The 72,089-nt window shown below is 45.5% G+C and overlaps 1 protein-coding gene across 1 annotated transcript; it reads left to right on the plus strand.

Annotated features, from left to right (window-relative positions):
* The first annotated feature begins 15,652 nt into the window (after positions 1-15,652).
* Positions 15,653-17,233, plus strand: LOC122624060. The gene has a single exon (XM_043803493.1). It carries the CDS (start codon positions 15,653-15,655, stop codon positions 17,231-17,233), a length of 1,581 nt encoding a protein of 526 aa, XP_043659428.1.
* The last annotated feature ends 54,856 nt before the right edge of the window (positions 17,234-72,089 follow it).

Consider the following 72,089-nt stretch of genomic DNA (forward strand, 5'->3'; position numbering starts at 1 on the left):
TTAACAACTGAAAAGACATCTGACTTGTAGGATACTAATTACACAGTAATGTGTAAATTATAATTAGGGTTGGCCGGCGGTTAACGCGCGCGACCTATACTAATCAGATGTCAGGCGGAGCCGTGACAATGAAAGATTAGGAGTTACTTTTTTATGTTTTATTAACCGAGCCAAGCGGAGCTGTAGCGTCGGAGACAAAATCAGAACTGAATATAAAAAAAATACAAGAATTCAAACTTAGGAGCTAGCATGAAAACGAAACACATTGTTGCGATCTCATATTCGTAGCGGCCACGCAAATCTGCAGTGTCTGCCGGCTACGTATCGACATCCGGCATAATGCTTACGTTGCAGTATGCCGATGTTGTCGTATTTCATGCGCCCGTGGGAGCGACGTTTGCTTTAGTTAACTACCCCCCCCTCAAGACGGAGGCCGCCCTCGGCCGACCTTAACTCAGCAATCGCCACGTTCAGTTGTCTTGCGGACCTCTTGGCCTTCCAGGCGCGCCAGCCCACAATGGCAACACATAACAGGAGGAAACATGATGCTGCTACGGTCAGTGCCACTCGCTGGGGTCGTTCGGCGTTGAATTCTTCTCTGAACCTCCGGATTGTCTCTAAGTTACCTTCATTTAGGCGATGAAGGTACGGGAGACTGAGCACGCTTTGGTGAGAGGTGATGTTCAGCAGAGGGAATTTCGCTCCCCCGGTACTCTGTTCTGGATCCCGTTCTGGTTGACGTACAGGGTTCCGTTAATGACGGCACGTCGGGCGAAGGTAATAAGATGCGTACCATGCACCCAGATTTCAGAGCCGTTGTCCACTTGTACCTTGGCGGCCCTGTTGTTGATGATGACGATCCCCTCATCTACATAGGTGATGGGGTCCAGGCTGCTGGGTTGTATTTCGCAGTGCGCCTCGCCGCCTGCATGGAGTTCTTTCGCACAAGAGCTGCCTGATGATAGCTGGCAGAAGGTGGCGCTGGTTGATGCGGTGCAAGCTTTGACGGTGTGGATCTCGTTGCCGCATTCTGCGATAACGCCATCATCTAAACGTAGCATGGCTCCTTCGTGACTGACGGGGAAAATAGTAATTTTCTTACAGGCGAACTTAATTACCGGAAATTTGATGATAAAGTGTAATGCGTTATTGGACTGCAGAACCTTTACGGACGATACGGACATGAGGTCCCCTATGGGGGTGTTGGTGGGCTCCTCTAGCCAAACTGAACTCAAATCTGCGTGATCAAGAATATTTGGGCTAACAATGTTCATTTTTGCAAGTGTCACGGCCAACATTAAATTTTGAAGCTCCATCATGAGCATTATATTTCTCGCGAGCAACGTTTCATACAAATGACCGGTGTCGATTTGCGACGCTTTTGCTGCTTTGAGGATTAAGTTGACGGTGGCAGTTAATTTATTAATTTGACTCTGGATTTTTGTATTGATTTCTATCTGCCTATTGTTCGCGTCTATCAATCGCGCCTCTACGACCCTACTGTTTTGCAAATCGCTGGCATCAGGTGTACCGGCTACAACCTTTAGTATGGAGCCCAGGAAGTCCAAGCTCCACGTGCGTACTCCGAAAGATTTGCGGAGTGCCTCACGTAGGCGAAATTCTCCCACACCAAGATCTGGCCATCGATTATGGGAATGTATTTGGCGCGCGAATAATCGGTGATGTGCGCCGATGCCAATGATAGAGACACGAGAAGGATAAGATTGGTCCTGTGGGTGAAAGTTTAAATGGTTGATTTTTTTATTTTGTAGACAAGGGGAACCCAACACTAATAATAATAAAAATGCTTAAGAATATAATGTGCGCGGATGGCGCTACGCTTAGATCTATTAAAAATTACGCCAAGTGGCTAGAAAAAATTTAAAATTTAGCGAAACACTGACCTCGCTGCTGAGCGCGTCATTTTAAATTGTCCTTGTGGACCACCCTCCCCTCAATAAGGACCGTGGTCCCCATGTCTGCTTCTACAGCTCTTTCTTCGCACAACGGCGTGAGCTTGTTGCCGAGTCTTCGGTTGGATTTTACCAACACTTTCTCGCCAACATCGAATGTCCTATTCTGCCGCGAGGCGTTTTCTCTGGCCCTCAGCGCGGTCTGAGCCTTCTGGATCCTATTGCGGATCTCTAGCTGCGGCTCATCGGGGTGTGTTAGGACGATGTCAGCCGGTCTCCTGTCGATGACCGAATGAATCGACTTATTGTACTGGGTAGTGGCCAACATTATTATTTCGACCGTATCACTCAAGCCCTTGTCTATCTTTATGCATCTGGCTTGCTCCAGCAACGTGCTATGGAAACGCTCCACCTGCCCGTTGGAGGTGCTGTGCAGTGGTGGTGCGTTTGTAACGCTTACCCCAAAGTTGTTACACAGCATGGACACGATCGTGTGTGACTTCAGCGACGGTTCGTTGTCGCAATAAATGGTCTTTGCCCTTGGGAAAAAGGTCTTCAATAGTTCTCGAGGCGATTGGTTGTACGACGGCAAATTTAGAAAACTTGTCGACGCAAGTGAGGAAAAACTTTTTGTCGGTAGAGAAAATGTCGATGTGCAACATTTCCCCTGTGTGTGACGGTATTGGCGTTTCACCGAGTTCTTGTTTTCTCGGGTGCCTGTCATACTTTGCCCTTGCACAAGTCCTGCAATTCTGCACGATCTCGTTGGCCAGCTTGGCCATTTTGGGGAAATAGTATTCCGACAATACCTGCTTTACATTTTCTTGCGCTGCTCTGTGCGCCCTATTATGTTCAGCAGTTAAGATTTCCCTTCTTTCTTCGATTCTGAGTACGTCCACGACACGGTTCCTGCAATGCCAGAACTTTGTGGCTGGGAACCTCCGGACTATCTCATCTTGTATCATTGCGAGCGTGTGCAAATCGCAATGGAAGGCGTTTACGGCCCTTGGGACGATTATGTCTGCCAGTTCGTCTAGTAAAGACCCCCTGCAGACGAAGTTAACCGTGTGGCGCCTTTTATTCCCGAATAAAATAAAGGTATTTTTAGACGGGAAACGTGCTTCTTCCAGTATTATCTGGTTCTGGAAGCAGTTCAATGGCTTGTCTGTTGACTCGATTGTGTGGGTGAGAGACACCTCACTGTGAATCGTTGCTGCGCAAGATTCGGGCTCTTCTTGTTCCAGCACATTAAGCTGTTGTCTGGACAAGGCGTCCGCTACCAGGTTCTCTTTACCGGGCTTGTAAAATAGACGAGCATTGAACTCGTCTATGCGGGCCTTCCACCTCTTAATTTTTGCGTTCGGGTTTGATTCCGACACAGAAAATGTTAACGGCTGATGGTCAGTGAAGATATTTATATCTTTCAATCCATACAAGTAATGCCGCAGTTTAGCCAGGGCCCAAACGATGGCCAATAACTCACGCTCGTTAGTCGCGTAGTTGGCCTCACTGTCTTTAAGAGTTCTTGAAATCATTGTTATAGGGCGGCCCTCTTGAGACAACACCGCACCTATACCATGGGCTGAAGCATCTGTCGTTAGATCAAATGGCTTCTTATAGTCCGGGTAGCTGAGCATGACATCTTCTGATGCCAATATATTGCGCAGCTTTTGGAACGCCTCTCGCTGGGACTCAGAGAAATGCACCTGAATGTTCCTCGATCTATGCCTACTAACTGTTCCATTTTCGCCCTTTAATATGTTTGAAATGGGCCTTGCTATAGCAGCGAAGTCTCTGATGACTATAGTAGCTCGCGAGGCCCAGGAACGATCTGACTTCGAATACCGTCTTAGGCTCTGGAAACTCTTTTATGGCCTTTACCTTTTCTGGGTCCGTTGTTGCACCGTTACTGGTGACAATGAACCCGAGAAAGCTCACGCTTTTCTTAAAAAAACGCGATTTCTCGACCGATACTCTCATGTTAGCTTCTTCTAAGCTCTTTAACACCCACCCTACATGTTTGATGTGAGCCTCCTCGTCTTGCGAGAAGATGATCACATCGTCAACATAAACATAGCAAAATTTGCCTATTTGCTCCCGTAGGATGTCATCGATCGTTCTTTGGAAGATGCCGGCGGCGTTCCTGAGGCCGAATGGCAATCTCTTAAACTCATACTTTCCTCCGTTTACCGAGAAAGAAGTTTTTTCACGATCGCGCTCCGCTAGTACGACTTGATGGTATCCTGATTTAAGATCCAGTGTCGAAAAATAGCGTGCTTTGCCCAAATTGCCTAATATCATTGATATATTTGGCATGGGGTATTTATCGGGAATGGTGTGCTCGTTAAGCTTGCGAAAGTCTATCACCAAGCGCTTCTTGCGGTTTCCCGCATCATCGGTGCCCTTTTTATCAACTACCCATATGGGGTTGTTGTAGGGGGATGCCGATTTCTGAATTATATCGTTCCTTAGAAGATCTTGGATCTCCTTATTAACGAAGTCAGCTACGCCCATGGGATATGGGTACAGCTTGGCATAGATGGGCTCTTCGCTCACCGTTCTGATGGTGGCAACCACCGAAGTATTATATGGCAGAGCCTCGTTTGGGTCTGCAAAGGCCTTTTTTCTGGCCTTTAATAATTTCCGAAAAGTCTCCCGCACTGAAGCGGGTGCATCTGAGCAATCCACATCGGTGAAATTGACATCAGTGCATTTGTGGAAGGAGATTTTCTCAACTTCCGTACCCCATTTGAGCTGACCGGAGGTTACATGATTCACCCTTTGTTGCTTGCCCTTTCCGTTAGAGCGATCGGACATGGCCGACCGCCTGCTGACGCCAGCAAATTTTGACAGCGAAGGGTCTACCTCCATTGGTTCTGGAGCACTGGCGCGAGTTTGCTGCTCGGCATTTCGCTGGCCGTATTGGCCTTGCTGCTTGTTCTGCCTACTAAAATGTGGGTTCTTTGACCCGCTTGCCTGTGTTTCTTGTTGGGGTGGCTTGACCCGCTGTTGGGTACTTGCCTTGTGTTCTTTTTCCTCAATGCTTCTCGCGAAGTTGGCAGCGAACGCATATCTTTCATGGTTCGATTCCACCTCTTGCGCGAGCGCCAGAGCTGACGGCAAGTCCCTTGGCTTTGCTGAGAACAGCACATCTGTGAGACTACGCTTGAGTCCCGAAACAAACACACGTAGTGCATCTTCGCGGAACTTTTCGCAGAGGCCCTTTGCTAGGACCGGCTCGTATGACATGTTGACTTTATTAGTCAACAATGTAAGCTTTTTGCCGACCTCATCATAGTATTGCAGCAGAGACATGTTGCCTTGTCTCAGCGTGGCCAGCTCTTGCTCAATTACGTAAACTGGACGTTTGTCGCTGTACGTGAAGTCGAGGCGACTTATAATCGCTTCGAAGTTAAGAACTGTGCCGAAAGAGGCTAGAACAACGTCCGCGGCCCCCCTGATTTTGTTTCTTATAATTATGACCGCCTGATAATGGCGTGAACTGCCGTCGTACGGCCTAAAAATACAATAGGCTGCGAGAGCCGCCTGTCTCCATGAAACATATGATTCATGTGCGCCTGCAAACTCGGGCAAGCATTTGACGGCATCTAATGGCTCGTCGCAGCGGATATCATTTCTTATCTCTATGGGTGCATAAGCTTGCACCTCTGGTGGCGTAATATGCGCTGCGGCCAGCTGCTGGGCCATTGCGTTGACTTTGTCAATCAAGACCTTATTTGCAGCGGCTTGCTCAGCTAAGGCAGCGGTGACGGCTGCCTGCATTACGAATTTCAACTGGTCTGGGTCCATGACGCTGTCTGTAGGACGAGGTGAGGGTGGGGGTGAGGGTGTGCGTCTTGGCACTGAACAGCGAATGCGATGGTCGTCGCAATCAGAGTCAGAATCACTACACTTTCGGCGAGTGTTTCTATAGAAAAGGAAGGGTGAAGTCATATGCTTCTAATGTAAACAACGAAAACTCGAACACAACGCTTGAGGACGGAGGCAACAAAGTAGCGAAATCCCACGGATCGTATTACGTTGAACGACCAAACAAAACGAACAAGATGAAGGCAGACGGAAAAAGAAATTTGTGCGCGCATGCATTTGATGCGCCGCTTTTAGTAATTATTCAACAAATGTTTATATATTTTTGCTGCCAATAGTTTTCCGTCAACTTAATCCTTTACTAGTTTCACGTATGTTAAAACTATTTATTATTTAATTTCATTTAAGAAAAGACACTTGCAAAAATGTGTTTATATGCTTATTTTTTGTTTCGCAGGTTTAAGTGCAGTTTTAAAAAAAAGGTGCCCACTTACATTTTTTTTGGTGTTGTGTTGTGTTCTAAACTGAAGTTGGTTTCTGTTTTTGTACACTGCTTGTCTCTGCCTCCCGCGCTGCCGTCTCCGCTGTCCAGATAGCTTGCGCGCTAATCTGGCGATAAGTCGCTGCCCGAAGAGCACCTGCGGCTTCGGTGTGACGTGAAATTAAGTTTGCGCTATAGCGCACCTCAGCCAACTGCACTCAAGAGGCGAGGTTAATGGCGTTGTAGCTGTGCTGCCTGTGTTGACGTAGGTCAGCAGCAGCCACTTGTTAAATAGTTCTGTTGTAAACAACAGTGGTCACAAGCACTTGTTTTGTTGCTACAGCCCTGTTAATGTGGCTGAGTCTGATTAACTTGTAGTTAGGTTTTAGATTTTTAGAATTTATTTTAGTTTGTTTTGCACTTTTTTTGTGTTCGTGGGTAATGACTAACGCACTGTCAAATACCACTGGTTGGGCGCCAATTATAATTAGGGTTGGCCGGCGGTTAACGCGCGCGACCTTTACTAATCAGATGTCAGGCGGAGCCGTGACAATGAAAGATTAGGAGTTACTTTTTTATGTTTTATTAACCGAGCCAAGCGGAGCTGTAGCGTCGGAGACAAAATCAGAACTGAATATAAAATACAAGAATTCAAACTTAGGAGCTAGCATGAAAACGAAACACATTGTTGCGATCTCATATTCGTAGCGGCCACGCAAATCTGCAGTGTCTGCCGGCTACGTATCGACATCCGGCATAATGCTTACGTTGCAGTATGCCGATGTTGTCGTATTTCATGCGCCCGTGGGAGCGACGTTTGCTTTAGTTAACTTGTATACTGATCAATGAAAACCACATAGTAGTTTTTATTTTCAATTGTTGATGGTGTAATTGGACCACAGACATTCGAATGTACTACAAATAATGGTCTTTTAATATAGTCTTTAATTTTATATTTTCCAAATTTAAGTTTGGATTGCTTGCCATTTACACAAGCTTCACAAAACATTTGGTTTTGCTTTATTTCTAGAAACTTCCCAATACTTATATGTCCTAATCTTTCATGACACAAACGATAACCAGCATTATTAGATATTTTTGATATATTTTTGATATATAATTGAAATTTAATAATTGGAACATTATACTCACAGTTACCGTCAAATACCAAACAATCATTTTTGGTGACTTTAACACCTCCTGAACTAAATTCAATGATCATTCCTGCATCCTGCATCTTTCGTACAGACAAGAGATTGTGAGGAATATCCTTGCTGAATAACACATCCTTCAGTGTAATTTGATTTCCAGACCTGCTGAATTGTACTACTCCTTTAGCAGTTGCGTAAATGCATTCATTAAGCTTGGCAATTGAAGTCTCCACAGGTGTTTCCAGGTTGGTGTATTCAGCAAATAGTTCGGCATCTTTTACAATATGGTCAGAAGACCCGAGTCTAGGATTTATAAAACATCACTCTCTTGTTTCTTATCAACCAATTGCCTCATCATAAAAGCAAACCCACGATCTGGCTGAGTTGTCGCTAATTGAGCTTGCTTATTTTGGTTTTCCCCGTTTTGGTTTCCCAGACTTCTTTTAAATATATAAAAATATGTGATATCTTGTCCATTTCTTCTATCTTAGCACCCGACGCAATAAGCTCTGCAATCAAGTCATCAGCTCAGACCAAGAATACAACAAAAAAACAACATATATTTATCGAGCCTCAATTAAACAGAGGACTTTTGAAGTTTTAATATTTATTCTTTTCCATGTGCACGCACTCGTCATATAAAATCAACTGAACGACCACAGTGCCGTAAAAGCGAACGAAGACCAAAAAAGACAATTCCCAATTCTGGAATAGTCCCGCTAATCCTTTTGTACACATTAGTCATCTCTTTCTATTATTAGCATATCAAGGAGGCTTTTGCATATGTTCATATATGGTCATGTTAAAACCATTCTCATGTATACAAAAAGAGAGAACGCTATAGTCGAGTTCCCCGACTATCTGATACCCGTTACTCAGCTAGTGAAAGTGCGAAGGAGTAATTTCAACACTGACAGTTGTTGGCGCTTTGTGGGCGTTAGAGTGGGCGTGACAAAAAGTTTTTTGGCTAATCAATATAAATTTTCAAGACTAATTCAAAAATGAAAAAATATCAAAACATTTTTCCAAAGTGTGGGCGTGGCAGCTTTGGGCGGGTTGTGGGCGTTAAAGTGGGTTTTTTGCAAATCGAAAGAAATTTACAAGACTAATACAAAAATGAAAACATATATAAACATTTTTAAAAAATGTGGGCGTGGCAGTTTTGGGCGGTTTGTGAGCGTTACAGTGGGCGTGGCAACATGAATCGACAAACTTGCGCTGCTTCTATGTCTCTGGAGTCTGTATGCTTAATCTGAACTTTCTAGCTTTTGTAGTTCCTGAGATCTCGAGTTCATACGGACGGACAGACAGACGGACATGGGCATATCGTCTCGGCTATTGATCCTGATCAAGAATATATATACTTTACATGGTCGGAAACGCTTCCTTCTGCCTGTTACATACTTTTCAACGAATCTAGTATACCCTTTTACTCTACGAGTAACGGGTATAAATATACACATAGATATATGGACATTTACAACACCTATCGAATAAGCTAGGAGAATAGCTAGATTCTCGCCGAAGTCAGAAAATACTGAAAAACCCAGAAAGTACTAGACGGGGATTTTAAGCAGGAGAACGAACAGACACACTAGTGAGGGTGAATTTAGTTTTGGCGAGGACGCGGCGATCAGAGGTGAACACAGAAAAGGAAGACCTAAAAAGAAGCAACCCAAAGACAACGGCCAGGAACACGAGGCAGCGATCCCGAACCGGATAGGAAGAACAAGATCACTGGCGACGGCAAACAGGGTGAGCATAATGAGTGCGACAGGGAAAATCAGGGCTAGCTAGGGAAGACAAAATCTGAATAAACTACAAGATTGAAAACCCGAACGTGAAATGTAAAAAAAAAACCGTTATTCCTCAATAGTAGTTGTGCACTTTTGCAAAGTTTTCCTCGACAGTGGTAGTTGTGATCGTGCTGCCTGCAAGTATTCCGGGCACTTTCGCAAGGTTTACCTCGACAGTGTTAGTTGTGATCGTGCCGCCTGCGAGTATACCGGGCACTTTCGCAAAGTTTTTCTCGACAGTGTTACCTACGACGGCGCCGCCTGTTTGTAACCGGGACCGTGCGTATTATTTTGGACACTAGTGTTAGTTGCGATCATGCCGCCAGTGCGTAACCGGGCATTTACATAGGGTTTTTCCCAAACGTGGTAGGACGACGGTGCCGCCTGTGTGTAACTGGGCCCGTGCGTATTATTTTGGCCACTAGTGTTAGCTGCGATCATGCCGCCAGTGCGTAACCGGGCATTTACGTAGGGTTTTTCCCAAACGTGGTAGGACGACGGTGCCGCCTGTGTGTAACCGGGCCCGTGCGTATTATATTGTCCACTAGTGTTAGTTGCGATCGTGCTGCCTGCGAGTATTCCGGGCACTTTCGCAAAGTTTTTCTCGACACCGTTAGCTACGACGGCGCCGCCTGTGTGTAGCCGGACCCGTGTTAGCTGCGATCATGCCGCCAGTGTGTAACCGGGCATTTTCGTAGGGTTTTTCTCAAACGTGGTAGGACGTCGGTGCGGCCTGTGTGTAACCGGGCCCGTGCGTATTTTGTAGGCCCTCAGTGTTAGCTGCGATCGTGCTGCCTGCGAGCATTCAAGGCACTTTCGCAAGGTTTTCCCGAGCAATATGTTATCACATATAACATTATGATGCCCCCCTCAACTGTCTCTAAGGTAAGAAATTTATCTGAAGAGGATCCTGGGCGGACTGAGACGCCGATCCCAGCAAGAAGCATCCTTACAAGCTATTGTAATTCTCGTCATTCCTAGATTGTATATCTGGTTACTCACAAGCAAAGTTTTTTGTCCTCCAGAATTAAGTTTGTGGGAGTCGAGCCAAAATGGCAACTTTATATGTGCTATCGCACTCATTTGGTAATGAACCATTATGGCCAAGTTTAAATCCTGGAAAAATGGAATATTGCCCTTTAAAATACCACAAAAACCCGAGTAGGATTGTGGCAAGCTACGGTCACACTCACAAGCTAGTGTCACACACTACGGTTGACACTTCATACTTCCGTTCTCTTTTCTGGAAGGCGTGATCGAGGGCAGTTTAACTTTGTGCAAAGTCCCTGATTATAAATCCACGAGCATCGTGTAGACCGGATAAGAGTTTTTTCAAGGCAAATACTGCCAAGTGATAGTTTAAATCGTGATCTAACTTTAACTGGTAAGATTTCGAGTGCGTTCGATCTCCAGTACCTAAAAATTGATTTCCCGAATAGCGTCTGCTGCCTGTCCCACATTTGGAGGTAGAAGTCTTATTGGCCGCGTCGCCAAAGCGGCTTGCATTGTTTTTCGCCCTCAACTTTTGACCACGTGTGAAATTTACTGTGGCTTCATCGATCGCAGAAAGATTCACAACTGCTTGCATCAGGAGCACCCGCAGCGTGCAGCGGAAAGCTGGGCTTGTCCCTTTCTGCTGCCAACCAAGTGCAGATCGCCGGTCACCCCGAGTTGGCGTTCTTTTTCTACTCTTCATCGCCGCAGGCGAGGAGCAGATCGCCGTGCACCCATTTTATGCACACATCGGCTTGGTGTGCATCTTTTCTTCGTTTTCATCGCACACATACATTTGTGCGCTGCCTCTGTCGCACACATCGGCTTGTTGTGCCGTTTGTTTGCCGGACACATTGAATTGCGGTGCCGTCCTTGTCGCAAACATCGGATCAGCGTCACTTCTTTTTCATCCGTGCGCATTCCGAGAATATTTGTGCACAACACGAGCCCCAGGCTGCTGGTTTTGCCGCTGCGTATGCTGCGAACCTAAAGCAGCCACAACACGATAGATCGTGTCCAGTCCTGAGTATTGTCGCGGATCGAATATTGTTATCGATAGGCTAGTTAGTATTTTTAAGAAGTCCGAATGTGGAAGGATTTGTAAGCCCATATGTGTCTGGGCACATTGTTTTTCGCCATTGTAAATTGCCGCGAAAATTAAGCTTTCATTGTCGTGTAAGAGTTGGAGGACACACTGCGGTGAGCTAATAAGTTAAGTTAGTTGAAATTGTGAAACATTGAAGTCTTCCAGAATAAAACGTGTTCTACTACCACGGATTAGTCTGCCCCTTCTTTCGGGAACCAATGTGTAGAGTAGCCGTTTAAGGCAACTCCAAGTGACGCACGACGACAGCCTTTTATTCGCAGTCCTAGGGCGACTGCAGGGGCAACTTGCGCTGGAAAGACGGTTTAGACGGCCAGCTAGAGAGTTGCCGGAGCTGGAGTGACGGTTTAGACGGCCAGCGAGGAGGATTTGTGTGAGCGCAGCCAGCGCAGCCAACGACATAGAGGGACGCAGCCAGCGTCGAACGCCGATACGAACGGGTCGCAGCCAGCGACAAGGAGACGCAAGAAGCGTCATTTGTGGAGACCGCAGCCAGCGGTCAGAAGGCGCAAAGAGCTCCAAGCATCCGTGGCCGCAGCCAGCGGCACGAGGCGTCAGAGACGCCATTTTGGACGCGTAGAGGCGCCGCCATTTTGGACGCGTAGAGGCGCCGCCATTTTGGACGCGCAGAGGCGGCGCCATATTGGACGCGCAGAGGCGCCGCCATTTTGGAGCTGGGAAAGATGCAGTATTCCCCCAGGAAGAGTGCCCGGCTGAACGGAGGAGAAGCCACCCCTATGAGTCAGCAGCCAGCCAGTAGTGGAGCAGAAACTCGGGCGCGGGTGAACATCACGGCGGCGTCGATTCCTTGCCCGGCCACTACGGTGACTACAGTAGCTTCCCAACCTAGAAGTACTGCTGTCACAGCTGCGAGTTCAGTACTGGAGGTGAACCAGCCCCTCGCGTTGGAACTCATGGAGAGGATCGCAGCGTTGGAGAGGGAGCTGGAGAAGGCTAGATCCCTGGAAAGTGTGAGCACCGCCAATTGCGCGCCAACCGCAGTTGGCGCCAACAGTGGAGCGTCGGGGCGGGCGCCATTTTGGAGCGGCCAGCCAATACCCACATCTAACGGAGAGGCCTTACATAACGGGGTCGGGTCGGTGCCATACAACGGTGACGGTGCGAGCGGTGCGGCCTGCACGCTGCCGCCATCTTCGAGTGGACCGCCATTGCTAGCTACTAGCAACTATTTTGTGGAGCCACTGTGTGCAACAGGCACTGCGCAGCCAGCGCATGGACTCGTGCTACCGGGCGTGAGCATCCACAATGCGGCAACAGCACTTGTCGGATCCTACGCCGCGACGACGCCGAGTGGAATCCAGGGAGCATATGGGCCAAGGAAGCTTCCGGACTTGCCTATATTTGGAGGGCAGCCCGAGGAATGGCCGATCTTCAGCTGTGCGTTCGTGGAGACGACCCGAGCGTACAACTGCACGGACCTGGAGAACAACCAGAGGTTGTTGAAGGCGCTGAAGAATGAAGCGCGCGAGGCAGTGAAGGCGCTATTGATTCATCCAGGAAATGTCAGCGCCGTGATGGAGCAGCTGCGCTTTAGGTTCGGACGACCGGAGCAGCTTATACGCAGCCAGCTCAACAACGTGCGAGAGGTGCAGCCAATTTCGGAGCACAATTTGGCGAAGATCATTCCCTTCGCAACCCAAGTGAGTAGCCTCGCCACAGGAAAGGTGGAGCAATGTGAAGAGGCATCGGCTCTGCTTCAAATGCCTGCGAAGCGGGCACACGGCTAGATCCTGCTATACGCAAGGTGAGTGCCAGATTAATGGATGCCGAAGGGAGCATCACCGTCTGCTACATGGTGCGGACGAGGAGCGAAGGCCGCTGCAGCGAGGTGGCTTCAGACGCCACGAAAGGAACCAGCAGCCAGCAGTTTCCAGACACAGCCCGGCCAGGGACCAGGAGAGGAACCGGCAGCCAGCCGTTCCCACCAACAGCCTGGAGAGAGGAGCTCCGCGTGAAGCGGGAACGCCCATGCAGAGGAATTTGAGCTGCGTTGACGCCGAAGGAGGCCGTCTACTGTTCCGTATACTGCCGGTTACGCTGTACGGAGCGGGGCGAGAGGTGGATACGTATGCGCTCCTAGATGAGGGTTCCTCCGTCACGATGATCGATGACGAGCTACGAAAGGATCTTGGAGTGCAAGGAGAGCGTCGGCAGCTAAATATCCAATGGTTTGGAGGTAAGGCAACCAGAGAGCCTACCAACGTGGTGAGTCTGAAGATAAGTGGAGTTGGAAAGCGCACTCGCCATGTATTGAAAAACGTTTATGTCGTTTCGAATTTGAGTTTGCCGATGCAGACATTGAGCCGACGAGATGTCCAGGGCGTGCACAGGGATGCGCGTCTGCCGATGAAGCCTTACAGCAACGTGGTGCCGAAGCTGCTCATCGGCCTGGATCACGGACATCTGGGGTTGCCATTTAGGACGAGGCGGTTCGCTCGAGAGGGACCGTATGCGGCCGCAACCGAGCTGGGCTGGGTTGTGTTTGGGCCTGTAAGTGGGCAACCGACCACGCCGTCACCGAGGTCCTGCCTACTTGCCGTGTCAGTGGATGACGCGATGGAAAAGATGGTGGAGGACTACTTCGACATGGAGAACTTTGGAGTGAAGCACGCGCCGCCGGTCGCAGCCAGCGACGATGTTCGGGCCCAAAGAATACTCGAAGACACCACGGTGAAAGTGGGGCGTCGCTACCAGACGGGATTACTCTGGAAGGACGACCACGTTGTGCTGCCACCGAGCTATGAGATGGCGTACAGGAGGCTGGTCAACGTCGAGAAGAAGATGAAGCGCAACAAGCCGTTGGCGCAGGAATACGATCGGATTATAAAGGATTACGTGTCTAAAGGAGGAGGCTGCAGCCGGAGGAGGTCGCGGTAAGGAGCGATCGCCTATGGTATTTGCCACATTTTGGTGTCGAAAACCTAAACAAGCCCGGCAAGGTACGGCTCGTGTTTGATGCTGCAGCCAAAGTTGGAGGAACCTCGCTAAATTCGGAGCTGGACAAAGGGCCTCAGCACTATAAGCCTTTGCCGGCTGTGCTCTTTCATTTCAGAGAGGGAGCCGTCGGAGTCTGCGGTGACATCAAGGAGATGTTCCACCAAGTGCTGATCCGACCCGAGGATAGATGTTCCCAACGATTCCTCTGGAGAGATGGCGACGACGAGAGAGATCCGGATGTCTACGAGATGAACGTAATGACGTTTGGAGCAGCCTGCTCGCCGAGCGCTGCGCATTACGTGAAGACTATGAATGCCCTGAAGTATCGGGATTCGGATCCGAGAGCGGTCAAGGCCATCACCGACTACCATTATGTCGATGACTACGTGGACAGTTTCGCTACAGAGAGCGAGGCTATCAGCGTATCTACCCGAGTGAAGGAGATACACAAGGTTGCTGGATTCGAATTATGCAAGTTTTCATCCAGCTCACCCACCGTGGAGACGGCTTTAGGACCTGGTCGAGTCAAGAGCGTCGGATGGGGTGAGGCTGAAGAGAAGATCCTCGGAATGCGTTGGCAAGTAGCAACAGATGACTTTAGATTCAACGTGGAGTATCATCGAGTGCCAAGCAGCGTCCTGAGTGGAGATCGAGTCCCTACGAAGAGGGAATATTTGAGCCTGGTGATGTCAACGTTTGATCCCCTGGGATTCCTGTGCTGCCTCATGGTTACAGCGAAGCTGCTGCTGCGAGAGATTTGGAGGCAGAAGATCCAGTGGGACGAACCACTACCGGAGGAGTTAGGCAAAGCCTTTGCGATTTGGCGCAAAGAGATGGACGCCGTGGGACAGTTCCGATGTCCCCGCCATTATTTTGGGCGTGGAGCGGTCCGGGCCGTAGAGTTGCACGTCTTCGTGGATGCTAGTCAGGCAGCATTCGCGGCGGTGGCCTATTGGAGGGTCACATATGAGGACAACGACGTGCAGGTGAGCTTCGTGAGTGCAAAGACGAAGTGTGCCCCAATGAGAACGATGACGATCCCACGGCTGGAGCTGCAGGCAGCAGTTCTTGGAACCAGGCTGATGAACACTGTCAAGGAGGAGCACAGTGTGGTCATCACGGACCTGGTGTTATGGACGGACTCTTAGACAGTGCTGATATGGATCGGCAGCACCCACCGCCGGTATAAGCAGTTTGTTGGCAACCGAGTGGCGGAGATTTTGGAGTCGTCGAAGGTTTCCCAATGGAGATGGGTGCCTACAGCCGACAATGCGGCTGATGATGCGACGCGGTTGCAGAAAGGAGTCGACCTTAGCCAGGAATCAAGGTGGCTAAGAGGACCTGCATTTTTGAGGCAGCCAGCAGCCAGCTGGCCGGGGCCTGAGAAAGGAACTGAGCGTGTTCCAGATGCCCCTGATGAAGAAGAGATGCCCAGTGAGTTTGCATTAGTTGCGGCAGACGATTTTGTTTTCGTTCAGAGATTCTCGAGCTTCAGTCGCCTGGTGAGGACCACAGCCTGGGTCCTACGGTTTGCGCGCTGGTGCCGCAAACAGCGAAACGAACTCGAGGAATACGGCCTTACTGCAGCAGAATGTAAGGCCGCGGAGAACCTGTTGGTCAGACAGGCACAATTGGAGTCGTTCCCCGACGAGATGAGGTCGGCGGAAACTGGACAGGACGTCGCTAGATCGAGCGACATTCGAGGGTTGGTGCCCTACCTAGACGAGGACGGGATTCTGCGAGCTTACGGCAGAATTGATGCCGCACTGTGCATCCCGTACAGTGCGAGGAGACCCGTATTACTGTCACACAGGCACAGTCTGTCAGAGCTGATTGTGAGAGACTTCCACGCCAGGATGAAGCATCAAAATGTGGATGCTACGATTGCGGAGATCCGGACAAAGTTCTGGGTCACAAAGATGAGGCGTGTGATGCGGGGAGTCATCTCATCGTGCAACGAGTGCAAGTTGCAGCGAGCGCGGCCGATGCCGCCGATAATGGGACCCCATCCGGAAGACAGACTGGATGCGGGTGGATGGCCATTCAAATACACAGGACTGGACTACTTTGGGCCACTGCTGGTGACTGTGTCCCGTCACAAGGAGAAGCGTTGGGTCGCCTTGTTTACGTGTTTGACGACAAGGGCGATTCACCTGGAGCTGGCGCATGACCTGTCGACGGATTCCTGCATAATTGCGATCAGGAACTTCGTCTGCCGTAGAGGGCCAGTATATAGACTGCGCAGCGATAACGGCAAGAACTTCGTGGGAGCTGACAGGGAAGCCAGGCGCTTTGGTGACGTATTCGAGATGGAGAAGCTTCAGAGTGAGTTGTCAAGCAGAAGGATTGAATGGGTTTTTAATTGTCCAGCGAACCCGTCTGAGGGCGGAGTTTGGGAGCGCATGGTGCAGTGCGTCAAGAGAGTACTGCGTCATACCCTGAAGGAAGTTGCGCCGAAGGACCATGTATTGGAGAGTTTCCTGATTGAGGCGGAGAATATTGTAAACTCGCGTCCGCTCACCCACTTGCCTGTGGATGCGGACCAGGAGGCGCCGTTGACGCCAAACGATCTACTCAAGGGAGTAGCCAATCTGCCGGATACGCCTGGATTGGATGCGGAGCTGCCCAAGGAGGGTTCTACGAGGAAGCAGTGGAGGATTGCTCGCCTGCTACGAGACCGTTTCTGGAGGAGGTGGGTCATGGAGTACCTGCCTACGCTTGTGCGCCGCGAGAAGTGGTGCCGCCGAACGGAGCCCATCCACCAGGGTGATATGGTCTTCGTCTGCGATCCTGCCTTGGCCCGACGAGAGTGGCGCAAGGGCATCGTGGAGGAGATCTACAGCGGAGCTGATGGAGTCGTCAGACGCGCTAAGGTGCGCGTGAACGACAACGGCCTATCTAGGACAATGATGCGACCCGTCTCTAAACTTGCAGTTTTGGATTTGAGTGAAGCGGTTCTTCACGGGGTCGGGGATGTCGCGGATCGAATATTGTTATCGATAGGCTAGTTAGTATTTTTAAGAAGTCCGAATGTGGAAGGATTTGTGTCTGGGCACATTGTTTTTCGCCATTGTAAATTGCCGCGAAAATTAAGCTTTCATTGTCGTGTAAGAGTTGGAGGACACACTGCGGTGAGCTAATAAGTTAAGTTAGTTGAAATTGTGAAACATTGAAGTCTTCCAGAATAAAACGTGTTCTACTACCACGGATTAGTCTGCCCCTTCTTTCGGGAACCAATGTGTAGAGTAGCCGTTTAAGGCAACTCCAAGTGACGCACGACGACAAGTATCTTTAGAATAGTTTTTCATATATGTGTTAATTTTTCCTAAAAATATTTACTTATAAACCTCTACGATTCTAATTTAGCTTAACTTGTGGGAGATCTGACAAATATATATGTGATTTTCCCAATTTATATTAATACATATAGCAAATCATCGACAGTCATCAGGCCTGCTGACATCGATGGAAAGTGCGTAAGTACGGCATAGCCGTGAACAAACAGAAATAATAAAAACACAAATGCATATATAATGCCAGATATTCCTAAATAGTGTGCTAAAAATACCTTGCCTTAATTAATCGTATATCTAGATCACTTAATTTAAAGAAGTTTAAAGTTTAAATATCAATTAATCATACATAATTCTAATGTAAAGTAAGCCAAACAAACAAAAGTATTAATGTAAACTTAAATACCAATATTTGCATTCCTATCTTAATTATTTTTCCTTTCTTTTGTCGTATATAAGCAAAATTACTCAATAAGAGATTTCCTTAACGTCAATAGCGTAATTTTTTAGTTTAAGGTTTAGGTTTAGGAAAATGTATCGAAATATTATCTTTATCTTCAATTATAAGGGGTTGAAAATGAACTAATCTGATGTCTTGTTGGGCACCAAAGGGTATGTAAAGCAGCGGTTGTAAAAGGGTGGAGTCCGAATGGATTTCACAGGTAGGGTGGGTATAGAATGAGGCCAATAACATCTGGGCCTCATCTTCAATAGGTACACTTTCTTGTCTGGTTCTTAACCGTTTGGTTATCGTTTTGCATCTATCGTATCTCTGTCTACAGTATTATAGCTGTGACACTTTTGTTCATCTTAACACAAAACCCACGCCCATTTTTCCTGAGCATGCCAGTCAAAATAGTAGACAGAGGTTGACAAACACTACTAGTAGTAGTGTTGAGGAGGACAACGCTCTATGAGTGTGTTCGTTACAAGTTCTTCGGCTTCTGTCTTCTCCGCACTCAATCTGCTGCCCAGTGCGGCTTCTAGGGATCTCCACTCGCTAGCGAATTTTCCGCACGAAAAGAGTGCGTGCTCTGATGTTTTGCACCATGGACATTCCTCCGACTCTTCATGTCCGAAGCGCTTTAGGTAGCTGCGAAAGCAGCCGTGCCCGCTGATCAGCTGCGTTAGATGGAAGCTCAATTCTCCATGCTTGCGATCTATCCACGGCTTGAATGGGAATAATGTGCTGCGTCCAGCGACCCTTAGACCCGTTGACTCCCAGGTACTTGAATGCCCGAGATGAGGCCACCGAGGAACTGCCGATTTCGACTGTGGCTGTCTACACTACCTTCCTGGAGCTTATCAGGACAGCCTCAGTCTTTTCCGGGGCCAGTATTAGTCCCATTGAGCTGAGCCACTGCTCGATAGCCCTAATGTTGCTGTTGCACATTTCCACTGCTTGGTCGAGCAGCTTGGGGACTACCAGCAAAGCCACGTCGTCCGCCAAGCCTACGACCTCTCTCCTACCTACTAGTGGGAGGCGGAGTATTCCGTCTTACATGACGTTCCACAGTAGTGGGCCAAGAACCAATCCTTGCCGGACTCCACCGGTGATTTGATGCCTGAAGAGTCCTTCCGACGACTCGCAGAGTAGTACTCGTTTCGCAAAGTAGCTGCGCACAATTCGGATTAAGTAGGTTTGCACCCCAAAGCCGTTAAGTGCGTCTAGGATCCCATCGCGCTGTGTTGACAGCGTTTCTGATGTTTAGGGTGACCATAAGACAGTACTCTGTTGACGGCGTCCACCGTGGATCTTGCTTTCCTGAACCCGAACTAGAACGGTGAGAGGTCACCCATGTCTGAGATATCCCTCTCCAGCCGAGTGCATACCAGTTTCTTCAAGAGTTTAGCGGCTCCGTCGATGAGGCATATCGGCCGGAACGATGAAGGCTCCTCGGGTGGCTTCCACTGGTTTGGGAAGACGCCTTCGTTTAGAAACTTGGTGAACGAAACTTTTTGCCGAGGTTCACGTGGGCGTAGGGGCCCTCGTATATGCCTTCTTGACCACCACCTTGTAGGCACTTCCCCATGGATCTCTGTCAGCTGCATCGGATTGGTCGAAGAATCATTTCCGCTTGCTCTCCAGTATGGCTATCTTGAGTGCATACTCTGTATTCAGCTTGGCGTTCGCACCTCTGGACTTCGCACCTCTGATAGCGACGTCTGGCTGAGAGACATTCCCGACGAGTCTTCATCTCCTGGTTCCGCCAGTAGACTGGGGCTCTTTTTCGGCTATGGGTCCTGCTTGTTTGCATGCTGGCGTCGCACGCGGCCTTCAGATTACTCATCAGTGCGTCTGCAAACAGTTCAGCGCCTTCTCCCCTCACCGAGGGTAGGAAATGCTCTCGGAATTTTTTCGTGTCCAGGGAGTCCGCTTTGTATCATGGCTTGGACCACTGTTTGGGTTTGGGTCGTGGTAACGAGCCTATTTGGTAGGTCTGCTCGCTATGAAATACATGCGGCTAGCTCAGAAGATATTGTTTGTTTATCCCACCAAATTTATATTAAAACGTGATCACTCGGTTACCCGTAAAAACACTTTACAGTTCTCGGTTCATTGATCTTTATTCTTGCCTAGATTTATACTGTGATTTGATGATCCGTACGTGTCTGCTCTCCCGTCGTGGAACTGGACCCTCGCCTGGTACTGCCGCGGCCACACGTGGCTGGTGGTGGGAAGAAAAGCTGCGGGCTTAGGGAAGTGTCACCGTTCCCAGACTAGGGTGAACAAGTGGTGGGCTCTCAAGGCGTACGCCTTGCTAGCCGCAACCTCCTGTCCCGGCCTGGTTCCGCTGTCTCGCCGCTCTTGTCGTCCTGAGTGGTGCGAAACGTGTCGCTGGGTGCCCGTCACTTGGGCCGAGGATTGTCGTCGTATGCGGACTCACGGCAGCAAACGGCTGCGATCCCCAAGGCAAACGCCTGTTGGAACAGCAACACGCCAACCCCACGTCTGCTCTGCTTAGTGGCGCCGGTACCACGCCTGCTCGGATCGCACGGACACACCAGGCAATCTCCAGGTTTACGTACGTAGTCTCCGACACAGTCGACCGGGTCTTCACCATAATTCCTGCAGCCTCTTCGGGACCCTCTTCGGTTTGGCCCCGTCTGTTGAATGCTTCCGGACGAACCGTGCTTCGTCGTATTGGACCTCAGCTACCTGTGTCACAGTTCGGAGACATGCCTTGTCCCGAACGTCTCTACGTACTGATCTTGTTCCTTGCTGACTATCACGGCTGTTTGTGATACGCAGTATTCCGGTTTGCTCGCGGCATGTCTCCGTTGACTTCGGCTTTGGCCTGACGCTGAAACGGATGAGTGGCCCCGGCCGTTCTCGGGTACGTTTGGGTCTACTGCATGCTTTCCCTGCTTTCTCCCGACGGATCCGCACGGTACGGCCCATCGAATCTGAGAGCCAGTTTAGCCGCAAATCCCACGGCCGCTTTCGACAAAAGGTGTTCTTTCGCCCACACCACTTCACCAATCCTTGGCTTTCATTGCCTTCTTCGCAGGTTGTAATGCCTTGCCTTGTCTTGGGACACTCTCTTCAGGTTTCTCCACACTATCTCGAAGATCTCTTTCATCTTCTCGGCGTTTCCTTCCTGCGACTCTGATTGCCTTCCTGTGCCTAGCGCTTCTCTGTCATACAGTGCGTTTGGTAGCCTTGGCTCGCGGCGCAGTGTCAAAAACGCCGGTGGGTAGCCTGTGGAATCCGAAACACTGGAATTCACCGCCAGCATGATTTCGGGCCATCTTTCATCCCAATTCCTTTGGTTCTGTCCGGCAATCTGTGCTATCATTGTCTTTACAGTGCGGTTCGCTCTCTCCGTGGGATTCTCCTGCGGGGCGTACGGTGCCGTAAACTGCTGCTTTATCCCCATGTCGTTGAGGAACTTCTTGAAAGCCCGGCTCGTAAACTGCACGCCGATGTCTGTAATCACCACTTTCGGGACTCCAAATCGTGCGACTATGCGTTCCCTCAACGCTTTCTGCAACGTTTCTGCCGTGGCTGTTCGCAAGAGCACCAATTCCGTCCATTTCGAAAATCTGTCGATCAGCACCAACAACATATTGTTTCCATGCTTCGACCTTGGCTATGGCCCGACGAAATCGGCACACACTGTCGCCCAGGGCTCTTCCGGGATATGTGTCAACATCTTTCCCGCCGCCTGCCGCTGATTCGGTTTGAACCTTGCGCAGTCCTCGCATTTCGGAACGTACGCCTTTGCGTGTCTCTGCATTCCTGGCCAGTAGTACCGGGCTGCAAGCCGCCCAATTGTCTTACGGCTGCCCACACGGCCGGCTGCTGGGGAGTCGTGGTGTCCCTCAGTTGCCGCGGATCGCATAGCGTCCAGGTCACCACATCTTCGATCCCTGCTCTATTCGGAATCTGCCGGTTTCCTGCAGTTTCCATACGTAGTTTGGGAACTTTTGAGGATACGCCTTCATTTTATCTTGCAATTCCGTGATCCAGCTGCACTCTGCTTTGGCCTCTGTATCCTGCGATATTTGCAGTATCTCTGGTTCTGTTGACAACGATTCTGGAATGGCTGCCTTGATAACGCATCTGCTACTACATTTAATTGGCTTTTCCTGTACGCGACCTCAAAGTCATATTGCTGTAGCTCTAACGCCTATCTGGCAATTCTATGTTGTTCAACCACTTCAGTGCCATATGATCCGTCACTACCTTAAAGTGGTAGCCTTCCAGGTTGGCTTCAGCTTCCGAATTGTCCAGACAATTGCCAAGCACTCCTTCTCTGTTGTTGAGTAGTTCTTCTCGGCTCAGTTTAAGGTCCGGCTGGAGTGTGAAATAACATTTTCGCCATCTTCTGTGTGAGGATCACGGCAATCCCGTAGTCGGCCTGCAGGATGAACATTTTCCCGAAGTCGGGGCACGCCAGGACTGGGTTGGTGACTAATCTGGCTCTCACCTCCTTGAAGGCTTGCTGGTTGTCCTGTGACCATGTCCACTTGGTGCCCTTGCCTTACAATGCGCGTGAAGTCAGGCACGAAGCGTCGGTACTCCCATGATTTGATGATCCGTACGTGTCTGCTCTCCCGTCGTGGAACTGGACCCTCGCCTGGTACTGCCGCGGCCACACGTGGCTGGTGGTGAGAAGAAAAGCTGCGGGCTTAGGGAAGTGTCACCGTTCCCAGACTAGGGTGAACAAGTGGTGGGCTCCTTGCTAGCCGCAACCTCCTGTCCCGGCCTGGTTCCGCTGTCTCGCCGCTCTTGTCGTCCTGAGTGGTGCGAACCGTGACTCCCAGGTATTGTCTTAGCTCGCGGACCAACGATGGTGGTTCTAACTGGGCTATGGCTGCTACCTTCTCTGGGCCGTACCTATCCCTTGGCTTGTGACGCGATGCCCTAGGTACAGTAGTTCTTGCTTGAAGAATTGGCATTTCTCTGGGTTTATTCTTAGGTTCGGTCTATTCACTTGATCCAGTGCCCGATGAAATGTGGCCGACGCGGAGAGTAATCCAAATGGCATCACTCTCTTTATTGGAACAGCCCTTTGCCTAGGGCCGTGAAAGCCGTGAAGACCCGGCTGGATTCTTCCAAAGGTATTTGCCATTACCCACCCTTGAGATCCAAGTTGGTCGAGGATCTAATTTATCCGTGGTATGCATCCTTTATGGATTTCGCGTTTCATGCCTGAAGTCCACGCATAGTCTCCATTTTCCCGTTTTCTTCTTCACCATGACTATGGGCGAGCTGTACGGGCTTCTTGAATGTACTATCAGTCCCATTTCCAGAAGTTCGTCCACATTTGCATTAATTTCCCCTAGAATCTTTGGATTCTTGTGGTAGTATCTCTGCTTAATCGGCTTATTATCCTTCATGGTTATCGTGTGCTCGGTTATACTTGATGTTCTGGTCATAGAGTGAAATTCCGCGAGCTCTGATTCCAGTTATTTATATATGTCATCCTCTTCGCCGTCCTTTTGGACTACTTCGACCGACAACTTCTCCTCGAGCCACCCATTGTGTCTGCCTCTGGCCGGTATCCGGATTTCATGACCGGCGCACTTGATCTCGGCCCCGACTTGCGCGAGGAAATTCCACCCCAGGACCAACGCATCCACTATTCCTGGTAGTATCATGTAGAATCGCCTGTTGCCGAACTCAACTCGTTGAGTTCTTTTCGTTGATTTCGGCGCCCCTTGTCGGCCGGTGTCGATCGTGGCCTTGTATTGTACGTGTTCCCACCGATCGCTACGGATGCGGACAACTGCTGCTCCTTTTCGATTATCTTACCAGTTAGTTTGGAGAGGCGGCACCTTGCGACACCGGCTCGCCTCTCTGCGGCTGGGATCGCTGGCCATTTCCCGTTCTCTGGCAACATTCCGTACTTCGGATTCCTACTCGTCCGCAATTCCAGCAGAACAGCAGCGTCTGGTTTCGGCAGCCTCTTGCACAATGGTCATGTCCACCGCACCTGCGACATGCTTCTTGCGGATTGGCAACATTGGTTGGGTTCTGACCCAAATTGCCCCCAGGTATCGTTCCATTGGATTTGCGGACCACTCCACCTGTTCCAGGAATTCGAGTGGTTTTTCTCCTCCGTCAAAGCGAAAAGACCATTCCCTGACTTGTTTTGCTATTTTGGCAAAATCCGGCTGGCTGGGCCTGGGTCTTTCTGGACTTGGCCTTCTCTCCCTGCTCGTCTCTCTCCGATGACCTTCCTGCTGCATCTCCTCCATGCTCAGACTTGCTATGAGGTCTTCACCCCCGGGGTTCGTCAGCTTTCTGCTTTGACCTGGTCTGTCTGGATATGCTGCCTCCAATTCTGTCCAGTTTGCTGCGAGCTTTGGGTCGTATTCCGTCTCTGCGTAGTACTCAGCGGCGGACTCACGGCAGCTAACGGCTGCGATCCCCAATGCAAACGCCTGCTCGGTTCGCACGGACACACCAGGCAATCTCCAGGCTCACGTACGTAGTCTCCACCACAGTCTACCGGGACTTCACCACAATTCCTGCCGCCCCTTCGGGTCCCCATTCGGTTTGGCCCCGCCTGTTGAATGCTTCCGGACTAACCGTGCTTCGTCGTATTGGATCTCAGCTACCTCGACGTAGCGATCTTGTTCTTTGCTGACTATCACGGCGGTAGCTCCCTTGCTGACTTCGTTTCTTTCCGTTGTTGACTCGTATACTCGTTCTCCTTGACTGAAGTCATTGATGCTGCAGCATCAGTTTGATAAAGCTGCGAGTGTAATGGATTAATTCCTTAAGCTTGGCGTTTGATTCGGCGCAGACATAGTTGGAAAAATTGGATTTTACGGACATCTCAAGTGACTCGAGTTTGAATGTTCCTCAATTTTCATGGATGTGAAAGCGAAACTAATCAGAGGATTAGCAGCTTATCGCAAGTCGCAATTGCTGGCTAGAACCGCTGCCAATGCAACATCTATTGACATTACTAACAATGTGGATTCGAACTAGGAAGCTTCAATGCAACATCTATTGACATTACTAACAATGTGGATTCGAACTAGGAAGCCGCGGTTGCCAAATCTGAAAATTGCTCGTTTTCATGGACGTATTGACTTGGCAACGCGGCACTGAAGACCTCTGAAGCTTATCGCAAGTCGCAATTGCTGGCTAGAACCGCTGCCAATGCAACATCTATTGACATTACTAACAATGTGGATTCGAACTAGGAAGCTTCAATGCAACATCTATTGACATTACTAACAATGTGGATTCGAACTAGAAAGCCGCGGTTGCCGAATCTGAAAACTGCTCGTTTTCATGGACGTATTGACTTGGCAACGCGGCACTGAAGACCATAACCTATAACCCTCAAATGCCAATTATAAAAAACATGAATTTACTGATTAATCGATTTGATAATAAAGCTTTACACAATTTCGAGCGGACGTTTAGGCAATATTTGGTTTAAAAGGTGTCGAGTAGGGATCATCACAGAGTCTTCGGAAGCTCAGTGATTGCATGAATTAGCTTATGCGGGCAATTCGAACCCTGGCCACTATGCAACTGGGTTGGCCGAGCAATTTTAGATGCAGCGTGTCAGTTAAACTTCATAACTTTTCGCTTAGCTAGTCAAATGAATTTTAATCATGGAAGATCGCAGACCTCGATTTCTTGGATCGGAGATTCTTCCACGACTTCTAATGAGGTAGTCGATATTCTCGCGCAATCACTGGATGGAAGCTATCGCAGTTGTTGTGACCCGTATAACGGATTATCAGCCCCATTTTAATAAGTGCAACATCATGAAGGATACCACAAAAAATTTTGCTCGCTGATCCTTATATCAATCAATCACAACTAATTGACCTTTAAATTGGCACTGGTCTGTTTTTCGAAATAATTTCTATGGGGCAAATTCATTTTCACAAGACGTTGCCAACTCTTCGAAACACCAAACTTGGTTGGATCTGGAAGGATGTCGAGTTTGACAAATCATAAATCGGTTTAAGCAGCCATCATAAAGTACTCTGCTGATCATTCTGATGATGACACACTTACCGCAAAAGCAAAGCGATTTTAGGAAATTGAAGACGTAAATTCGTTGAAGTAATTTTTGTTGCCGGAAGAAGTCGCTTGCGAAGCGACCTACTTTTCATTGACAATTGCACTCGATCTGGGAATGATCAATACTTTGTTCCACCCTGTCTACTTCAGGTGATTTCGATTGTCTGGCTCGTCATCGTTTCAGGAGTTTGCAAGCTAATCTGTATAGAAACCCAGCACTGAAAGCTCAGTATTTAGAAATTTTACGGTAGTATATCGATCTAGGCCACATGTTTCTTATTACAAAGTAACGATAGGTACCACAGTTTTTTTGCCCCACCAATGCGTTCATAAGCAGGAGAGAACGAGCACAAAGCGTCGTGTCCTGTTTGATGGATCTACTAAAACGACTTATGGTAGCTGTCTAAACGACTTACTTCTTGCAGGACCAACAATTTAGCAAAAAATCTTTAATATACTGATTCGCTGTCGATTTTTGTGGAGATATCTGTATGATGTACCGTTGCGTGCGTGTTTCGTACCCAGAAGATTTTTTGCAGTGTAACGTTTGGCTAAAGAACTACACGGATGAGTTAAGTTTTTAAATTGTACGCTGTGACATAAGCTGTTTAATGATAAGGAGGAATCATTTCCACTTGAAGGAAAAATAGTCCGTAGAGATTTCTATGTGGTCGTCAGGTGCTACTGTCGAGAGGACACCTTCCGTAAACGGAGTTCAAATAAGTCAGCAGTACTGGAAGAAGAGTCTGACTGCGACAAGGAGCAGGTAATCAAATTTCACGATGGTTCGGATATCGCCAAAGCATTGGGACTAGCCTGGGATCCAGCTTTAGGTTAACTTATATATAATTTTTCCCAAACACCGACCAATCATTGATCCACCAAGTGGATTGCATAGTCAACAATTCTATGATTCACGTAGTCAATTGTCACATAATCTAAGATCTTTCTGCAATCTCTATAGAGTGCTAAGGTGGATTGGGATGACATATTGCCAGAGCCAATTCATTTGTCACAGGGGGAGTTGACCTCACTGTTATTGCTCGTACATAACTTAAAATTTTCACAGCTTAGGGTTTTTTGCTAGGGCTTCCGGTGAGTTGCATGGATGCTGCGATTGTTAGCTATCAGCTTATGGAGCGCGCTTATACGTCGAATACTAATGGAGGTACAAGGTAGATCTACGTACTCGTATCAAACAGAATCGCCAAAATTCAGGAGATGACGAAAGACATGACTTATAACAACGTTCCGACAAACTTAAGCAGGCAGACGTCGTGTCGCGAGGATGTACCCCAAGGGAATTGCTGAGCTACTCCTTTTAGACTGACGGGCTTCCATTCCTTCTGCAAGGGTCGTTGAATCGGCCGTCGTTGTTAGATGCTGTAATGTATCTGCTAGAGCGCCGTTCTGTGACTCGTTTGCATTGAGCTCAAATTGTTCAACTCTCTCTTACTAATACAAGAAATGAAAAAATATCAAAACATTTTTCAAAAATGTGGTCGTGGCAGATTTGGTTGGCTTGTGGGCGTTAGAGTGGGTGTGACAACAAACTTGCGCTGCGGCTGTCTCTGCAGTCTGAATGCTGAATCTCAACTTTCTAGCTTCTATAGTTCCTAAGAACTCGACGTTCCGTCTGTATGAAAGTCGACAGTCAGACAGACGGACGGACGGACGGACGGACGGACGGACAATCGAACATGGACAGATATACTCGGCTATTAATCCTGATCAAGAATATATATATTTTATATGGTCAGAAACGCTTCCATCTGCCTGTTACATACTATTCAACGAATCTAGTATACCCTTTTACTCTAACCACAGCATAAAAGATTTGCGATCACTTATAAGCGTTTTGCAAGAGAAAGGCATGTACTATATGAACAAATAAATCATATAAGTTATGCAACCCATAGTTGCTTGGGGATGTGACGAGCTCTTGTCACAGAATAGCTCACCTAGTTAGTATAATCAACATCCTTGTTATTCTATAAATGGTGAAGGTGGTGGTCCTCAAGAATAGACGAGACGATGGATTTCAACGTTAAAAATTGGATTTATTGTAATATACTTAGAGATAACTTAATTTGATAATTGCTGGGTTGCTGCCGGTTCTGTTCTGGTGTCAGGAAAGACTGAATTCTTCCGCTGGGCCTGGTTCGCACTAGAGCTACGGCTCCAGGGTGTGAGGGGCGACTCCACAAAGCAATTGGGTAAGCGGCCGTAATTTGAGCCATGCCAAGTCGGCGGTCGCTTATCCAACGTCCGGCGGTTCTGCCGCTCCGCAACAACAATTGCAGATGCAGTATTTTTTCGGCAGCGCGATCGCGACCAACAACAAGAAGTGTCGCTGGCTGGCGTAGCAGTCAGCGCGATTGTAGCTATGTGTCGCCTGCCGACGCAGCGCATCGCAGCCGGCGGGCCATTCAATACACTGTTGCGTTGCTGGATGAGGGAGGGGGCGAAGTCAGCGTTTTGAAGTGGGCATAGCGGAGTTGAGTGACCGTCAAGCGACGTAAGAGGAGGAAGCGCGTGTTAGGCAGGCTGGTGGGAGGGGGTAAGACAAAGGGAAAGGGAAGAGGGTTCATAACTCCTCCCCCCTCAAGATCTGCGTCCCGCAGATTATTGGGCCTTGGGTGCCCTGTTAGCTTCTTGTACCTCCAGGTCCAATGTGCCGTCTCTTATGATTGGGATCCCCTTGGTCGATGTTAGCTTCCGCCATACGGTGTATAGGGCCACTCCGACAACCAAGGCGACCAATGCTTCCACCAGGAAGGAGAAAGAGACCTTCTCGGACATACCGCAGAGTCTCTTCAGGTTCTCCATATTAAAGGCGTTGACGTAGTGCAGTGAAGGCGCGTATCCCGTTGCAGTTATTGAAGTGAGTACTGCCGGCATGACTGTAAAGTGCGTCGAGGAGTAGCTCGTGTAAGTTCTTCCGGCCACACTGACCGTCTCACATGCGAACTGGACTATGTAAGTTCCGGCCAAGTGGTGGGTCCTGGATCCGACTTTAATCGTCCCGTTGAAATTAGACAGGAACATTGTCCCATCTTCGACCAGTTCTATGCGCGCCTCGTTGTTCCTGAGAAGTTCGCATTTAGCCTGACCGCCCTTTAACAGCTTGGGGATGCATCCGTTCTCGTCTAGCTTCAGAAGACTCTTCTCCGGGCAAACAGTCGTGTTCCCCATGTAGAGGCAGTCGTCTACTACGGCGTAGGTCTCTTCGGTGGTTACGGCGACTTTGTCCTGTTTGACCATGACTTGTTTCCCTCCATGCGTTGCCGGAAGAAGAAGAAGAAGGCGGTAGTCCATGGGGGCGACCTTGGGCATAGACAAAATGTATAGCAGCGCCGTTCCATTTGTTAGCACAGACGGGCGGGAAAATTCCAGTGCTTCTACTGTATTCTGGTACGGCAAGTTCCTGACCTCGGTCAAAATTGTTTGTACCTCCCCATGGTCAAGTAAGCGGGAGTTTACAATTCCTGTCTTAGCCAATTGGCAAGCTTGGGTCAGCTCGCCGACCTGACTATCGATGATCAGGGCCTTGTGCAGTAGCGTCGTTGCCGTGTGTACATCTCCATTGATGGCATTGACCCTCGCAGCTATTTCGTTCAATTGTCTCAGGGACTCATGTGAGGCTTCGAACAGGCCAGCGTTTATCCTTACTTGCTGGTCGGCCGTTTTGACGACGTTTTCTTGCGCACGAAGTATGGCCTCCCAATCCGATGCGTCCGGAGAACCCGCAATCCACTTCCACGCGGACCCAATCCAGTCCAGTGAACGACGTCCGCGCCGCGTGCCCATCAGTCTTGACAGGCCCTCCCGCGATTCTTCCAGGTAGTGCGTTACCAGCGCTTCAATCCTGGGATCCATTAGTAGCGCAGCCTCGCGTTGAACCTCCTGAACCAGTGCCTCGAGCCTTGCCAAGTCGATTACATGCGCCAGTTTGAATTGACCGTTGACCCGCCAGACTGTGCCCTCCTCCAGCGGCACAACCGGAGCTTCATGCTTGAAAATGTCCGCAGCTCCCACCATTTGGGCCACGATAATGCTTGCAGTTAAAAAATGTAGCTTGCAGTATTAAGTAAAAATTTTTTAGGGGTAGGTGTTTGATTCCTTATTGTGTGTTATGTGCTTAGGGTTATGTGTAGTAAGGGAAGGACAAAGTGTGTGAGTGTAAAGAAAGTTTGTGAAACACACATGTACTGTCCAGCGCTTTTTTATTTTTACCTTTTTTTATATTTTTTTTTTTATTTTTTATTATTATTATTATTTTTTTTTTTTTTGTGTTTTTTTTACTTCCGCAGATCGGACTGTCTTGGCTTTAATCGTCACGTTCCTATCCTCAGCAACCTTTTCGGCCCTGAAGCGCGGCTTTTCTTTGGTCTTAATTTGTTTATTGGCGACAAATACCCTGTCTCCCTGATCGTAAGACACGGGTTCAGAACGGGTCTTATTGTGGGCCGCGTTTGTGAGTTTCTGCCTATACTCTATTAGGCCTCTAACATCCTCTAGACCTTTGTCCTGAAGTTAGTCAGACCCTGATAGTTGATCCTGACCGAGCGGTCGAAGAACAGGTCCGCCGGCTTATTCCCAGTCACCGAGTGAACAGAATTGTTGTATCTGTCCACTGCTATAGCGACCAATTCGTTGAACTTGAAGTCAGGGTGTTCACCTTTCAAACATCGGTAAATCTCAAGGAAGGTGGAGTGAAACCTCTCGATTTGACCATTGACTTCGTTTTTTTGGGTCGGAGTATTGTAGAGCGCAATCCCCAGCGTACGCAAATAGTTCAGTACCGTCGGGCACAGGAGGCCTCTCTCATTGTCTGAGACCAATACCTTCGGGACGGTAAAATAATGAAGCACCTCTACTAGTCTTTCCCATAGATGAATCGAAGATTTTGATTCTAATGGGAAGAGCTTGGCAAATTTGGTGAACTTGTCTATACAGCTCAAGTAGATCTTCTTTTCTAAGGTGAAAATATCGATGTGAAGGATTTCTCACGGATATTTTGGTATAGGTGGCGATTGAAGGAGTGGTTTATTGGGGTGTCTCTCGTACTTGTAGAGTTTGCAACACTCGCACGACGAGAGTTGCTTGCGGATGGTGTTGGCCATCTGAGGGAAATAAAATTTCTCCAAAATTTGCAGGCGCACCTCCTTAGCGCCCCTGTGAGCTCTGCGATGTTCTTTTTCAATAACTTCGCAAACCTCCTCGGGATCCGACAAATCTGTCACCAACCTTTGCGTTATTCGTATTTTGAACGAGGCAAAATTCTCTAAGCATTGATGTTGGAATGATGACAGGTAAATTTCCGGGATCTTAACCCCGTTGATCACCGACGGCTTGAGGTATTTTCCCAGGGTAACGACCAAATCAGATAAAAGACCAACTCCAACCGGAATGAGATGACGCACAAAGCCCCTGTGTGGTTGTTCGCACAAATATTCCGATCGGTCGGGATCGAAAACTAATTGGTTGCGGTATACATTAATGGGAACTTCTACGTGGGGGAGTAGGTGAGACGAGTCTTCGTCCGCGCTATGAATGGTGGAGACCCCTTCAGTAGCCGATGCAGTGTCCGAACGGCACTCATCAAGGTAATGGTTCATCTGAAGTATACGGGACAAGGCGTCGGCAACGACGTTAGATTTACCAGGCTTGTAAATAAGTACGCAGTTGTACTCCTCAATTCTCGCCTTCCAACGTTTCAATTTGGCATTGAAATTTCTAGTCCCTAGCGCAAACGTCAAAGGTTGGTGGTCTGTATAAACCTTAATAGATGCAGCGCCATATAAATAGGACCTGAGGTTGTCCAGTGCCCATACTATAGCAAGCATCTCCTTTTCTATAGTGGCATAGTTTTCTTCAGTTTTGGACAGAGTGCGCGAGATGTAAGCTATGGGGCGGTCTTTTCCCTCAATGTCTTGCGACAATACAGCTCCCAGAGCATAGTTAGACGCATCTGTGGTCATATGGAATGGCTTGCCGAAGTCTGGGATGGCAAGCACTTCTGAAGAGGATAAGGTTGCTTTGAGGTCGTCAAAAGCCTGTAGGGCCGTGTCATCGAGCTCGACCGGGACTCTTTTAGATTGGTTCGCCTTAACGCGAGCGGATTCCCCGCGGGTCAAATAGGTCAGAGGTTTGGCGATTTTTGCATAATCGCGAATAAACTTTCTATAGTAGGATGTCATCCCAAGGAAGCTTTTCAGTTCCTTGATATTGCCAGGGGGTTTCATTTTTAATATGGCTTCGACCTTTTTAATGTCCGCTCTGATACCGTCATGACTGACTCAACCTGGGTAGATAAGAATTGAGTCTTGGACAGATTAACCTGAAGCCGGGCCTTTTTAAGGCATTCAAAGACCAGGCGAAGGTTTTCCCAGTGGCTATCATAGTCGTTACTAAAAACGATGATGTCGTCAATATATACGTAACAATTTTTGGCGATGTGTTCCCGAAGGACATCATCGATCATGCGCTGGAAGATAGCCGAAGCGTTTTTTAAGCCGAAGGGAAGGCGGAGGAACTCATATTTCCCGTTAAGGGTGGAAAATTCCGTTTTCACGGTGTCGGATGGTTTCATGTGTATTTGGTGAAACCCCGAAGTAAGGTCAAGTGCTGTAAAATATTTGGCTCCGCCGAGGCTAGCCAGTGTGGAATTTATGTCCGGAATCGGGTAGTTATCGGAAATTGTGACCGCATTCAACCGTTTGAAGTCGATGACTAACCGCCATTGCTTTTCGCCATCCGGTTTCGGCTTTTTTGGTACTATCCACACCGGAGAGTTATACGGACTTTTAGACGGACGTATGATACCCTCACTCAGGAGTTCTCTGATTTGCCTATCCACTTCAGACCTCAAGTTCGCTGGGTAGGGGTAGCTTTTCGCGTAAATTGGGTCTGAAGTATTTGTGCGGATTTCTGCCTTTACACAAGTATCGACGGCCTCGCCCGGTGACAAGGGGTCGAAGAGCTGCGAATACTCATCAATGGCCTTTAAGGTCTGTTTTACACCATCCGGATGTGTTGGGTCTATTAAAGCATTGACGTTGGGGGACCTTTTAGCAAGAAGGGGGATCTTTATCCCAGGGGATATGACCAAGCAGTTGTTCTTCCTGTCTACTAAGGCCTTTAGATTTTTGAGGGTGTCGTCCCCTATGATAGCATCGAAGGTATTCAGTCCGGGGAGGACAAAGAAGGTAAGGGTCAAGTTGTTTCCTAATTTCCTAAAAAACTTCCCGGCTACGCAGCGCGTTATTGTAACGGGGCTCCGTAGCCGATTGGACGCGGAAGGGGATAGGAAGGACAGTCGACCCGGCGGCGATTCTGGGGCTGATGAAATTTTTGTTTGCGCCGGTATCGATCAGAAATTGTAATTTAGCCCCATCTTTCCCTTCGTATTCTAGGTATGGGACGCTAGAGAGGCCTCGGTCATAAAATTTGGGCCCTCAGTTCCCATCTCAGGGTCGTCCCTCTCTTCCACAGCCTCCTGACGAGGCATCCTAGCGTCCTCAGTACCGAGCTGATCGTAGTAGGGGTCAGTTGGAAGGACCTCGCTATGCTCAACAGGAATTGTAATAGAAGGGTCGGGTATGGGCTCCATGTGGTATAGCTTCGTTGCCCTTCTGGTATTCGTTCGATGTTCGCTTTATTCCAGAACCCTCGTTCTGGGGGGACCTATAATATGAGCGGTGGGATTGGTCCGACCGGTTCGACTCCATTTTAATGGCTGGTCTCGGGCCCTGGAAGCGGTTATTGTTTTGGGGCCCACCATATCCCGAGCCTGATGAAGGTCTACCGTTTCCCTGATATGGGGAAGAAAAGCGAGGAGCGTTTGGCGGCCGGTAGAACCAGGTATTTGGTACGAAACTCGCCGGCGCGGAGGACTGGGTAAAGTGACCCCCTCTTGGGGCAACAGCCTGTAACTCCTTGCAAAAGAAGTATGCTTCTTGTAAATCTTTTGGTCTGCGTATGACCAGTAGCCTAGAGGCATCATTGCCGACTCCCCGGATAAAGACGTCAAGAGCCTTGTCCCTCGAGTGTTCTGAGAGGGCCCTAACTGCCTCCATCCCATAGCCTTCAATCCGTTGAGGATAAGAGAAAGGTGCTTATTCACCTCCAAATAGTATTCCTCTAGAGTTTTATTCCCCTGGGTCAATTGGCCAAGCTGATATTCCAGCGTACGCACATCGCGCTTGTCCGCGTAGTGCAGTGCCAGAACTCTCTTAATTTCCGGCCAGTCGTCGTCTAGAACCCCATAAGAGTCAAGAGCTTCCTCAGCCTCACCTCTTATTTTTTGCCTAATGTGACAGACTATGGCGCGGAACAGAGGTCTCCCGTTGATGACTTCGTAATCGTTCAGAATTGCCTGCGCACGGTTCACCCAAGAAACGTATCTCTCGGCTTGACCTTCGAATGTTTGAAGTTCCTTGACGCAATCTGGAAGCGTAAAGACTTCCTTCAATTCGTATTCATTGCGCGCACGCGCCAATGGCACCGAAGGCGTGACCACCGGATTACGACCTTCGTTTTCGGTTTCTAGCGTACTGAGCCTACCATTTATCTTTCTCATATCATCCTGCAACCCGGTCAACTGAGCAAGGAGCGCGTTAAGGGATTCTTTAATTTCTTCCATTATTACGAGCGTGGGGGTATCGGAAGTAGATAGGATCGGACAGGCAGACGGTTAACCAAGGGTTCGTTCACTTGATATTTAGAACGTATTTTTATTTTTTATTTTAGAAAGTCAATATTCTGAACGTATTTTTATTTTTTATTTTAGAGAGTCAATATTTAGGGCGTATTTTATTTTTTATTTTAGAAAGTTCGTTCACTTAATATTTAGAACGTATTTATACCCGTTACTCGTAGAGTAAAAGGGTATACTAGATTCGTTGAAAAGTATGTAACAGGCAGAAGGAAGTGTTTCCGACCATATAAAGTATATATATTCTTGATCAGGATCAGTAGCCGAGTCGATCTGGCCATGTCCGTCTGTCCGTCCGTCTGTCCGTATGAACGTCGAGATCTCAGGAACTACAAAAGCTAGAAAGTTGAGATTAAGCATACAGACTCCAGGGACATAGAAGCAGCGCAAGTTTGTCGATTCATGTTGCCACGCCCACTCTAACGCCCACAAACCGCCTAAAACTGCCACGTCCACACTTTTGAAAAATGTTTCGATATTTTTTCATTTTTATATTAGTCTTGTAAATTTCTAACGATTTGCCAAACAACTTTTTGCCACGCCCTCTCTAACGCCCACAAACCGCTTTTGAAAATTTTTTTGATATTTTTTCATTTTTGTATTAGTCTTGTAAATTTCTATCGATTTGCCAAAAAACTTTTTGCCACGCCCACTCGAACGCCCACAAAACCGCCAAAAACTGTATGTGCTGAAGACTCTCCTTCGCACTTCGAATAGCTGAGTAACGGGTATCAGATAGTCGGGGAACTCGACTATAGCGTGCTCTCTTGTTTTATTTTATATTTTAGAAAGTCAATATTTAGAACGTATTTAATTTTTAATATAGAAAAGCGCAAACTGGATGTAGATATGGTTTCACTCACCCTTGACATTTGATGTATGCGTGTTGTTGTCTGTTGTGTTCTTCTTAAAATCTGAGGAAAGATAAAGATGTTTCTTTTAGAAAATATTAGTAGTAATTGTGGGCAATGGTTTATCGTTTTTTATATTCGTTTATGTTTCATGTTTTCTTTTTTCTTTCTTTCATGTGGTTTTGGTTTTTTGGACAGTGACGAGTGAATTTAGTGAACAGTTGAACTGGGTGCGGTGGTCCGTATTCTTCCTTTTTGGCCTTGGCCTACTAATGGTGCGGTTGCCACACAATCTACTGGGCAGCTTCCTCGGGTGCTTCCACACCACTCAGCCTATCCAGCAGATTACCACACATTTTAGTTAGAGTTTATGTACTATGTACATTGCACTCGCGAATAGGTTACAGCGAGTGTAGGCAAATCGACGCAGTGGGTCATTACATAGGCCTTCATTATTATTTTTTATGAAGACGCTTTTGCGCCCGCGTATATTGCTTCTGGATGGAGACAGTATAAACGTTGTGGCGGGTGGTCTTTTCAGTTAGTTATGTGCGACTTTTTTACGCCCGTGCAGAATGTTGTTCCCGCTACAGACTGTAGGGGCATTCTCACCGCGGCGGGTGGTCGTTTTTATTGTTTGATTGTTCACTGTCACATCACATCACTGTCACTCTAATTTTTCTAATTTTTCCACATTTCCACATTCCATTTTTTTCTTTTTTTTTGTTTTAATTTTATTTATTTGTTTTATTTATTCTTTGGGTTCGGGCGACAGTTGTGCAACCCATAGTTGCTTGGGGATGTGACGAGCTCTTGTCACAGAATAGCTCACCTAGTTAGTATAATCAATATCCTTGTTATTCTATAAATGGTGAAGGTGGTGATCCTCAAGAATAGACGAGACGATGGATTTCAACGTTATAAATTGGATTTATTGTAATATTCTTAGAGATAACTTGATTTGATAATTGCTGGGTTGCTGCCGGTTCCGTTCTGGTGTCAGGAAAGACTGACTTCTGCCGCTGGGCCTGGCAGCGCGATCGCGACCAACAACAAGAAGTGTCGCTGGCTGGCGTAGCAGTCAGTGACGTAGGAGGAGGAAGCGTGTGTTAGGCAGGCTGGTGGGAGGGGGTAAGACAAAGGGAAAGGGAAGAGGGTTCATAACTTACATATATGTACAACTACCCAAAAACAATATTTCTCTGATAAGCCACAAAAGTCCTTTAATCACAATACTAACCAGACTAATAACCACATCAGAACATATCCAGACAGAACATATCCATATGGACAGACCAGGATAAGTATGGACAAATCGTTATATCATAAGCGCTCATCAGCAATATATTCCTTATGACCGTTTTCACAATCCACCTCGCGGCTTTGGTACTATTATCCGGAGTATCACTATCATCGTGACGAAAACAACCAAAGTTCGCAAGCAACACAACTGCTACAAAAGACGAGGCATACAATTACAACGAAGAACCCAATGTCGAACAAACTGAAAATGTTCAGCTCAAGCCTTTGATAACCCCCATATATGACAAATAAATACAAAGAAAATAATTTAAAATGTCTTATTGATACCAGAACCACAGTTAACATGATATCCCAAAACATTTATGCCTTACCAATACTGATAATAAATGATATTTTGCGACCACTCATAAACAAGCATTGTCTCGAGTACTTGGACGACATAATTGTATTCTCCACATCCCTGGAAGAGCACCTACAATCGCCCGGACTAGATTTCGAAGTTGTTGGCAAAAGCCGCCCTTAAATTACAGCTTGACAAGTGTTATATTCTTTAGCAGGAAACACATTTTTGAGACACGTCCTAGCACCAAATGGCATTAAGGCAATCCCTGAGAGTATTAAAGATATTCAAAAATATGTCATTCCCACTAAACCAAAAGAAATAAAAACTTTTTTTTGGACTAACAGGATACTACCGTAAGTTCATTTCAAACTTTGCAGACATCGCCAAACTCATGAAAAGTGTTTAAAAACGAACGCGAGCATTGTCACTCTTAGAGATAACTTGTCCAGTAACCAGTCCAAAATATGACTTGGCATTCAAAAAATCAAAATATCTGTATCCGACTTCACAAAGAAGTTTACATTAACCCCACAAGTGGGGGCGACAAAGACTTTTCGGCACTACATAGTTGGAAGGCACTTTGAAATATCTAGCGGCCATCACCCACTGAGCTGGTTGTTCCTTTGGAAAGACTCAATTCAAAAAACACCCGATGGAGAATAACATTTTTCGAATTCGATTTTGACATAACGTATAAGGAAAAGAAAATTGCGTAGCGGGCGTTCTATCCAGAATAAAAATTAAGGAGACATACTTGTATAATCAAATCCAAAATAGTGCAAAAGAGTACAATAGTAATATAATTTTTATTACAGAAAGATCTCTAATTTTAATTAACAGACAAGTCATATTTTTTTTTAGAACTACACCTCGTTAAAGTTATAATATATTGCTATATTACGACCAGAGAAAAATGTGAACAATATTTGATAGACAATTTTTGCGGTAAGAAAAGTGCGTTGAAAGTGACACAGACTTCGAAATAACTTAAAGCCAGATTTTGTTGAAATACATAGTCAATGATGCGGAACTTGAGGAATTGATCTTGCTGTACATGAAAGGTTTACTATTTCCCTAATAGCCAGCTATTTATCCAGAATATAATAAATAAATGCAGTGCTTCCAATCTGGCAAAAACAGAGCACCGTAACGCTGACATGCCAATGAAAACCATACCCAAACCAGAACAGACCTACTCACCCAAAGGCAAACATTAAGTTAGTTGCATGGAACAAAATAAATAACGAAAGAACGGAATATAATGTCGACATAAGATACAGAAGAGGCCCACTACAGAAACGCAAATTAGAAAATCCATCGAAATCAACCAAAAATGTGGAACAGACAGACTCTATCTATTACATAATATTTAATAGAAATAGACTTACTCACTACTGGAAAACATCAGCATCATTAACACTCTTTTATTTGAACTCATGCACAACAGAATACATAGCAGCTTTCCAGACTCTGTCTGTTTAATCCCAAACTACTAAACTACGATAAACTTGAGAACGTAAACAGCCAAAATATTTTAAAAATTAAACCATCCACTTGGATTAATTACAATGATATATCAAATACCCATTAGTTTTCACTAACAAACACAATTAAATCAATAGAAACCGCTATAGGCGAGTTCCGAGACTATCTGATACCGGTTACTCAGCTAATGGAAGTGCGAAGGAGAAATTTCCACACTGAAAGCTTTTGACGGTTTGTGGGCGTGGCAAAAAAACGTTTGGCAAATCAAGAAAAAAATGTACAAGACTTACAAAAATGTGAAAAATTTATCAAATGTGCGTGGAGAAAAGTTTTTTTTAGCTATTGGGCTTTTTCAATAGCTGTTGCGAAATATAAATAAGCGACGAATTATTGTTAATTATACTGGCAGCTAGGGCCAAGAGCTATAACGAATTCACAAGTTAAGTCTTTGCCGAAAAACGAAGAAGTGACAATTGGGGGGACAGACAGCCGAATGCTGCGCCCAAGCTTAATCTAGGTAGATAACAAAGAGAAGAAGGAATGAGCTCCGTACAGATAAATTCGTGCGAGAACAGCGGCTTGCACTATGGGAATCGCAACTGCTACTACTGACTACGTCGGCTTACAATATTAAGAGTATACGATTAGTCTACTGCACAGTTTTGGCGGCTGCATGACCCAACATCCTCCCCCCGTTGGAAGCTTGGTTTTCAACAGAGTCTTCAAGGGGAAGCAGACACAGCTTGTTCACTGCCCGCCTTATTACTCCAGACGCGGTCCTCAATTCTGCAAAAACTGCATGACTCTCGCCAAAGGCCATCTCATTGGGGGTAGATTCTCGTCCTTAACAAGAACGACGTTGTCCATGGCTTTGGGGTGCGCCACTTGGAGCGCTGCGGGATCAACGTCAAGTATTCTTCCTTCCATCGTGGCCAAAAGATTCGCTGAAGAAAGGAGATGCGCTGCCAAGAGTCAAGCCCGTTATAGTTAAGGCCCGCTACATATGGCTCGTCAAACGACGAAGGCGGACCACCATTGAGAAAATGCGCCGGAGTGAGGACGTCCAGATCGGCAGGGTTCTCTGAAATGGGAACTAAAGGTCTGGAGTTAATAACTGTGGCACACCAGCGTCCTCAGCTCGTCGAAGGTCAGAACCGCCGTACCCACAGCGCGGTAGAAATGATGTTTGGCTGTTTTCACCGCCGCTTCCCAAAGTCCACCGAAAGGGGGCGACCGTGGAGGGATGAACCGCCAGTCAATCGTCTCCGAAAGGCAAAAATTCTGAACGGAGCCTTGATGCTCGCTGCTGAGAAATAACCTTCGAAGTTCCAGAAGTTCATTCTCGGCGCCGACAAAGTTGGTGGCGTTGTCTGACCAAATTTGCTTTGGCTTCCGCCGGGTGCATATGAACCTCTTGATCCGCACAGAAACGCAACTGACAGAGATCCTTGATCAGCTCCAGGTGCACTGCCTTGGTTGCAAAGCATATAAATACGCAGACGTAGCATTTAACCGCGGCTTGTTGCGAGTATCCGACTTGTGAAAAAGGGTCCACAGAAGCTATACCAGCAACCTCAAAAGCGTGAGATCCTTCCAAGCGCTCCTTGGGAAGGTTCGCCATTATGTGCTCTATCAGCCGCGGCTTAATCCGAAAACATCTGATGCATCTGTTCACGGCCTTGGTAACCGTCTTCCTCCCCCCAATAGGCCAATATTGGGATCGAATTGCACCCAGAAGAGCTCGAGGTCCGGCATGAAGATTGGTTTCATTGTAATGCGAAATAATTGCCATAGTCACCGGATGAGACCTTGAAAGTATTTTCGGGTGGCGGCCATCAAAGTCCAATGAGGCGACCGCCACTCTAAGAAGTCCAAATTGATCCAGGAACGGCGAAAGCGAGGATATGGGACTAGACGAGGAAACTCTTCCCAGCGTTTTTAGGGACTGCATGTCCTCCCATAACTGCGCGCGCTGCACCAAACGCAGCATCATCTGAGTACCCTCTTGAATGTGTGCGACTCACCGTCGCCCAGGATGACGCATTCCATTACAAAATTTGTAAATGTAGGCAAACACTCGTTGCAGTGAGCGTTAAGAATTTGCAAATTTGGAGCTAGCAATTACATCCACGTACGACGACTTTACGATGAACACACTTCGACGAAGTTCAAGCACCGGTTTGTCAGGACAAACAGCTGTTGGCCAATCTCTTTCAGGCTCCATAAGATAGGCGGCTCCATGCGCCCAGAGTGACGACTCGCTAAGCTCAGATGGGAAGGATGAATTAAGTTCAACATCAATGCGGTTTTCCTCGCTGGCTAGAGAAGGAACGCGTGACGCTATTAAGGCGCTACCGCACGGGCGCGCGCAGCCTCCAGACACAACCCAGGCCAGACGAGTTTTTTGAAGCAGTGGCAGTCCTGGCAACAACTTTATCTGACCTACGCACAGCAGCTCATAAAACAGGCTAGCTCGTATTAACAGGTCAACACGCTGAGCTTTATAAAAGTCCTGGTCGGCGAGCTGCACGTTTTCTGGAATCTTTCAGTCCCCAAAGTCCACATTAAAGCATGGCTGGCGATCCGTGATATTGGAAGCGATAACTGCTGCTCGTTGAGAGATTCGAAGTGACAGACCGCATCGCAATTCCTACCGAGAATCCATCAGTCGCGAAATTGGAATACCCGATTCCAGTGACGGAGCCAGACGACCTCGACCTCTTAAGTTGCAGTTGATTTGCAAACCGAGAGGTGACCAAGTGCAGTTGACAGCCAGAATCTAACAACGCCCTGCAGGGAACGAACAGTCCCGACCGATTCTGCACTAGAACGGTTGCAGTGGCTAGCAGCACAAGGTCACTACCGAGATCCTGGGCAATTAGAGTAGAAGAAGTCGAAAGCGGGGCGGAAGGCTCAGTGTGGGAACTTGAAGACACCGGAACATGTGGCTGCGAGGAAGGCGAGGAAGTAGATGATGGCCTGCCTTTAGGCAAATTGCTAGTCTCTTTGCCTCGCGCAGACGATCTACTGGCGCTAAGTCTCTAAATTGTGGGCAATAATATATGGCATGCTCAGCACTATGGCAAAGCATGCAAGCAAGAGAATTTTGGGTGGTAGCAACTAGTGTCGAACCCACCTGAACGCCTGGCGCATAGGTTGCCATGGCGCAATCCACGGCCTCCAAAGTCCTACATCGCTGCTCCAGGAATGCAGCCATCGATTCCCACGACGGAATAAGGTTGACAAAAACCGGATCCCCTAAGCGCTCCTCCCACTTAGCTTGGCTCGCCGCATCCAGCTTTTGCAGCAGCACTTGCACTCTGATACAGCCAGCGATTTGCTTAGTGTTACCCAAACCCTTCAACGCACGGATGTGAGCGTTAAACTTGTCCGACAATTCCCGAAGCGATGCCACTGAACCATTCCGTACTACCTTCAGACCCAGACTTTCCGTGATGTGTGCCTGAAAACCGAGACGCCGATTATCAAACCATTTTTGAAGGAACTCTAACGCCGATTCGTAGTTGCCGTTTGAGATCTCCAATGATCGGATAGTTTCCAACGCCGAATCCCTCAAACATGACCGCAGAAGCTGAAATTTCTCAATGTTGGAGATGTCCGGGTGGCTGTCGATTATGTTCGTTAACACGGAGTAAAAATCCGCCCAGTTTGCGTAGCCTCCGCCAAACGTTGGCAGCTGCACAGGAGGCAACGGCATCGGCCTCGGCTGCGTCTGATGACCACTACACGGGTGGGGCACAGCATTTTCCGCAAGCGTTGAGTGCGCCGCGAAATGCGCATTGCGTTTGGCTATTTCCGTGCGCACACTAGCCTTGAATTCTACGATGAATTCATCAAAACTCTCGCTCATTGCACTGTCAATTTCGTCTAAATCTAATTCTTCCAGTTCTGTATGCAGAACATTGAAGGCACTTTGCAGCTCATCAATCTGCTCCAGCCTCACCGTAAAAGTGGGTTCGTCGTAACCGCTTAGCGTATCATTAGACAGCGATGTTTGTAGCCTCTGCAACCTGCTGAACAACGCATTGGCTTTGCGCTTTAAAAAGGTCACCCTGATTTGGTCACTTTCAGCGGGCATAGCAACAAATCGCTTTAAATTCGGTGCAGCGGGAAGATGAGCACAAAATAAATGCCGAAAATGCATGCGGAATCAATGCACTTGATATATGTAGCAATGTATGTATGTATATAATGCTAGCTCGCTTAAACACAGCCACTATCACCAAAATCACCACTCGCTTGTCCAACCGATTGCTTTTTTAATATATTTATGTAAACGGGATATGTGCATTAATTAATGCATGCAAATTAACACTATCACGTCGGGGTCACCAAATGTTTAGCTATTGAGCTTTTTCAATAGCTGTTGATAAAGCTGTTGATAACCGAAGAAAGTTTTGTCTTATTTCCGATACTGTTTATTTTGTTAGTTATACTGGCAGCTAGGGCCGACCAAGAGGTATAACGAATTTACGAGTTAAGACATTGCCGAAAAACGAAGAAGTGACAATTGGCGGGACAGACAGCCGAATGCTGCGCCCAAGCGTAATGTAGGTAGATAACAAAGAGAAGAAGGAATGAGCGCCGTACAGATAAATTCGTGCGAGAACAGCGGTTTGCACTATGGGCATCGCAACTACTACTACTGACTACTTCGGCTTACAATATTAAGAGTATAAGATTAGTCTACTGCACAGTTTTGGCGGCTGCCTGCCCCAACAAAGTTTTTATTAAGAAATCGATAGATACTTACAAGCCTAATAAAGAGTGGGTGTGGAAAATAGTTGTTCTGCAAATCGATAGAAATTCAAAAGTGTCTCGACGTTCATACGGACGGACGGACATGGCCAGAATATATATACATTATATGGTTTTAAACGCCTCCTTCTGTCCTTTACTCTTCATCTTCATCTTTACTCCTTAGCTTCTTAGTTATAATGTAACTTGCAATGTTATTTTACTGTAAGGGCACATTTAACTGTTCATTAGCAATTAATGTAAGCAATTATTAAATCCTAATCTAAGCAGTTTTGCCTGCTCGCTCATCTTTAGCATCCAAAAGCAATGCTCTTCCGAACAATAAAGAAAAAATTAAACTTCCGCGTTGGTTTTAAACAATAAATACGGCCCACTAAATAGACTCAAAAGTCAAAAACCCAAAGAAAAAGCTACAGAGCGAATCGGGAGAAATTTACAAAAAAAATGGAAAAATATCAACGTATTTTTAAAAAGTGTGGGCGTGCCAGTTCTAGCGTTTTGTGGGCGTTAGAGGGGGCAACATGGGTTAACAAACTTGCGCTGCTTCTACGTCTCTGGAGTCTGTATGCTTAATATCAACTTTCTAGCTTCTATAGTTCCTAAAGTCTCGACGTTCATACGGACAGACGAACAAACGGACAGACGGAGGGACAAACGGGCATGGCCAGATTGGCTCGGCTATTGATCCTGATCAATATATATATATACTTTATATGGTTCCTTCTGCCTGTTACATACTTTTCAACGAATCTAGTATACCCTTTTACTCTACGAGTAACGGGTATAAATATAGAAAAACACGGGAACAGTGTTCCGTCCAACTATATAGTTCCTGAGACGGTCGGACGGATAGACGGTTTTACTCTACGAGTAACGGGTATAATAATAAATAAATACGTAAAAAATAATATTAAACAATATTTAATAAAATTTAATTCATTAAAACAAAACAAGAGAGAAGCCTATAGTCAAGTTCCCCAATAATCTGCTACCCGTTACTCAGCTAGTGGAAGTGCGAATGAGAAATTCCAACACTAACAGCTTTTGCCGGTTTGCCGGTTTTAGAGTGGGCGGGGCAAAAATATGTTCGCAAATCGACATAAACTAAGAAGACAAATAAAAAAATATCGAAAACATTTTTCAAATGTATGGGCGTGGCAGCTTTGGGCGGTTTGTGGGTGAAGTGGTGTGGGCGGTGTGAGGAGTCTTAAAACTCCCCACAAATCCGGGTGCAGGAGATCGGCGTAGCAACAGCGAAGACGGCTGGAATGCGAGAGGAGTCAAGGGCGGTCAGGTCGAACGGTAAATAATGGACCTTGGACCCCGGCAAAGTGGAGAGACCGTGAATTAACGGTACCGCGCTGGACCTTGGACTCAAACCCGCCAAGGGCGTAGGGGTCATACGGTAACGGTGCGGACTTTGTACAGGCACAAAGAGGACGCACCGTGAACTAACGGGACATGGTTGGACCTTGTACCCGAGCGAGCCGTGTGCAAAAAGGGAAATAACGGGATTCCCGCAGCCGATATAAGGGACGGCGCCGCCGCAGCTCGGGACAGTCAGTCAGTTAAACACGCGTGGGTCATACGTGCAAGCTCAGAGTACGGGCGCGAGGCGCTCTGTCCGGACACGGGCGTGCGACCAGACGGTCGGAACAGGTTCAGGAAGTGCCACACAGAGACAGTCAAGAAGAAGTACGCGAGGGCCATACAGCCATACGGAAAGCTAAGAAGTACGCGAAGAGTCGATACCGAGTGACAGTGAAACGACGGGAACACAAGTGCGTCAAGCGGGCATCCAGAGTGAATCGCCGCACGTGAAGATCAGCGAAGGACGAGCAAACACAAGGACCTAGCGTGGTCAGAAAGGGACGGTGGAGTCAGTGGTCGCAACGGTGGTTCGGAGGGAAGCGCTAGCTTAACTCGTGGACGATACACCCTACCCCATAACATCCTAAGCCCCGGTCGAGCCCGCAGGCTATCCTTCGGCGAGGACCTAGCGTAGTCAGAAAGGGACGGTGGAGTCAGTGGTCGCAACGGTGGTTCGGAGGGGAGCGCTAGCTTAACTCGCGGACGATACACCCTGCCCCATAACATCCTAAGCCCCGATCGAGCCCGCAGGTTACCCTTCGGCGAGGGCAACAAGTGCCTGGCACACGCAGGAAGGGACGGTGGAGTCAGTGGTCGCACGGTGGTTCGGAGTGGAGCGCTAGCTTAGCTCGCGGACGATACACCCTGCCCCATAACATCCTAAGCCCCAGGCGAGCCGGTACGGATCCCCGTCGGCAGCGACGCAGGCGTACGACGGAAGGACGACGAGGGAGCAACGACGTGCATCCAGCGGCGAGGATCACCGAATCCTGTTCAGCAAGTGACGCTAAATAAAAGTGGTTAAATCTGAGAATCTGTCTTCTTCTTGGTCGGGCAATCACACAAATCATAAATTTGGTGGGACGAACAAACAAAATCTCTGAGCTAGCCGTTGCATTTCGTAGCGAGCAGAAACAAGAAAAACAGTTCGTTACAGCGGATAGGCTTGACTATATGGGTCCGCTGTTCGCTGCTGGCGGAGTTGGTCGAATTCCCAAAAAAGAAGACGTCGGGTCGTTGATGCACTGAACTTCCTCTTTATTTTGCCGCAACTTTTATTAATACTAAATTAAATCTAACAAAAGAATGCTACGGGACCGCGGAGTGGTGAACATGCCAGCTGGAGGGAGATTGAGAAAACGAAGAGTGCGGAGCGAAAGCTCGCGCGCAAGCGCTTGCCGCTCACACTGCCGGCCAGAACTTAGCGCCCTTCTGGCGTGAACATTCTACTATATCGGGGAGAAGGGTCTGGAATTGCAGCAAGCCCCGATCTTAGGACGTAGAACTATAGAAAAGGCTTTTGAAACTTTTCACTCCCGATTCTCACAGACCCCCCATATGTGCAGCCCCGGGTAGGATGAACCGCCACAAGATTCACTGATTGGTATATGCATCAGTCACAGACTCGTTGATGACGTTGATGACGTAGGAAGTCCCCGGAATGTAAAGTTGCTGCGTGGAAAAACACACAAACATATCCCTTTGTTATGTGACACGCTATCCCCGTGTAATTATACCTGTTACTTGTAGAGTAAAAGGGTATACTAGATTCGTTGAATAGTATGTAACAGGCAGAAGGAAGCGGTTCCGACCATATAAAGTATATATACTCTTGATCAGGATCAATAGCCGAGTCGATCTGGCCATGTCCGTCTGTCCGTCCGTCTGACTGTCTGTCCGTCTGATTGTCTGTCTGTCTGTCCGTCTGTCCGTCCGTATGAACGCTGAGATCTCAGGAACTACAAAAGCTAGAAAGTTGAAATTAAGCATACAGACTCCAGAGACATAAAAGCAGCGCACGTTTGTCGATTCATATTGCCACGCCCACTCTAACGCCCACAAACCGCCCAAAACTGCCACGACCACACTTTTGAAAAATGATTTGATATTTTTAAATTTTTGTATTAGTATCAGAGCTCGCAAATAACAGTTGACCGTTTCTTGCAGTCACCAAATAACTGTTTTATGCGCACCACTTGCGCAAAAAATTAGACAAGAACCGTTCACCAGTGTCTCTTGAACGAATGGTCTGTGCTCAACCAAAAACCAATTTCGTGTTTCCCTATTGCTCTGCTTATTCGCTGACCGTTTTGCAACGAGCGAAGAAAATAAAAGTCTTTTGCATTTGCATTTGTGTATGTATATGCGAATTATCAGTCAACTTGTAAGTCACACGTGCTTGTGGATTCGGTGCGTTTGGAGTGTTTTAATTTTTGTGCCAAAAAAAAAAAATTTTGCTAAGCCTTGTTTAAAATGCACGGAAGACAAAAGCCCGTTTACGATGAGTCTTTCGTTTATTCGGTCTTCTGCTGACCCTCAACGAGCGAGCGTTCAGCTGGCTCGCTCTCTCTGAGTTGTTGTTGAGTGAGCATAACAAGAACCACGCGACTGAGAACAGTTGACCGAAAAACCAAAACAAAGAGAAACGAAAGTTCTGTTCAGAGCGAGAGCACTCGCGCGTCGTCTATTTCGGTTGTGTTCGAGTGCAGACCGCGAAACGAAAAACGGTTGATAGTTATTTGCGAGCTATGATTAGTATTGTCAATTTCTATCGATCTGACAAAAAACTTTTTGCCACGCCCACTCTAACGCCCACAAACCGACCAAAGCTGCCACGCCCACACTTTTAAAAAAAGTTTTGATATTTTTTCATTTTTATATTAGTCTTGTAAATTTTTATCGATGTGCCAAAAACCTTTTTGCCACGCCCGTCCGTCCGTTTCTTAAGTATGGATCACGTGTTTAGAGTCCACAATACGTTATTTACTCGGACCGAATGGAATCGGTTAAAAAAATTCAATCCTCCCTATGCCAGTCGACTAATGTTAATTAAATTAACCATAGAACGATGTTTGGAACAGTCTTTATTCATGGTAAAGTTAATAGTACCGACTTGGTTAGTCGGCTTAACTTCTCTGTTCCAGGCAGATTCACTATAAACTTCTTACCCCTTGTATGAAATGAAACTGCCAGTGTAACTGTTTAGTTTATAGTTTGGTTTATTTCAGACACTTAAAATGATTAGGTCGACAGCGATGTGTACGTTCTTATTGAGAGAAAAACTAGAGAGAACGCTATAGTCGAGTTCCCCGACTATCTGATACCCGTTACTCAGCTAGTGGCATTGCAAACGAAAGTCAACACTGACAGTTTTTGGCGGCTTGTGGGCGTTAGAGAGGGCGTGGCAAAAAGATTTTTGGCAAATCGATAGAAATTTACAAGACTAATACAAAAACTAAAAAATATCAAAACCTTTTTCAAAAGTGTGGATGTGGAAGTTTTGGGCGGTTTGTGGGCGTAAGAGTGGGCGTGGCAACATAAATCGACAAACTTGCGCTGCGTCTATGCCCCTGGAGTCTGTATGCGTAATCTCATCTTCCTAGCTTATGTAGTTCCTGAGATCTCGACGTTCATACGGACAGACGGCCAGACGGACAGACGGACGGACAGACGGACATGGCCAGATCGACTCGGCTACTTATCCTGATCAATATATATATATATACTTTATATGGTCGGAAACGCTTCCTTCTGCCTGTTACATACTTTTCAACGAATCTAGTATACCCTTTTACTCTACGAGTAACGGGTATAAAAAGTGACTAAAACCAAGCTTTAGATCGCCATACGTAAGCAAGTTAGGTGTTATAAGTTATGGAAAAGTACTCGCGCAGCGGTGGGATGGTTGCATTGATTTCGCTGATAAGCGAACAAGTATAAGCAGCGCAGCAATTTTGGCAATAGGGCGTTTTTATGAGCCGTGGACAGGCTTCACTGTTACGACCCGGATCTTGTCGTCTTATACTGAGTGCACTTCGGTGATCAGTCCAAGGATCCATTTAGAGGGTGCTAGATTGGGTTCCTTGATTGCTACCAATGTATCGAGCTTCAGATTGTCGGTTTCCAAGTGCCATTTTGTGGGTTCCTGAATAGATGTCAGGTATTGCCCATGCCACCATTTCCAAAAACCTTAACCCATGGCTTGCAACTGATTCCACCTCTCCAATCGATTGATTTGCAAATCTAGACGACAGGGTTCAAGCAATGCAGTGTACGGAGATCCAGTCAGAAAATGAGCAGGCGTCAGTGGATCCAAAGAATTATCTCCATCTGGGCACAGAGGGCGGGAATTCAAGATAGCTTCTATTTGGGTCAGAACAATAGAGAGCTCCTCAAACGTTAGGGCCTTGGATCCAAGTATCCGTTTCATATGGAGTTTAATTGAGCGAACATCAGTTTCCCACATCCCTCCAAAATGGGGAGCAGATGGGGGTATAAAGTGCCAAGAAATCCCTTCGTTGGCGAGATTCTCGCCAATTCCTCATCTCTTGCTTGTTTAATGGCCAGGCGTTTCATGTCATCCAAGGATTGCTTGCCTCCATGTGGTTCCGTTGTCCGAATATAGGTCAGTAGGCTTCGCTCGGCGGGCGATGAATCGTTGAAAGGCTGCGATGAAAGCCATTGTAGTTAGATCACTGTAGTTAGATCACCTTTCCGATGCGTGCAGTTCATCCTTTGGATTCCTTGATTGCGACCGGTTCAGCGTTATCCAGCCCTGTATGTTAAAAGCAGCGGCTAGCTTGAACTCAAGGAATTGGTAGCTCTCCGATGATCTGGTTACTGGTGCCTTCGCGTTGAAGAAAGCAACGTTTGCATTGAAAGACAGCATTTCTGATGAGATTGCGGGCTCCCAGAATCCAGTACTGCTGACCGAGATTTATAAACGTTGCATCAACTCAAGTGTGAAGATGGGAGACATGGAGGAGAAATTCAATTATCGAACCCATGGAGCCAACATACTCCCGGGAAAAGGGAAGGGGCGGTACAGCGGTATCGCAAGGCATGCAGGATGATGCAGCAGGGAAGGAAAGCCAAGGATAAACAAAGAAAAAACATTTTTAAACTAAGCGGCAAAAAACATTTTTCGTTTGTAGTCATCAGTGCAGAAATACTATGAAGATATCGGAAGGTGGCAACAATCGAGCAAGAGAAAGTAGTGTGACCAAATGACGGAAGAACGGATAATGCGGAATGCAGGAGGAATAGCGATGGTAAAGCGTCAAAATTAAAAAAATATTAAACGGTGCGCAGAGATCGGCGCTGTAGAACTCAGGATATAGCTGTGAGAGTCCGGAGGGAAAGAGTTTGGGGAGACAGTATATGGAGAGTGAGAGTGAGACAGCACGAATTAGAGAAGGACAGGACTAGAACAGCGTCGGCGTGCCGGGTTATAGGAAGCAACGGTATCAAGCTGGACTTTGGACCAGACAAACGGTAAAACCGTGGACTTTGGACATGCAGACTGGAGACATCGAGGATTAACGGTTAAGGGAGACCTATATAAGCAGGTTAAGCGCTGAAAGCCGGACGTTCGTCTTTCAATAGGCGTCTTGCTACAGAGCCTGCGGCGTAATCCGAGCGTCTGCTCCATATATAGTAGAGGCAATAGACACTGTTTTTAAAAATGTTTAAATTAGACCTTAAAACATTCAGTAAGATGAAGAAAAAAAACTTTTAAATTTCACATTACTTATCACATAAAAAGGTTTATATATGTGAATGCTTCAATCGAACTCTAAACAAAAGAGATAAAAATGTTCAATACTAATACAAAAATGAAATAATATCAAGTTATAGTGGGCGTGGCAACATATGAAAATGAACTTGCGCTGCGTCTATGTCTCTGGAATCTCAATATTCTAGCTTTTATACTCGACTCGGCTATTGGGCCTGTTCAAGAGTCAGCTATCAACTATTAATGCTCGGAAGCTGGGCATCATTAAACTTTTCAAAATTATCTAAATAGTCGTAGGGAAACACTCCCTTTCTACTCATTTGCTTACAATTCGTTCTCTAAAATTTCTTATTTAGTAAATTTGTATCCTCCATATAGCTTGTAGTTTTCCTAAGCTTGAATTTAAAAATCTAACTGAATCTATGTATCTTATTTTATATCTGCTTTTAGGATTGATTTTATTTGTCTGCGTAAGCGCTATATAGAGTTCTTTATTGCAAGGTATGGGACAAAAGTCCGCAGGATTTTAGTAATAAAAGAAGTTAGAAAAAGAATCATAGGCGCAAAAATTACCTTCTGGTTTTAGTCTAGTTTTACAAAATGTTTGTATACAATCGACGCCTGTAAAATTATAAAATTTAAATATGTAAATTAAATATATTTTTTCAATGTGTTTTCTACTTTTGTAGGTTCTCAACTCGGTATGATTGTGGTAATATTTATGGACAATAACAAAATTTGAGAAATTTAAGCACGTTCATTAATTTTCAAGAACAGCAGCACTGTCTGCATAAATCACTACGGAAGAACATAATTTCTTGTCATAGCCTTTAAAAGATGTTGTCTTATTAGGCTCGGGGTAAAACGAGGCCACTTTATGCATTCAAGTTAGTTGTAATAATACTGGAGACAGTTTTCACAAACACAACTTCCTAATTTTCTTTTAGTAAATTGTGTAAAGCATAATATATAAGTATTGCTAATATAAACATTATATTTTGGTATATTTTATGGATTCCCAATATGTTAATGTGTTAACCGTCCGACCAACAATTTTATTACCAGCATCATCAATTTCAAAAAATTTAATGCGGATTCGGGAGACACAGACGTAGTGGAAGTTTGTTTTACAATTTTGCACGCCCACACTAACGCTCACAAAACCGCACAAAACAGATTCGCCTACTATTTGGAAAATGTGGTGATATTTTTTAGTTATTTCATCACAACATCCCAAATCTGTCACGCCCACATTTTTTAATTTCGAACCTTTTTTTTTTGTTTTTTCTTTAATTTACCGATAATCCAGAAAATTTTAAATATTCTTCGCACTTTCACTAGTTGAGTAACAGATATCTGATAGTCGGGGAACTCGACAGTAGAGTTTTCGTGAAAAGTAAACCACTGGAAAGCCTGTTTTCGTATAGTAGAACTGATAGAAACTTCGCACCGAAAGCGGTTCCAAATTCGTTATTGAGACAATTGTTATCAACCAGAGCTTGTCAAACACTGAAGCACATTATTTAAATATTTCATTTTTATATCCAAGTTTCAGCTATAGATAGTCATTATACCAGTTAATCGTAGAGTAAAAGGGTATACTAGATTCGTTGAAAAGTATGTAACAGGCAGAAGGAAGCGTTTCCGACCATATAAAGTATATGGCCACGCCCACAAACCGACCAAAGCTCCCACGCCCACACTTTTGAAAAATGTTTTGATATTTTTTCACTTTTTTGTTAGTCTTGTAAACATCTCTCGAATTGCCAAAACACTTTTTGCCACGCCCACTCTAACGCCCACAAACCGCTAAAAAATATCAGTGTTGAAGTGTCTCCTTCGCACTTTCACTAGCCGAGTAACGGGTATCAGATAGTCGGGGATCTCGAATATAGCGTTCTCTCTTGTTTTAGTTAGTTTTTTTTTCTAATAACACTGTATTTATGACATTTATTTGTTGTTTACCAGTAAGCTTTAGTAGTCCTAATGATTGTTTTTTTTATATCTTCTGTTGAGCTAATAAGCCTTTTTATTAGTTATTTTTCGAGACCCAACATAGTCCCCCAGTTGGAAGCATGGATTTTAACAGCATCCTTAAGGGGTAGCAGACACAGCTGATTCACTGCCCGCTTTGTCAATCCGGTTACTGTCTTCGCTAAAGGCAACTTTAGGGATGGCAAGTTTTCATCCTTAACGAGGACTATGTCATTCACAACTAACTTATGCTTGAGAATGCGCCACTTGGCCGCTGCAGATAGGCGAAGCGCTGTCAGCTAACCAAACGAATGAAGTTTAAGTTGGTCACATCTGGCTTAATAAACGATGAAGGCGGCAACCTTTCAAAAAATGCGCTGGAATTAAAATGATACTGGAAAATTAAGAACCGCAGATATTTGAAAGCTCATCGAAGGACAGAATGGAAGATCCCACACTCGATTTCCTCCGCCAGACAAAAATGTGGTCTGCTTGGTGTGGTCGTTGCGAAAATAAAGAAAGCAAGTGAGTTTTCCCACCCCTAAAGCGGTTCGCGGCTTACATTTTTGCGTGTGTTTTCCCAGGCGGACATTTAATATTTGAAAATCTTTGCCTGGCGCAGTCATCGAGCAGCAGCGCCACCACCCAGTCCCCAAGGGTCGACCGGGCCATGCTAAGGCTAGTAAATATCGGGTAAAAATGATTAGCTTATGAAGGCTCTATATTTTAGGCGGTCAAAAAAGAACGCCAGTCAAGCCGTCCCGGGGAGCACCCCTTCCCATCGATTAACAGAAGCCTAGAGAAGCAACCGACGTTGGAATAGCAGCCGCGCATATATATATATATATAAATCCTACTATTTTTATACCCGTTACTCGTAGAGTAAAAGGGTATACTAGATTCGTTGAAAAGTATGTAACAGGCAGAAGGAAGCGTTTCCGACCATATAAAGTATATATATTCTTGATCAGGATCAATAGCCGAGTCGATCTGGCCATGTCCGTCTGTCCGTCCGTCTGTCTGTCTGTCCGCCGTCTGTCCAGTACAGACTCCAGAGACATAAAAGCAGCGCAAGTTTGTCGATTCATGTTGCCAGACCTAGTAGGGCACAAGAAAGCGGCAGGGATTGTAGACCCGGTGGACTGTGTAGGAGACCGCACAAATCTACTGAGCTAGCCGCACGTATTCCGTAGCGAGCAGACCCAGCAAATCAGTTCGTTACATCTGGCGCCCAATACCCCCCTGCACCGGGGTATATTGCGCCCACTGTTCCTGGGTCTGCGTACCCAGATCTCCTGAGTCCTCACACCTTCTACACGTGACGTGTGTTGCGGCCGGGGTTTTGTTGCGGCTGAATTTATGCTTTTCCGCAAAGGCTTCCCGCTCCCTGTGCAATTCCTCGTACTCATCTGTCAGGATCATGAGTGCCTCTAGGTCGTCCACGTGGTAGGATCTCAACGCTATTCGGAGGTCTGGCGTGCAGTTCTCCTTAATGAGCTCCAGCGTTTCCTTTTTCCCATACCCGAGGGGTCTTATCAGGGTCTGCATCTCGACCATGTAGTCCTTAAATGCTTTCCTAAACCCTTGCTTCCTTTGTTTCACCTTGTCCGCGAGTTTCGTGAAGTATCCCCTGGGCAGGAAATACGTTTGGAAGCTATCTATAAATTCGGCCCAAGTCCTCCAGTGTTTGTTGTTTGAAATGTACCATTTCAGAGCCTTTCCCTGCATTAATTCCGGCATGGCTCGGGGAATCATGTTCAGGTCCAAGCCGTATGTGTTTGCGGACCATTCCACCAGCTCCAGGAATTCCAGGTGTTTTTTTTCTCCGTCGAAGCGAAAAGACCATTCTCTCACTTGTTTAGCAACTTTTGCGTAGTCCGGCTGGCTGGGCCTGGGTCTTTCTGGACTTGTCCTCGTTTCCCTGCTCGTCTCTCTCCGTTGACCTTCTCGAAACATACCCATACTGCTTTATTTGTGTATACTGCCGGGATAATCACGTTATTTGGGCGCCAGATGTAACGAATCCAACAACCGTTCTAGCGTCAGGCCAAGGCGAGAGTCAACGGAAACGAACCACGAGCGAACCAGAATCCTGCCTCAACAACTACCTCCAAGGAAGCCACATACTCCCGAGGAAAGGGCGGTACAGCAGTACCGCAAGGCACGCCAAATGAGGCTGCAGGGAAGAAAGTCAAGGATTAACAATGATGAAACGGTTTTGTTTACATTCCAACTTACCGCCAGAATTTTGTTTATAGTCATCAAAGCTTAGGGAAGAGGGCGCCTCGATCACAAGACGGTCGATCGGCACTCGATAGTGTCAATCGATGGGCAAAATATCGGAATTAGCAGCACATGACGGGTCACACTACAGAAATACCATGGTCAACAAGTGGCAACGCCGCCCCAACGGGAGTTATCGGGATCTATCGGCAACAATCGATTAACGGCGAATGGTGTGACCAGATGACGAAAAGACGAAAATGCGGAATGCGGGAAGAAGAAGGAAGAACGAAGAAGCGTCACGGAAATACGAATGGGCGGCAAAATTTGAAATTAGGAACGAGGAATATACTGAAAGGAGATCGGAACTGTGGAACTCGAGACGGAGCTGTGAGCGTCGACGGGATCTTAAGAATGTTCCGCGGTAACCGCAAGGCCGGATTTTAAATTCTCCCGAAGAACTTTCGAGGTGACAATCGACACAGGTACCGTAATAAAAGAGAGGCCAGATAAGTCAACCAAACGAATTCATTGTTTTCGTAAGGCAAACTTTCGGAGGCTAAATCTTTTTATATCTTGCTTTAATTGGTCCGATCTATATTCTTGCAACATAATGGCCGATGCCATAGATATTTTTTATACTGCAATTAAATCATTTTTCAACTCTTGTGTTCCGATGTACTATTCGTCTACCTCTAACAAACCTCCTTGGTTTAATAAAGAGTTGACACATCTAAGAAATGTTAAGTCCATACTTTATATAAAATTTAAAAATACCGGTTCTCAATCTATAGGTTAACGCTCAGTGTTATAAGAATTATTTAAACCGTTGTAAGTTCCAGTTCGCACAGGATCCCAAAATATAATTTCGTTAACACTAAGCGCAAAACAACTAGTTACCCTTCCTCGCTATTTTTTGAAAACACTTCGGTAACATCGGATCAGGCAATAGCCGATCTATTTGCCAAGTTTTTTCAAACCACATATTCTACGTTACCTCACTCCGAACGACCTTACTCTTACGCGGTATCAAAGTCAAATTTAATATTCTGTCCCACTTTAAACAAAAGCTCACTGCTTTATGATCTTCAGCGAGTTAAGCCTGTCTATTCGGGTCCCGACGGAATTCCTGGCTGTGTGCTTAGATTCTGTGCGGAAGCCTTGTGCAAACCTCTACTAAAACTGTTTAACTTATCTCTGGAATCTACACAGTTCCCCCAAATATGGAAGGAGTCCTTTGTGATCCCTCTCCATAAAAAAGGTAACAAAGGAATCTCCAAATTGTCTGCTATCCCTAAGCTTTTTAAAACGTTATCACTCCTCATTTGCAGCACCTTTGTAGGTCAATTATTTCACCATGTCAGCATGAATTCATGAAACGCAGATCAACAACTACCAACCTTCTGGAGCTAACCTCGTTCGTAGTACAGGGTTTCAAAAATAATCTTCAAACAGATGTCATTTATACGGATTTTAGTAAAGCATTCGACTCTGTTAATCATTCACTATTAGTAAGGAAACTTGATTTATTTGGTTTCCCTGTTGATCTCCTAAATTGGATTCTAAGTTATCTGAATGGCAGGACGCAACGGGTCCTGCCATTAAAAATTCTCTTTCTTGTCACATCCGGTGTCCCACAAGGGAACCACCTAGGTCCGCCCCTTTTTACCTTATTTATTAACGACCTTCCCTAATAATAAAGCATTTGCATTATGTACGCTGACGTTGTAAAATTATGCCTTCAGTATAAGGACATTTCTCGCCATTTGGACTTACAATCCGATCTAGATAGCTTTTAAACCTGGTGCCGTGATAACGTATTAAACTTAAATGGCTCCAAGTTTAAAGTTATGACCTTTTGTCGTGTAAACTGAATACACGCGATTTACACTCTAAGTGGGTGCTCTTTGGACAGAATAACACATGTTGATGATCTTGGTGTTCTTCTGGACCCTAAACTTAAATTTTCAGACCATATTTTGTCTATTGTCAATAAGGCCGGGGGTGTGCTTGGTTTTATAAAATGGTGGTCAAAGGAATTTGATGATCCTTACATGACCAAAATCTTATTTATTTCTCTAGTCCGTCCGATCCTCGAGTATGGATCACCAGTTTGGTGTCCACAATATGAAGTTTACTCGGACCGCATTGAATCGGTTCAAAAGAACTTCTTACTTTTTGCCTTACGGCGCCTTAATTGGGATGCAAACCTTAGATTACCTCCTTATTCAAGTAGACTAATGTTTATTAACTTACCCTCCTTAGCTAACCGTAGAACGATGCTTGGAACAGTCTTTATTTTTAACCTTATTCGTGGGGAAGTGGATAGTCCCGACTTGGTTAGTCGGCTAAACTTCACTGTTCCAAGCAGACTTACTAGAAATTACGTACCTCTAATTTTAAATCATTGTAGATCTAACTATGAGTTGCATGATCCCTACAGAGTATTATGTTCTGACTATAATAGATTATATCCTATTATCTCTAATTCTGACTCTCTGCCGTTTTTAAAGCGATCAATACTAACGTACTGAACGAATTCTTAGATATTTCTACTAGTAGACATATATTTCCTCGTCCTTTACTGTCTATATCGCGTCTATCTTCCCGCGATTCGAGCCGTCCGATACACGGCAGCGCCCCTCGGTCGGTTGGGCGGAAGGTGTGGCCGTGGGACTCGCGCGTAAAAAAAAAAAAAAAGGGGGAGATGTGAGGAGTTAAAACTCCGCACTTATGCGAATAGTGATCGCATGAGGAGGGCCTGCCGTTGCCAGTTACGCAACAAGTCAACGCGTAGTCACGGCATTGCGGAACTGGAGAAAGAGAGTTTGGGGACTCTGAACTGGAGAAAGAGAGTTCGGAGACTCTGAGAGAAGAGAGTTTGGAGACTCTAAACTTGAGGAAGAGAGTTTGCAGACTCTTAGCCTGAAGTCAGAAGGTTTGAAGGAAAGTAACGGTACAAGTTGGACTTTGGACCGGGCCAACGGTAAAACCCGTGGACTTTGGATCCGGAGACTGGAGACCAGAGGGATGAACCGTTAGAAAGGGCCTATAAAAGCGGGCCGAACGCTGGAAGTCGAGGACAACAAGTATACAAGTGAACAAGTGAAGAACGAAGTCACCAGAAGAGCTACAGCCGTGGTAGTCAACAAGGAGCAAGATCGCTACGTCAAAACGTTCGGGACAAGAAAGGTCTCCGAATTGAGACGCAGGTAGCTGAGGTCCGATACGACGAAGCACGGGTAGCCCGGAGACATTCAACAGGCGAAGTCAGACCTAGGAGGGCACAAGAAAGCGGCAGGGATTGTGGTGTAGACCCGGTGGACTGTGGACCCGGTGAGACCGCGTACTTGAACCAGGCGATAGCCTGGAGTGTCCGTGCGATCCAAGCAGGCGTGGTACCGGCGCCACCAGTCTGAACAGACGTGGGGTTGGCGTGTTGCGGTTTCACAGGCGTTCGCCTTGGGGAATCGCAGCCGTTAGCTTCCGTGAGTCTGCGTACGACAACAATTCTCAGCCCAAGTGACCCATACTACGGTCCGCGCCACCCAGAACGACGAGAGCGGCGAGACAGCGGAACCAAGGCGCCGAGCAGACCATCCGCACCGGCAGGAGAGATAAGGTAGGGTGGAACGTTCGTCTTTCAGTGGGCGTCTTGCTACAGGGACTACGGCGTATCCGGGCGATAGCGCGGTGCGTCGGTAGGAACTGAACAGGCGTCCGGCGGGACCGGCCGAGACAGAGCAAGGGACAAGTGGTTGTGGCTAGCGAGGCGTATGCCTTTGAGAGCCCGCCAATTGTTCACCCTAGTCTGGGAACGGTGACGCTTCCCTAAGCCTTTGGCCTTTCTTCTCGCCACCCGCACACGTGCGTCCGCGGCAGTACCAGGGTCCGACTCTACGACGGGAGAGCAGAGACGTCTGGACAATCAAATTACGTTGTAAACCGAGTACAAATAAAGACCCAAGAGACACATCTGCAAGTGTAACCGGGTGTTCACGTTATATTATAAATTTGGTGGGAAGAACGCACAAATCTACTGAGCTAGCCGCACGTATTCCGTAGCGAGCAGACCAAGCAAATCAGTTCGTTACAATACTTAACTCTGAATTTTTCCAAGGTATGTACGCAATCAACAGGCATGCTCGTCTCTCCAGACGGGTAGGTGGAGTCCTAATTGCGGTTAGGGGTACCTCACATCAGAGGAGGATAACGTAGAATTCATATAAGTAAAGCTGACATTTTCTGATAGTTATGTTTATATTACGTGTTCTTACATTCCGCTGTGTTCTGAATTCTCAGAATATATAAATCCTTTTTCCGCTATCCAATCCGTTTCAAATAGACTGTCCGATAGGGACCAATTGTTAGTTCTAGGTGATTTTAAAATACCTTTCACTATGTGGTCATGACTTTATTGACGGCTTGCTCGACTTGTCGCAAGTTAATTATTTGCAAAACTCTCCGGATCGATCATTGGATGGATGTCTTGTGAAAAATCCTGAATGTATCTTTCCGTCCTTTTACTCAATCTACTATCATCCTACTTTCGAGGTGACAATCGACATTGGTACCCTAATAAAAGAGAAATCAGAGAAGCCAACCAAACGAATTCATTGTTTTCGCTAGGCAAACTTTCTGAAGCTAGATAATGTTACATTTAAATGGGTCCGATCTTTACCTCTTCAACATAATGCGGATGCCATAAATATATTTTATACCGCAATTAAATGATTACCGTTACTCGTAGAGTAAAAGGGTATACTAGATTCGTTGAAAAGTATGTAACAGGCAGAAGGAAGCGTTTCCGACCATATAAAGTATATATATTCTTGATCAGGATCAATAGCCGAGTCGATCTGGCCATGTCCGTCTGTCCGTCCGTCTGTCCGTCCGTATGAACGTCGAGATCTCAGGAACTATAAAAGCTAGAAAGTTGAAATTCAGCATGCAGACTCCAGTCACATAGAAGCAGCGCAAGTTTGTCGATTCATGTTGCCACGCCCACTTTGGATATTTTTTTATTTTTGTGTTAGTCTCCTTAATTTCTATCGGTTTGCCAAAGAACTTCTTGCCACGCCCACTCTAACGCCCACAAACCGCCCAAAGCTGCCCAGCCCACACTTTTGAAAAATGTTACGATATTTTTTCATTTTTGCATTAGTTATGTAAAATTCTATCGATTTACCAAAAAACTTTTTGCCACGCCCACAAACCGCAAAAACTGTCAGTGTTGAAGACTCTCCTGCGCACTTTCACCATCTGAGTAACGGGTATCAGATAGTCGGGGAATAGTCGACTATAGCGTTCTCTCTTGTTTTAAATTACAATTTTCGCTAGCTAATAGACGGACAGACGCACGGACATGGCCAGATCGATTCCGCTCATCTATTATTGTCTAGACTTGTACGTATTGACATTTCCATTTTTCTGAGAGTCAATTTCATCGTGCGCTCTATTGCGCTTAATAAAACTTTTTGATAACAAGAGAGAACGCTATAGTCGAGTTTATCGACTATAGGAGACCCGTTACTCAGCTAGTGAAAATGAGAAGGAGAAATTTCAACACTGACAGTTAGAGTGGGCGAGGCAAAAACTTTTTCTGCAAATCGATTAAAATTTACAAGACTAATAAAAAAATGAAAAATTATCAAAACATTTTTGTGGGCGTTAGAGTGGGCGTGGCGTCTATGTCTCTGGAGTCTGTATGCTTAATTTCTAGCTTTTGTAGTTTCTGAGATCTCGACGTTCATACGGACGGACAGATAGACATGGCCAAATCGATTCCGCTATATTGATCAAGAATATATATACTTTCTATGGTCTCTGGTCTTCTGCCTGTTATTTACTTTTCAACGAATCTAGTATACCCTCTAGTATACTCTAAGAGTAACAGGAATACAAATCTTGTTTCGACAAAACTCACTTTTATTTATTTATATTTATTATAAGCAATGCAATAAAAAAGAACAAGAGAGAAGGCTATAGTCGAGTTCCCGACTATCTGATACCCGTTACTCAGCTAGTGGAAGTGCGAAGGAGATTCTTCAACACTGACATTTTTGTCAGTTTGAGGGCGTTACAGTGGGCCTGGCAAAAAGTTGTTTGGCAAATCGATAGAAATTAACAAGTCTAATACAAAATGAAAAAATATCAAAACAGTTTTAAAAGTGTGGGCGTGGCTGTTTTGGGCGGTTTGTGGGCGTTAGAGTGGGTTTGGCAAAAAGTTTTTGGGCAAATCGATAGAAATTTACAAGACTAATACAAAAATGAAAAAATATCAAAACATTTTTCAAAAGTGTGGGCGTGGAAGTTTTAGGAGGTTTGTGGGCGATAGAGTGGGCGCGGCAACCATATCTACTAAAAGTGATCGAACATGGAAACCTTACGGTACTTATTCAGATTCTATTGGAAAACTAAAAAAATAAATTTTAAGAAAAAAAAGGAATTGCATTTTGTAGATGAAACTGTTAGAGGTATTGTTGTTTACTTACTTATTTCGGATACCTTATATATAAAAAATGTCGTTCATGACTCAGAGAGTTATATACAAAGTTGCAGGATATCGTTGCTACTGTTGACTGCATATTTTTTATCCTTAAGCAACTTCAGATTGGTGTCCGCGTTGTACCATTCAGGTAGATATGGCATATATTTATGTAGGGATAATACAAATTATGTTTATTTGTTTGGGTAATGTTTACAAGGTTGTAAAATGAAAAAACTACGACTCTGGCACTGTGGACGCATCGACTGACCTAGTTAAAAATTCAGCAGCGACTAACTTCAACATATTATTTGAGAGATACCGTGAAAGAGAGAGAGATTGTCGGCAATGCTATTCGGATCTGGCTGATGAAATACTTGGCGGTTCTGGTGGAATAAGAAACAGTGTGTTCACTCCCAATACATCTAGGCTGCCTAATTATACTAACTTACTCCAATCGCACATTTATCAAGTTCGATGGCAAAAAACGCCCACAAACCGCACAAAACTGTCACGCCCACTCTTTTGAAAAATGTTTTGCTATTTTCTCACATTTTTGTTAGTCTTGTAAATTTCTGTCGATTTGGAAAAAAACTGAGCGCCTCGCTCGCTTACTGTGTTAAATTTGTTCGTCATGTAGAAAATACTCCTCGAGGTGGGTGTTTAAAAAGAGAAGCAAGCTGACCAACTTTCCAAGCTTATGTTGAAGTTCCGACAGTGAAAACTTTTCCGGAAGTAATTATACCCGTTACTCGTAGAGTAAAAGGGTAACTAGATTCGTTAAAATGTATGTAACAGGCAGAAGGAAGCGTTTCCGAACATATAAAGTATATATATTCTTGATCAGGATCAGTAGCCGAATCGATCTGTCCGTCCGTCTGGCCGTCTGTCCGTCTGTCCGTATGAACGTCGAGACCTCAGGAACTACAAAAGCTTGAAAGTTGAGATTAAGCATACAGACTCCAGGGACATAGACGCAGCGCAAGTTTGTCGATTCATGTTGCCACGCCCACTCTAACGCCCACAAACCGCCTAAAACAGCCACGCCCACACTTTTGAAAAAGGTTTTGATATTTTTTCATTTTTGTATTAGACTTGTAAATTTCTATTGATTTGCCAAAAAATTATTTGCCACGCCCACTCTAACGCCCACAAACCGCCCAAAACTGCCACGCCCACACTTTTGAAAAATGTTTTGATATTTTGTCATTTTTTTTATTAGACTTGTAAATTTCTATCGATTTGCCAAAATCCATTTTGCCACGCCCACAAGCCGCCAAAAACTGTCAGTGTCAAAGACTCTCCTTCGCACTTCCACTAGCTGAGTAACGGGTATCAGATAGTCGGGGAACTCGACTATAGCGTTCTCTCTTGTTTTTTAACTCTTGTGCTCCGATGTACTATCCGTCAATCTCTAACAAACCGTCATGGGTTAACACAGAGATTACACACAGATTAGAAATGTAAAGTCCAGTCCGGTATTTAAAAATACAGGTTCTCAGTCTATCCTTTCTAAATATTTAAGTTGTCGGTAAAATGGTACTGTGCTTAATGCTCAGTGTTAGAAGAACTATTTAAACCGTTGTAAGTTCCAGTTAACGCAGCATCCGAAAGAGTTTTAAAATTAGTGTTAGCGCAAAACAATTTCTTACCCTTCCTCGCTATTTTTTGAAAACGGAATATAGTACAATAACATCAGGAACATCAGGCATCTTTTTTCAAACAACATATTCTGCGTTACAGCATTCCGAACAGGCATACTCATACGTGGTATTAAAATCTAATTTTATATTTTGTCCCACTCTAAATGAAATCTTACTGCTTTTCGATCTTAAGCATGTTAAGCTGTTCGCCAGGCTCTAACGGAATTCCTCGCTGTGAGCTTAGATTCTGAAATTGTTTACCTCATCTTTGGAATCTTCGCAGTTCCCCCATATATGGAAGGAGTCCCTTGTGATCCCTCTCCATAAAAAATGTAACAAATTGGATGCAAGCAATTACAGAGGAATCCCTAATTTATTGGCTATCCCTAAGATTTTTGAAAATGTTATTACTTCTTATTTGCAGCCCCTTTGTAGGTCAATTATGTTGTAATTATGTTGTAGCTAACTTCCCTGATAATACAGGGCTTCAAAAACAATCTTCAAACAGATGTCATCGACACTGACTTTAAAGCATTTGACTCTTCTAGTAAGGAAACTTGATTTATTAAGATGCCCTGTTGATCTTCTTGTCAGGATGAATGTCAGGACGCAACGGTTTCTATTTAAAAATTCTCGTTCTTGTATTCTCAGAGTCACATCCAGTGTCCTACAAGGAAGCCCCCTTAATCCGCTCCATTTTACCTTACCTATTAACGACTTTCCTTTAGATATAAAACATTCGCGTATACTTAAGTACGCAGACGATGTTTAATTATACCTCTAGTATAAAGACATTTCTTGTTTTTTGGATCTAGAGTGCTCTGAAATATGCTGCCGTGATGAAGTACTAAACGTTAAAACTGTGTAAAGTGTCGTGTCAACCCACGACACGCGACGTACACTCTAAATGGGTGCTTTTTGGACAGAATAACGCGCGTTAATGATCTTGGTGTTCTTCTGGACTCTAAACTAAAATTTTCAGACCATAGTTTGTCTATTGTCAATAAGGCCAGGGGTGTGATTGGTTTTGTAAAAAGTTCGATAAAAGAATTGGATGATCCTTACATGACCAAAACCTTATTCATTTCACTTGTCCGTCCGATTCTTAAGTTTGGATCACGTGTTTAGAGTCCGCAATACGTTATTTACTCGGACCGAATGGAATCGGTTAAAAAAATTCAAACCTTCCTATGCCAGTCGAGTAATGTTAATTAATTTACCCTCCTTAGCTAACCATAGAACGATGTTTGGAACAGTCTTTATTCGTGGTGAAGTTAATAGTACCGGCCTTGGTTAGTTGGCTTAACTTCTTTGTTCCAGGAGATTCACTATAAACTGCTTACCCCTTGTATGAAATGAAACCGCCAGTGTAACTGTTTAGTTTATTGTTTGGTTTATTTCAGACACTTAAAATGATAAGGTCGACAGCGATGCGTACGTTCTTATTGAGAGAAAAAATAGTGACTAAAACTATGCTTTAGATCGCCATACGATTATGCTGGCTTAAGATGTAAGCAAGTTACAGTTAGGAGTTATAAGTTATGGAAAAGTACTCGCGCAGCGGTGGAATGGTTGCTTTGATTTCGCTGATAAGCGAACAAGTATAAGCAAAGATAAAGGGTTGTTCAGCACAGAGGCAGCGAAGCCATTTTGGCAATAGGGCGTTTATATGAGCCGTGGACAGTCTTTACCGTTACGACCCGGACCTTGTCGTCTTATTCTGAGTGCACTTCGGTTATCAGTCCAAGGATCCATTTAGAGGGTGCTAGATTAGGTTTCTTGATTACTACCAATGTATCGAACTTCAAGTATCCAAGTATCCGTTTCATATGGAGTTTAATTGAGCGAACACCAGTTTCCCACATCCCTCCAAAATGGGGAGCAGATGGGGGTATAAAGTGCCAAGAAATCCCTTCGTTGGCGAGATTCTCGCCAATTCCTCATCTCTTGCTTGTTGAATGGCCAGGCGTTTCATGTCATCCAAGGATTGCTTGCCTCCATGTGGTTCCGTTGTCCGAATATAGGTCAGTAGGCTTCGCTCGGCGGGCGATGAATCGTTGAAAGGCTGCGATGAAAGCCATTGTAGTTAGATCACTGTAGTTAGATCACCTTTCCGATGCGTGCAGTTCATCCTTTGGATTCCTTGATTGGAATTTCACAGGCGTTCGCCTTGGGGAATCGCAGCCGTTAGCTTCCGTGAGTCTGCGTACGACAACAATTCTCAGCCCAAGTGACCCATACTACGGTCCGCGCCACCCAGAACGACGAGAGCGGCGAGACAGCGGAACCAAGGCGCCGAGCAGACCATCCGCACCGGCAGGAGAGATAAGGTAGGGTGGAACGTTCGTCTTTCAGTGGGCGTCTTGCTACAGGGACTACGGCGTATCCGGGCGATAGCGCGGTGCGTCGGTAGGAACTGAACAGGCGTCCGGCGGGACCGGCCGAGACAGAGCAAGGGACAAGTGGTTGTGGCTAGCGAGGCGTATGCCTTTGAGAGCCCGCCAATTGTTCACCCTAGTCTGGGAACGGTGACGCTTCCCTAAGCCTTTGGCCTTTCTTCTCGCCACCCGCACACGTGCGTCCGCGGCAGTACCAGGGTCCGACTCTACGACGGGAGAGCAGAGACGTCTGGACAATCAAATTACGTTGTAAACCGAGTACAAATAAAGACCCAAGAGACACATCTGCAAGTGTAACCGGGTGTTCACGTTATATTATAAATTTGGTGGGACGAACGCACAAATCTACTGAGCTAGCCGCACGTATTCCGTAGCGAGCAGACCAAGCAAATCAGTTCGTTACAATACTTAACTCTGAATTTTTCCAAGGTATGTACGCAATCAACAGGCATGCTCGTCTCTCCAGACGGGTAGGTGGAGTCCTAATTGCGGTTAGGGGTACCCTCACATCAGAGGAGGATAACGTAGAATTCATATAAGTAAAGCTGACATTTTCTGATAGTTATGTTTATATTACGTGTTCTTACATTCCGCTGTGTTCTGAATTCTCAGAATATATAAATCCTTTTTCCGCTATCCAATCCGTTTCAAATAGACTGTCCGATAGGGACCAATTGTTAGTTCTAGGTGATTTTAAAATACCTTTCACTATGTGGTCATGACTTTATTGACGGCTTGCTCGACTTGTCGCAAGTTAATTATTTGCAAAACTCTCCGGATCGATCATTGGATGGATGTCTTGTGAAAAATCCTGAATGTATCTTTCCGTCCTTTTACTCAATCTACTATCATCCTACTTTCGAGGTGACAATCGACATTGGTACCCTAATAAAAGAGAAATCAGAGAAGCCAACCAAACGAATTCATTGTTTTCGCTAGGCAAACTTTCTGAAGCTAGATAATGTTACATTTAAATGGGTCCGATCTTTACCTCTTCAACATAATGCGGATGCCATAAATATATTTTATACCGCAATTAAATGATTACCGTTACTCGTAGAGTAAAAGGGTATACTAGATTCGTTGAAAAGTATGTAACAGGCAGAAGGAAGCGTTTCCGACCATATAAAGTATATATATTCTTGATCAGGATCAATAGCCGAGTCGATCTGGCCATGTCCGTCTGTCCGTCCGTCTGTCCGTCCGTATGAACGTCGAGATCTCAGGAACTATAAAAGCTAGAAAGTTGAAATTCAGCATGCAGACTCCAGTCACATAGAAGCAGCGCAAGTTTGTCGATTCATGTTGCCACGCCCACTTTAACGCCCACAAACCGCCAAAAACTGCCACGCCCACACTTTTGAAAAATGTTTGGATATTTTTTTATTTTTGTGTTAGTCTCCTTAATTTCTATCGGTTTGCCAAAGAACTTCTTGCCACGCCCACTCTAACGCCCACAAACCGCCCAAAGCTGCCCAGCCCACACTTTTGAAAAATGTTTGGATATTTTTTTATTTTTGTGTTAGTCTCCTTAATTTCTATCGATTTACCAAAAAACTTTTTGCCACGCCCACAAACCGCAAAAACTGTCAGTGTTGAAGACTCTCCTGCGCACTTTCACCATCTGAGTAACGGGTATCAGATAGTCGGGGAATAGTCGACTATAGCGTTCTCTCTTGTTTTAAATTACAATTTTCGCTAGCTAATAGACGGACAGACGCACGGACATGGCCAGATCGATTCCGCTCATCTATTATTGTCTAGACTTGTACGTATTGACATTTCCATTTTTCTGAGAGTCAATTTCATCGTGCGCTCTATTGCGCTTAATAAAACTTTTTGATAACAAGAGAGAACGCTATAGTCGAGTTTATCGACTATAGGAGACCCGTTACTCAGCTAGTGAAAATGAGAAGGAGAAATTTCAACACTGACAGTTAGAGTGGGCGAGGCAAAAACTTTTTCTGCAAATCGATTAAAATTTACAAGACTAATAAAAAAATGAAAAATTATCAAAACATTTTTGTGGGCGTTAGAGTGGGCGTGGCGTCTATGTCTCTGGAGTCTGTATGCTTAATTTCTAGCTTTTGTAGTTTCTGAGATCTCGACGTTCATACGGACTGACAGATAGACATGGCCAAATCGATTCCGCTATATTGATCAAGAATATATATACTTTCTATGGTCTCTGGTCTTCTGCCTGTTATTTACTTTTCAACGAATCTAGTATACCCTCTAGTATACTCTAAGAGTAACAGGAATACAAATCTTGTTTCGACAAAACTCACTTTTATTTATTTATATTTATTATAAGCAATGCAATAAAAAAGAACAAGTGAGAAGGCTATAGTCGAGTTCCCGACTATCTGATACCCGTTACTCAGCTAGTGGAAGTGCGAAGGAGAATCTTCAACACTGACATTTTTGTCTGTTTGAGGGCGTTACAGTGGGCCTGGCAAAAAGTTGTTTGGCAAATCGATAGAAATTAACAAGTCTAATACAAAAATGAAAAAATATCAAAACAGTTTTTAAAAGTGTGGGCGTGGCTGTTTTGGGCGGTTTGTGGGCGTTAGAGTGGGTTTGGCAAAAAGTTTTTGGGCAAATCGATAGAAATTTACAAGACTAATACAAAAATGAAAAAATATCAAAACATTTTTCAAAAGTGTGGGCGTGGAAGTTTTAGGAGGTTTGTGGGCGATAGAGTGGGCGCGGCAACCATATCTACTAAAAGTGATCGAACATGGAAACCTTACGGTACTTATTCAGATTCTATTGGAAAACTAAAAAAATAAATTTTAAGAAAAAAAAGGAATTGCATTTTGTAGATGAAACTGTTAGAGGTATTGTTGTTTACTTACTTATTTCGGATACCTTATATATAAAAAATGTCGTTCATGACTCAGAGAGTTATATACAAAGTTGCAGGATATCGTTGCTACTGTTGACTGCATATTTTTTATCCTTAAGCAACTTCAGATTGGTGTCCGCGTTGTACCATTCAGGTAGATATGGCATATATTTATGTAGGGATAATACAAATTATGTTTATTTGTTTGGGTAATGTTTACAAGGTTGTAAAATGAAAAAACTACGACTCTGGCACTGTGGACGCATCGACTGACCTAGTTAAAAATTCAGCAGCGACTAACTTCAACATATTATTTGAGAGATACCGTGAAAGAGAGAGAGATTGTCGGCAATGCTATTCGGATCTGGCTGATGAAATACTTGGCGGTTCTGGTGGAATAAGAAACAGTGTGTTCACTCCCAATACATCTAGGCTGCCTAATTATACTAACTTACTCCAATCGCACATTTATCAAGTTCGATGGCAAAAAACGCCCACAAACCGCACAAAACTGTCACGCCCACTCTTTTGAAAAATGTTTTGCTATTTTCTCACATTTTTGTTAGTCTTGTAAATTTCTGTCGATTTGGAAAAAAACTGAGCGCCTCGCTCGCTTACTGTGTTAAATTTGTTCGTCATGTAGAAAATACTCCTCGAGGTGGGTGTTTAAAAAGAGAAGCAAGCTGACCAACTTTCCAAGCTTATGTTGAAGTTCCGACAGTGAAAACTTTTCCGGAAGTAATTATACCCGTTACTCGTAGAGTAAAAGGGTAACTAGATTCGTTAAAATGTATGTAACAGGCAGAAGGAAGCGTTTCCGAACATATAAAGTATATATATTCTTGATCAGGATCAGTAGCCGAATCGATCTGTCCGTCCGTCTGGCCGTCTGTCCGTCTGTCCGTATGAACGTCGAGACCTCAGGAACTACAAAAGCTTGAAAGTTGAGATTAAGCATACAGACTCCAGGGACATAGACGCAGCGCAAGTTTGTCGATTCATGTTGCCACGCCCACTCTAACGCCCACAAACCGCCTAAAACAGCCACGCCCACACTTTTGAAAAAGGTTTTGATATTTTTTCATTTTTGTATTAGACTTGTAAATATCTATTGATTTGCCAAAAAATTATTTGCCACGCCCACTCTAACGCCCACAAACCGCCCAAAACTGCCACGCCCACACTTTTGAAAAATGTTTTGATATTTTTTCATTTTTGTATTAGACTTGTAAATTTCTATCGATTTGCCAAATCCATTTTGCCACGCCCACAAGCCGCCAAAAAATGTCAGTGTTGAAGACTCTCCTTCGCACTTCCACTAGCTGAGTAACGGGTATCAGATAGTCGGGGAACTCGACTATAGCGTTCTCTCTTGTTTTTTAACTCTTGTGCTCCGATGTACTATCCGTCAATCTCTAACAAACCTTCATGGGTTAACACAGAGATTACACACAGATTAGAAATGTAAAGTCCAGTCCGGTATTTAAAAATACAGGTTCTCAGTCTATCCTTTCTAAATATTTAAGTTGTCGGTAAAATGGTACTGTGCTTAATGCTCAGTGTTAGAAGAACTATTTAAACCGTTGTAAGTTCCAGTTAACGCAGCATCCGAAAGAGTTTTAAAATTAGTGTTAGCGCAAAACAATTTCTTACCCTTCCTCGCTATTTTTTGAAAACGGAATATAGTACAATAACATCAGGAACATCAGGCATCTTTTTTCAAACAACATATTCTGCGTTACAGCATTCCGAACAGGCATACTCATACGTGTTATTAAAATCTAATTTTATATTTTGTCCCACTCTAAATGAAAGCTTACTGCTTTTCGATCTTAAGCATGTTAAGCTGTTCGCCAGGCTCTAACGGAATTCCTCGCTGTGAGCTTAGATTCTGAAATTGTTTACCTCATCTTTGGAATCTTCGCAGTTCCCCCATATATGGAAGGAGTCCCTTGTGATCCCTCTCCATAAAAAATGTAACAAATTGGATGCAAGCAATTACAGAGGAATCCCTAATTTATTGGCTATCCCTAAGATTTTTGAAAATGTTATTACTTCTTATTTGCAGCCCCTTTGTAGGTCAATTATGTTGTAATTATGTTGTAGCTAACTTCCCTGATAATACAGGGCTTCAAAAACAATCTTCAAAAAGATGTCATCGACACTGACTTTAAAGCATTTGACTCTTCTAGTAAGGAAACTTGATTTATTAAGATGCCCTGTTGATCTTCTTGTCAGGATGAATGTCAGGACGCAACGGTTTCTATTTAAAAATTCTCGTTCTTGCATTCTCAGAGTCACATCCAGTGTCCTACAAGGAAGCCCCCTTAATCCGCTCCATTTTACCTTACCTATTAACGACTTTCCTTTAGATATAAAACATTCGCGTATACTTAAGTACGCAGACGATGTTTAATTATACCTCTAGTATAAAGACATTTCTTGTTTTTTGGATCTAGAGTGCTCTGAAATATGCTGCCGTGATGAAGTACTAAACGTTAAAACTGTGTAAAGTGTCGTGTCAACCCACGACACGCGACGTACACTCTAAATGGGTGCTTTTTGGACAGAATAACGCGCGTTAATGATCTTGGTGTTCTTCTGGACTCTAAACTAAAATTTTCAGACCATAGTTTGTCTATTGTCAATAAGGCCAGGGGTGTGATTGGTTTTGTAAAAAGTTCGATAAAAGAATTGGATGATCCTTACATGACCAAAACCTTATTCATTTCACTTGTCCGTCCGATTCTTAAGTTTGGATCACGTGTTTAGAGTCCGCAATACGTTATTACTCGGACCGAATGGAATCGGTTAAAAAAATTCAAACCTTCCTATGCCAGTCGAGTAATGTTAATTAATTTACCCTCCTTAGCTAACCATAGAACGATGTTTGGAACAGTCTTTATTCGTGGTGAAGTTAATAGTACCGGCCTTGGTTAGTTGGCTTAACTTCTTTGTTCCAGGAGATTCACTATAAACTGCTTACCCCTTGTATGAAATGAAACCGCCAGTGTAACTGTTTAGTTTATTGTTTGGTTTATTTCAGACACTTAAAATGATAAGGTCGACAGCGATGCGTACGTTCTTATTGAGAGAAAAAATAGTGACTAAAACTATGCTTTAGATCGCCATACGATTATGCTGGCTTAAGATGTAAGCAAGTTACAGTTAGGAGTTATAAGTTATGGAAAAGTACTCGCGCAGCGGTGGAATGGTTGCTTTGATTTCGCTGATAAGCGAACAAGTATAAGCAAAGATAAAGGGTTGTTCAGCACAGAGGCAGCGAAGCCATTTTGGCAATAGGGCGTTTATATGAGCCGTGGACAGTCTTTACCGTTACGACCCGGACCTTGTCGTCTTATTCTGAGTGCACTTCGGTTATCAGTCCAAGGATCCATTTAGAGGGTGCTAGATTAGGTTTCTTGATTACTACCAATGTATCGAACTTCAAGTATCCAAGTATCCGTTTCATATGGAGTTTAATTGAGCGAACACCAGTTTCCCACATCCCTCCAAAATGGGGAGCAGATGGGGGTATAAAGTGCCAAGAAATCCCTTCGTTGGCGAGATTCTCGCCAATTCCTCATCTCTTGCTTGTTGAATGGCCAGGCGTTTCATGTCATCCAAGGATTGCTTGCCTCCATGTGGTTCCGTTGTCCGAATATAGGTCAGTAGGCTTCGCTCGGCGGGCGATGAATCGTTGAAAGGCTGCGATGAAAGCCATTGTAGTTAGATCACTGTAGTTAGATCACCTTTCCGATGCGTGCAGTTCATCCTTTGGATTCCTTGATTGCGATAGGTTCAGCGTTATCTAGCCCTGTATGTTAAAAGCAGCGGCTAGCTTGAACTCAAGGAATTGGTAGCTCTCCGATAATCTGGTTACTAGTGCCTTTGCGTTGAAGAAAGCAACGTTTGCATTGAAAGACAGCATTTCTGATGAGATTGCGGG

Source organism: Drosophila teissieri, chromosome 2L, assembly GCF_016746235.2.
Source record: "Drosophila teissieri strain GT53w chromosome 2L, Prin_Dtei_1.1, whole genome shotgun sequence".
NCBI classification, from domain to species: Eukaryota; Metazoa; Arthropoda; class Insecta; order Diptera; family Drosophilidae; genus Drosophila; species Drosophila teissieri.

Excerpts from the sequence above, each read along its gene's own strand:
- LOC122624060 (XM_043803493.1), top strand. The coding sequence starts at position 15,653 with ATGCCCAGTGAGTTTGCATTAGTTGCGGCAGACGATTTTGTTTTCGTT.